This window comes from Brachyistius frenatus, unplaced genomic scaffold, assembly GCF_029030835.1.
Source record: "Brachyistius frenatus isolate BFR_SWC_R1_liver_20210118 unplaced genomic scaffold, ASM2903083v1 Contig_264, whole genome shotgun sequence".
NCBI lineage: Eukaryota > Metazoa > Chordata > Actinopteri > Embiotocidae > Brachyistius > Brachyistius frenatus.
In genome coordinates this window covers 370869-442957 of record NW_027210863.1, presented here as the reverse complement: position 1 = coordinate 442957, position 72089 = coordinate 370869, and the positions used below count along the sequence as shown (strand labels likewise).

The 72089-nt window shown below is 41.1% G+C and overlaps 1 long non-coding RNA gene across 1 annotated transcript; it reads right to left on the bottom strand.

The window, feature by feature from the left end:
• Positions 1 to 26690: 26690 nt before the first annotated feature.
• Positions 26691 to 30285, bottom strand: LOC138634492 (uncharacterized). Its single transcript, XR_011311984.1, has 3 exons — positions 30184 to 30285; positions 27522 to 27584; positions 26691 to 26984 (listed from the first exon to the last, which is right to left on the bottom strand). It is a non-coding gene; the product is annotated as an uncharacterized lncRNA (long non-coding RNA).
• Positions 30286 to 72089: the final 41804 nt, after the last annotated feature.

Sequence of the window (72089 nt, the reverse complement as noted above, 5' to 3'; positions counted from 1 at the left end):
GTGTTCAAAGGTTGAAATGCTGTATTTCAGCGATGCTACACCAGCAGATGTTCCTGACACACACAAGTCATAACTGATCTGCCTCATTAACCGTGTGGTCAGAGCAGAAGTGCTGTTTGATGAAGGACTCTCCGCTGGTAGTGAATCAATGCGTCAATACTCTGCCTGATGTGCACTTTGTTGACCGCTGCTGCTGATCCCGGTCCAAACGTCTCGTACTCCTCTCTCGTGGTAACGAGCCCCTCATCCCATCCAAATTCCTGCCAGAGTTGTTGGAGCTGCCAGAAAAGCAGCCCACGTGTTGACATGCTCTTTTCCAGCTTGACAAATTGACAAAGATTTGTAAACAACTCATATCTCACCACCAATTTGACTCCAGCTTGAATAAAACATCGGACCACACACAAACTCTCAACTAACCCCCATCTTTCTGCACCTCTCTGTACCCAATGCAATTTTTCAGTTGATAGTCCAATTTGGTCGTCAGTGGAGTGTGGCAGCAGCCTGCACGAACATCAACACAGATTGTTGGATGTATAAGAGGGTTAGTTACAGTTCAGAGCTGTTCATGTCCATCTGAATCTTGTTAACACGGAGATGAAGAAGCTCGAGGCCACGAGGGATGAATGTTAGGAAATCAAGTGTGATGTTGGTTTTCTGGTTGAACCATTTTTAGTGCCATTTGTCATTTAAAAGACATATTTTGATTTACCACAAGGACCTTAAAATGTAATAGTTGGAGAACAGACTGCTACCAATATGTGACAGTCTGGAGATGTGGCTGAGGTACACATGGCTCCTTCCTTTTATCCTCTTTATGGTCTTGTTTGTCTGTGCATTGACATTATTGTATAAACTTGGTTAGTCATACAGACACATTTCTGCAGCTTAAAAAGCTCCTTTTAGCCCAGGCTGCAGTTGTTCTATTCATTTTTCATGATATCCATCTATATTAATGTTCTTATTATAGTCCGTGAGTTTTTTGGTGACATTTGAGGTCAGGATGGCAATGTGGTCCGTTGGGGGTCAGTAGTGACCACTTGTGGAGTCATCGTCGTCTGGAGAGTCTCACCTTTGAAATGTGCGTTTTGAAGCGGTTGAAACAAAAGGGGATTGTTTGGGGCCATGTTGTGTTATCGGCTGGGTCCAGAGATAGGCAGGATGTTCCTCCCAACTGTGACCTGTTTTATTCACCAAAAAAGTGTGTATATCGTCACGGTGACAGGAAGAGAACCAAAAGGTTTAACGGCTTGGAGGGTAAAAAGTTCACATCCTGCATGACGTGAAACCGGCTTGATGGGGTCCTTCTCAGGGTCACTGACATAAACTGGTGAGGAGATGTGGGTGTCTGGTATTTGGGAGAATTAACCAAAGGACTGTACCATTAACAACACATCCAATAGCTTCGGCATTGATGAACTACCAGATAACCATCAACAGACCCTGCAGTTCTTCAGCCCTTTCTTACAAGTATTTGTGGGGGTTTTCTAGCTTCCTCCTGTCATCAACTTCCTTTTCATCAGCAGCATGAGAAAACTCTGAAAAAGCCAGTGTACACAACCTCCCCGCACACAGACAAACTAGTTACCACTTATCCTGTCAACATAGCAGCACCTTAAACAATATTTGGTGAAGTATGTTGCAGAAGTTCAGTTTTGTTCTAAACTAGAATAGTTTTACATTTAAGCAATTATAGACTTGAGGCTGTGTTTTAACAGTGATGCTAACAGTCCTCGGTGCGCATCACTGTCATCCATGATGTTAAAACACACGCTCGAGTGTAATACTGCGATTATACAATAATGATAGACAATAATAAAACTATACAACAATAAAATGTGTCCATCAGTTATCTCGGTGTTGTTAGCTAAAGTCACTCCTTCTTCTTAGTTTTCTGGAGGTCCATCTGAAAATAATCCCTCATTCATTAGAAAAGAAGATTCAAGAAGACCTGGTTTTGGGGGCGTGTCTGTTTGATTGACAGGCCTGTGGTGCAGTCAGGTTACAGCTATCGGTGGGCGGGACGTAGTATAGTCAGGTTTCCGATCAGATCGGACAGATCCACTGCTGGCTCCTCCCCCAGCTCGTCCAAATATGGTCACTTCCTGCTCCAAACCGCTCCGAACTAGCAAAGATGGTGACGGACAGAATCTGACAACAGAGAGAATTTCTATTCTGTTTCATTGCTTTCTAGAGATGGTTTCTCAAACTGAATAAATACAGAACATACAAACACTAAACTGCTCAGCTAGCTCAGTCTAGTTGGAACAAAGATATCTGATGAACAAAGATATCCGATGAACAAAGATATCCGATGAACAAAGATATCTGATGAACAAAGACATCCGATGAACAAAGATATCCGATGAACAAAGATATCCGATGAACAAAGACATCCGATGAACAAAGATATCCGATAAACAAAGATATCTGATGAACAAAGATATCTGATGAACAAAGATATCCATGTTCTCATGTGTTTTTAACATTTTAGCTCCGTGTCATGTGTTCAAACCAAACCGGTCCAGCTAGCCTCCGCTAGGACTGTAAGTGCGTGACTATCCGTGGTGTTACGGTACGGGTGCTCGGAGCGACCAAAAAGGACCAAAAGAGACCCGACTTCACCAAATGGGTCATTTAATAGAACTAGAACAAGTAGAAACTACATTATATTACATATTAGATGAAACTCTATTCTAATTCTATTTTCCCATTGAGGAGGTGGAGCGATATTTCTCGTGATGAGCAGGATGTGATGTCATGATGATTTGATCATAATGTACAGCTGACCAATCAGATCTCTGGGTTGAACTACTTGTTTTATAGAATTTGAACAACAACTCTTGTAATGTCTGTTCGGAGAATTCATAGCCTTAATTCTGGAGTTAATTTGGTTCCACACGAGTTTAAATTCACTTATTGTTCTGGTTTTACAGCTTCACTGTTTAGGTTCAGTCTCACAACTCTCGTTTATTTCAGTTTCATTGTGAACCTCCTGTTTTGTGTTCACTGTTACACACCTGCCTCCTGTATTACACCACCTATCCACCACTTGTCCTTAAACTTTCATTCTGCCCGCCACCAGTCCCGTCTCTCCACATGCACTTCTCTGACAGATTGTTTGGTGTGTTTACCGCAGCTCCATCAGTGTGTTTCGCTACATGTTGGACAGGTTTTTGGGATGACAATCTCTGCCTTCATCCTAGCTCTGCCAGACTAATGCTCACAGCTTCAGTTGTCTTCATTTTTACTATAGTCTGGAAACTTAACGTGAGATGAGCATCATTGAGAACACTGAAGTTGTTCATTGGGAAAATGTAGAGGCTGTCCAGAGTTTGAGAGAAGTAATCCGAGCACCTGGAACTTTTCTCTGTAGAATAGAGTAAAATAAAAAGAGGGCACAGCACAGAAATTCAGAGAAAATATTTTTCCAATCCACTGAAAATTCTATAAAGTTGTGGGTAATTTAGTTTTGCGGTTCCCCTGCAGTAATCAGAGCAGATACAGAACAGCAGCCCCGGAAGTGTTTGATGGACTCTGATTTGCAGCGCCAATCCAAAGGAACATAAAACTGTCACAATATCAAACAGCTCTGGAACTTCTTTGGAACTGATATAAAAGTGATGTTCTGCTTTGATTTTTAGAAATGATTCAAGTAGCAACTATGGACGGCTACATCTTTCATCGTCTCTGTTCCTCTGAGTTTCAACATTGTCTACAATATGTTTGCTTTGAGAATACAGTCTATAAATCTGTTTTTCCTGCCAACGCATCTAGTACCAATGTTTTTTTTCTTTTAACATTTGGTGTTTTAGTGTACTTTATCCTTTACTCACATGGAAGCAGAAGAAAGAGAAGGAAAAAAAGTTATACTTAGTGTAATGCAGCTTTATTTTCTGGGAGTATCTGCTTAAACTGCTGCAGCATTTTTATACTGTACATATTGGAAATTTGTATAGTGGCTTTGTATAGACCCACTGGGACCGATTGTATTCTCTTGGGGTTGTGCAGTGCTTTTAAAATTACTGCCTTGTTCATTGATTTTAACTCTGGAGCATTTGCACCCCCTCCCAGTAATAGGTACTGATATTACACTCTTTTTCAGCAAACCTACAACTCCTTCAGCAATTTGAATAATGTCTGGAGCCTCCTCCTTGTATTTTAAAGATAATCTATTTTTGTCACACATTTAATCAGCTCAGTGTGAAACTCAACGGGAAGGATGAAAATGAAGAAAGCTGGGAATACATTTCTGATGGAAACTCTGTCTGCTACATCACTTAAAGACCCCTCCAGTGAAAATCTAATTTTTAACCCTGTTAATGGGGTGTTTTTACTTTATGACATATCATGAGTGAGAAAAGCAGTCAGCACCATGGCTGAGCATTTCTACTTCACAAAACCACAGATTCTAGATCCCGGTATCACTGCAAAACGTGAAATAGTCACGCTAGTCTACTACAGCAAAACGTGAAAGAGTCACGCTAGTCCACTACAGCAAAACGTGAAATAGTCACGCTAGTCTACTACAGCAAAACATGAAAGAGTCACGCTAGTCCACTACAGCAAAACGTGAAATAGTCACGCTAGTCTACTACAGCAAAACGTGAAAGAGTCACGCTAGTCCACTACAGCAAAACGTGAAATAGTCACGCTAGTCTACTACAGCAAAACGTGAAAGAGTCACGCTAGTCCACTACAGCAAAACGTGAAATAGTCACGCTAGTCTACTACAGCAAAACGTGAAAGAGTCACGCTAGTCCACTACAGCAAAAGATGAAATAGCTTTGGCCTGTCTAGGTGACAGTTTCTTGTTTTCCTGTAGTGGACAGAAATAAAACCTACTACATGCATGCAGCCATGTGATTTACAGGAAAATTAAACTTTGAGGAAAAACAACATGGTTGGGGTTACAACAACAACAACAACAACAAAAACTTAGGAAACAAAAAACAACCCAAGAACACAGTTGTTACCTCTGATTACAAAATGAGAAACTCTCACGCCTTGAAAGGCCAAAGCGTGGCTATCTCACGTTTTGTTGCAGTAGATGGGCGTGTCTATTTTACGCTGTGCTGTGATACTGGGTTGGTGCTACAAACGTAGGGTCAAAATGAACAGCCTTGCACATTATGGAGACACATGCAAGAACATTTGAAAAATATTCTTCTCCTTCATTAGTCCATAAATATTTTTACTCATGCTGAAGCAAAACCATGAATCAGAAAGCCAACAACAGAGTCCGTACATACTGATGTTACCAAATTTGATGCAACATAAATTACGAACAACGATGCACATTTTAGTCATCGTAGTAGCAGGCAGTGTCTTCACTGAATAATTCACTCAGCAACCCTGTAAAAAGAGCAGCAGATTGACTGTTCATAGCAGATATGGCCTGGTGCTGGTACATGGACCTCCAGCACGGTGAGGGTTAAAATCTTGTCTTGAGTGATAAGTGAATTCATCACGGACCACAGGGAATATTTCAACCCCACCCGTCCCTCCTGTAAACGTACTGCCTGGACCTCAGTGTCTTATCTCACTTAAATAACAGACAGTTCCATATTAAATGCAATTCAATACACATAAGAATGTTCATATTGAAGGTCTGACAGGGAAAAACTCTTCCTCCAAACAACTGCAGTCCTTCTAGTTAGTCTGCTCAAAATTGAAATCCACCGAGCTGATATTCAACAGGTGTAACTGCATCCCTGCGAGGCTGTTTGTATGCTTCCAGGACTACAAACAGGGCGCCATTGATTCATAATTGGACACCTGTGTTGTGTGGGTTATGCGACGCTTTTCGCCACAGAGCCTTCTGCTGACTCGGCACCATCTGAAGTACTCAGTGACATGACCAATTTGCAAAGTCAGTAGACCGAAGAATTATTTTGGCCTTAATCTTTCATAAGGCCGTGCCGCGCTCATGTGAGAGGACTAGTCAAAAAAAAAACCAACAACATAATAATACAGCAGGAATGTGAGGGAAGGAGCAGGGTGTTTGATAGGAAGGTAATTATACAGGGGGCAAATGACACCAGTAATCGGCTTGTTAACACAGAGGGATTTAAAATGGTCCGCATTTGAGTTTGCTAACAGCCCTTTGACATTTTAAAACCAGGACTTGCTGGTGTGACTGAACACAAAATGTGGTATCAGCAGTTCTGCCGCAGCAGCCTGCTCCGCTACTGCACAGCTCCTGCACACATGCATAGGTTGCTGTATGACCAAAGCCTCAAACAGTGTTTCTACAGAAAGAACAGCAACCGCGTGATTGCAGCCTACAAACAACAAATAAACCATTGAGAGTCATCAGGAAGTCTGTTTCTCTGTGTTCACACTGGACCTCAGAACTGAGAGGAACTTCAATAATGCAGTTCCTGGTTTTTACTGTGTGCTGGCTGGCCGGTGAACTGACCCTGCATCTGCTCTGCATCCACACTAACATTCAGAGATAAACAGCAACCCGGGCCTGAGACAGTTATACAGCAGTAAGCTGAATACAAGCAAAGTTATGAGTGTGAACATCTTAATATAAGAACCACTCCACACTACAAGAGTATGGAAATTAATTTTCACATCATAATGCATCATTCATACAGGCACCTTCATGAAAGTTGAAGGTTTGCTTTCTTTTTTTCCATTTGTGTTCTGACTGCTTCTGTAAAGTTATTAAATTGCTGTCTTTGGTGGAAATGGTTTTACGTAGTGCTAAGCTCTCCTTATAGTGTGTTTATAGGCAGTATATACGAGTCCTACTAGAACAGCATCACAGATCCTCCCCTGCTGACAGGCCAGTACTGCAAATCATTCCTCTGCATTTCAAAAAGCATGTCCTCCAATCTAGTCATCCATTACAGGCACACTGTATGCAAAGATAGAAGTAATTTCCTCCACTCAAACACATCGACTGCTGCACACACACACATATATACATATATATATGTGTGTGTGTATATATATGTATAAATGTAACTATATCATTGCAAATGAAATTGTTTGTTTCCTGTGTTCTCTAACAGTCCTTCCATCACAGCCCGTAGTGTGTGTGTGTCGGGTTTCCTTCATCTGTGCTGTCTGATTTTAACTGAACATAGACAACCCTCTCATGAGCTCATTTTGCACTTGGTACATATTTATATATACAGTGCATCCGGAAAGTATTCACAGCGCTTCACTTTTTCCACATTTTGTTATGTTGCAGCCTTATTCCAAAATGGATCAAATTCATTTTTTTCCTCAAAATTCTACACACAATATCCCATAATAACAAAGTGAAAATAGTTTGTTTAAAATTTTTGCAAATCTATTAAAAATAAAGAACGGAAATATAACACGTACATAAGTATTCACAGCCTTTGCTCAATACTTTGTTGAAGCACCTTTGGCAGAAATTACAGCCTCAAGTCTTTTTGAGTATGATGCTACAAGCTTGTCTCCTATTCTTGGGCAGTTTCTCCCATTCTTCTTTGCAGGACCTCTCAAGCTCCATCAGGTTGGATGGGGAGCGTCGGTGCTCAGACATCTCCAGATCTCTCCAGAGATGTTCAATCAGGTTCAAGTCTGGGCTCTGCCTGGGCCTCTCAAAGACATTCACAGAGTTGTCCTGAAGACACTCCTTTGTTATCTTGGCTGTGTGCTTCGGGTCGTTGTCCTGTTGGAAGATGAACCTTCGCCCCATTCTGAGGTCCAGAGCGCTCTGGAGAAGGTTTTCATCAAGGATGTCTCTGTACATTGCTGCATTCATCTTTCCCTCCATCCTGACTAGTCTCCCAGTTCCTGCTGCTGAAAAACATCCCCACAGCATGATGCTGCCACCACCATGCTTCACCGTAGAGATGGTATTGGCCAGGTGATGAGCGCTGCCTGGTTTCCTCCAGACATGACGCTTGGCATTCAGGCCAAAGAGTTCAATCTTTGTTTCATCAGACCAGAGAATTTAGTTTCTCATGGTCTGACAGTCCTTCAGGTGCCTTTTGGTAAACTCCAGGTGGGCTGTCATGAGCCTTTTACTGAGGAGTGGCTTCTGTCTGGCCACTCTACCATACAGACCTGCTTGGTGGAGTGCTGCAGAGATGGTTGTCCTTCTGGAAGGTTCTCCTCTCTTCACAGAGCAACGTTGGAGCTCTGTCAGAGTGACCATCGGGTTCTTGGTCACCTCCCTGACTAAGGCCCTTCTCCCCCGATCGCTCAGTTTGGCCGGGCGGCCGACTCTAGGAAGAGTCCTGGTGGTTCAAACTTCTTCCATTTACAGATGATGGAGGTCATTGTGCTCATTGGGACCTTCAATGCTGCAGAAATGTTTCTGTACTCTTCCCCAGATCTGAGCCTCCATACAATCCGGTCTCAGAGGTCTACAGACAATTCCTTGGACTTCATGTCTTGGTTTGTGCTCTGACATGCACTGTCAACTGTGGGACCTTATGTAGATGGTGTGTGTCTTTCCAAATCATGTCCAATCAACTGAATTTACCAGGTGGACTCCAATCAAGTTGTAGAAACATCTGAAGGATGATCAGTGGAAACAGGATGCACCTGAGCTTAATTTTTAGTGTAATGGCAAAGGCTGTGAATACTGATGTACATGTGATTTTTTTTTTTTCGTTTTTGATTTTTGATAGATTTGCAAAAATTTCAAAAAAAAATATTTCACGTCATTATGGGGTATTGTGTGTAGAATTTTTAGGAAAAAAATGAATTTGATCCATTTTGGAATAAGACTGTAATATAACAAAATGTGGGAAAAGTGAAGCGCTGTGAATACTTTCCAGATGCACTATATATATATATATACACACATATACTTGGTGGGGCAGTCCTCCACTGAAACATGTTAAAATGTCAAATTAATCCACAATGCAACTAAGATGACTAAGAGATTTACAATAATACAGCACAGTAATTACTGTATAACTCAATCACAAACTTAGTGAGCTGCAAATTCTTCTTTTACAGAAAAATTATTGCGTGGCACAAATGCAGTTTAAAGTTTTCCTTATAATATTTTAACAAGAATAACATTATGAATACAAAGAAAATTAGCCACATTTGCCAGAAATCTCTCAGCAACAGAACTATAATAAATTGTATTTACAATTTCTCAGTATAGAAAAGTGTCTTTAGTAACCTGATAAGAATTTAGGTTGAAAACAAAAAATAATAGATTCGTTTTTGTAAACATTGTTGTTAAAGGCAGAATTTTACCATGAAGGTTTGGAAAAAGTGGAAACAGTGAATAAAGCAACAAGAAACCAGAATCCACAGGACAATGTCTGTAATCGTCCTCCATCATTAACCACATGACTGAACAGAACAGTTGGTCATGGTTGGAAAAATATTATTGGCAGGATAAGAGGAAACACAGGTCACATGCTGTTTGTTGATGCAACCATCCATCTTTGATTTTGATCCACCTTTGTTCCTGATAGACATACATCATATTACAGTAGAAATAATATTCCTCTACAACTAAAATGCAACAGCAAATACTCTTTGAAGAAAACACAACTGCCATCGGATTATGATTTTGTTCAATATAATGAACACATGTTAATTTGCGTAATTTAAAAGTCACATATACTTTGGTAATGAACGTATCTGTACCTGTTAGATGAAAATGCACCCATAATTCAGTCATAAATAAGTCTGTTCAAACTATTTAACTGACATTTTCCAGGTAATAAAAGTTCATATTTAATTGTTACACAGGAACAAGGACTGCTTCTCAGGTAAATGTACATGTTGAGCTTTTATAAACAAAGAAGAGTGCTGTCACTGGTCTGGTAAGTTTTAATCCTAATCAGTTCCACCTGGTGCAGCACACCAGGTACCCAAAACCTCCTTAGTTTTATATCAGACAGCTTCATATTAGAAAATAAGAGAAAATAAATGTAAATGTGGATTTTATTTTCCATGTGTCTCTGTGTCAGACGTCAGCGTGAGCAGGTATTTATAAAGGCAGGATGGGATCAATACAGGGAACCCCACGGAGAGCTAAAAAGAGCCGCAGCCCACTGACACTCAGGTATACAGGAAGTACAGGCAGCAGCTGCAGCACAGGAGTCAGTGGGTTTTACTTCCGTCCACCTCGGCGGACCACACGTTGCACCTGTGCTTGTGGTGCAGATAGGTGAGGCGAGCAGGTTTGGTATGTTGGTGAACACAGGCTCACAGTGCACCACAGCACAGTGGGGAAGCAGAAGGAACAGATAATAAGAAGGTGTGTCACAGCTGACTTCCCCTTTAAGACCACTGTGACGCAGCGGACTGTTGGTTTCTTAGGAAGGAAGAAGGAGGAAATTGACCTCCGTGGGCTGATCACAGGTTAGACAAGAGGTAACTAATATTATCAATAACTCTTCCCCTGGTGTTATGAGAATGAGAAATGGTTAAATAATATAAAACACTGCGTCTTCTCGACGCCAAACACTGGCATTGAAGGAAATATCAAAGTGAACTCAGTGAAATCAGGTGCTGGAACAATGTTGAGCAGTGAGCAGAAATAAATCACACATTTGAAGCTCCAGACTGATGAACAAACGTCACACATGCAGTGTTGATAAACTGCAGAGATGTTTCGGGTGTGCCTGATTTGATTTTGCAATCATTAATAAAATGGCCGAAGCTGCTGTGTGTAAATGAAGCATCATCCCCCTCAGTGGTAGATTAGTAAACCAGACGACAATTTTTAATCGTTACCCATGTATGTGTAATTTAATTGCAATTCATTTGAAATAAACCCAAGTTGCCTTTTAAAGACCAGAGAAACTACAAAATTGAGAACATGTGAAATCATCTAACTTGACTATCGGAAAAATAAACAAAAGGTCTAACAGAATAAAACCTTCTTTAATCATTAACACATTTACTCTTAATAATAATAATAATAATAATAATAATAATAATAATAATAATAATAATAAACTTTATTTGTATAGCACCTTTCATACACGAAATGCAGCTCGAAGTGCTTCACAGCAAGTTAATTAAAGGTAGCTATCCCGCTGCACCGTTCCACCCATCTCACACCGCCGGGTTCGCCTCGGTCTGTGAAGATTGCAAATCGTTGCAGGTGTGAAAAAAAACAGCAAAATACCAATGTGCTGGGAAATGTGCCACGTCTGCACTGTGCTGGGAAGGAAAATAGGACACAGTGAGTTTTTACAGCTTAAACACACAAATTGGAAAATGGGATTTTCTGACCTGTAAAATGAAGATGACATTTTTCAGTTTCCTTGGTCATCAATTGCACTGAAGCAGGTCAGTCTCATTGATCAGGTTAACTCGGTACACAGGTCAGATTTTCTTGAGTTGTATCCTTCCGTTGAAGCAGTGTTCAGATGACACTCAGATGGATTTGATCAACTCATCAGAGGCTTGTTCAAGAAAATCAACCTGCAGCCTTTGATCACCTGTTAAACATGGCTGTGACTCAGGTTTACAGGACTATATTTTAAGGGTCTAAAGTACATTGCGCAGGTGCATTTAGTGTGTGCTTAAATCCACTTTTGCTAGTTAGGCAGCAGATAATATGAGTGCAAAATAAGGGGCATTGTTCACAGGGGTGGTACTTACCTGTGGATTACACCAGACAGAGTTCATGACATCATCTGCACATCTTCAGTCCCCCTCTTTTCTGAAGTGAACTGTTTCGTCTTCCCAATTTTGTCGTCTTCCTGTTGGGTAAAAATTGTTAAATGTTTTTTTTGTGTGTCTGTTTTAATTGTGTTTATTGTTATTTCCTACTTTGTTGTAATGTACCTTACACAGACTTACTACAGTTGGCTACGTTTTAGTTGTTGACAATGGCGTAGTAATGTGATATACGATCGTGAGTCTGCACTGGATTCTCGATGCTGTTTCCATGTCTGACTTCCTGCCCGGCTGATCTTCTCTCTGCAGCCTTCAATCTGCATCTACATATTACGTATTTTTAGTAAAGCAGAGTGCCAAGCCGCTTCTGAAACATGCTGCAGCTCGTCTGGTGGAATCACAAGCGTAGCCGCAATCATCTTAGTGTTGAAGCCGCGATGTGACGCAGCTGGTCCCGCTGGAATCCAGTCTTTAATGTCTTAATTAATCACAAGTGTGGTTTGGAAATAATCTAAAATGAAGTAGTTTCATCTCTCGTTCCCTTTGTAAAGCGGGTGCACTTCCCCCTTGGTGAATTGCTATTGGAACAGCATATTTTTTCAAGTAGTAGGAAAGATCTCTTCCCTGCAGAGAAAACAGATGTGCTCTGTATAGATTTATGTACTCAGAATTCATTCATTTCAACTTACAAAGCTTATTCAATATACTCCATGCTTAACAGAGTTCTGAGACAGGTCCCAGACAGGGAGACCCTCTGTTACCTTTTGTTTTTGTTTTAGCCATTGAGCCATGAGCCACAAGCATACGACAGAATATCACCCGTCTCCATCAAAGTGCAGAAGAAGCACATATCATTATATACAGATGATGTTTCGCTTTATGTGTCTAACTCACCGGAGACATTACCTTCAAATATGGAGCTGTTTAAAAACTTTGGCTATTTTTCAGGGTTTCAAATGAACTTTAAGATTACCAAGGACAGGTCCACCTTCCTGGGTGGGACTCTTACTAGAAAACGTTACTTGAGGAGAACTGGAAACTAGAAATAACCCAGTAAAGATAGAACATAGATTTTTGGAAAACTCACACTGATTGGTAGAGTGAACACAATTAAGATGGTGGTTTCCCCCCGATTTGTACCTCTTTTCCAGTTGCTCCTGTCCTCATAACTCCCTTTATCTGTCAGGATAACGCTGCACACGTAAGCAGGAAATATCTAAGCAAATGGAAAAATGAGGGTGGCTCTGTAAAGTGGTCTTTAAAAGACTTTATGGAGGAGATACAGTATACTGACAGATCTGAAACATTACCAGTTCCAATATATCTCTATTTAAAGATATACCTCAGCATCAAGCACTTGATATGACAATTAATATTCAACCAGGATGTAGAACAGCTGTATCAGTTCGATATCAGACAGTAATTAGGTAGGTAGGTAGGTAGGTATTTACTTTATTAATCCCCGAGGGGATTTTTTTTTCTCGCTACAGCAGCATACAGAAGCAATACGATAATAATAGAAATAATAGAATAAAATAATAGAATAGAATAATAGAAAAGCAATAAAATAGCAGTAAAAAATATAAAATGCACAGTATATACAGTATATACAGTACATTATATATCTATATATATTATATACAAACAAACCAAGAAACACAGTCAACGGTGTTATTGTTGTGTGATGGATTTTGCCAGAGGTGAGTTATTGTACAATCTTATTGCGGTCGGCAGGAATGATCTCCTGTATCAGGAATGATCTCCTGTATCTGGAATGATCTCCTGTATCTGGAATGATCTCCTGTATCAGGAATGATCTCCTGTATCAGGAATGATCTCCTGTATCTGGAATGATCTCCTGTATCAGGAATGATCTCCTCTATCAGGAATTATCTCCTGTATCTGGAATGATCTCCTGTACCTGGAATGATCTCCTGTATCTGGAATGATCTCCTGTATCAGGAATTATCTCCTGTATCAGGAATGATCTCCTGTATCTGGAATTATCTCCTGTATCAGGAATTATCTCCTGTATCAGGAATGATCTCCTGTATCTGGAATGATCTCCTGTATAAGAAATGATCTCCTGTATCTAGAATTATCTCCTGTATCTGGAATGATCTCCTGTATCAGGAATGATCTCCTGTATCAGGAATGATCTCCTGTATCTGTCCTTGTGACAGCAGAGCTGGAGGAGTCTTTTAGAGAACGTCCTCCTCTGTCCCTGCAGCAGGTGGAGAGGGTGGTCAGGATTATCCAATATGGATAACAGTTTGTTCAGCGTCCTCCTCTCCACCACCTTTTCCAGGCTGTCCAGGTTGTAGCCGATGATGGAGCCGGCCTTCTTAACCAGTTTGTTAAGTCTGTTGGTGTCACCGGCTCCAATGCTGCTCACCCAGCAGACCCCAGCGAAGTACAGTTCACCGGCCACAACAGATGGTAGAACATCTCCAACATCTCGCTGCACACATTGAAGGATCGAAGTTTCCTCAAGAAAAAAAAATTAACCAGAAAACAGTTAGCATAGACAGGTATAGAAGTCAATGGAAAGTTGAATAGACTGAAGAATTGTGGGAAACATGCCTAAAGAATATCTATCTGTACTAGACATCGCCTCATACAATTTAAAGAAATACAGAGGTTGCACTAATCAAAAACAAAAGTAAGATGTATCCCACTGTATCAACACAATGTAACAGACAAGAATCAAACTTCTGTATTTTATTTTTACTCAAAAGCATTTGACAAGAAATGGGAGCCTGACAAATGGACCTTGTATCTGGGGACTATAATGGCTAAAACTTGTTTTTGGATTATACAAATCTGACAGTGTCATCATTTGTGTCAGGAGTCCGGTTTTTTCCTCTGTTTTGCCCCTGATCTCCTCTCCTCCTGTGTCCTCCTCTCCTCTCCTCCTGTGTCCCCTCAGTCCCCTGTCTGCTTGTTCTGTGTCCTCCTCTCCTCTCCTCACCTCCCGTGGCCACGCCCCTCACCGGTCCCAGCAGCTGCAGCCACTCACCCCTGATCACCACCTGCAGGTGTGCTGCATCTCCCTGATCACCTCCCCAGACTATATGTAACCTGCCCCTGCACTCCTCTGGTTGTGGGTTCATTTTTGTTAGCCACCCGTCCGTCCTCCGTCTATTCTCCGTCCGTCCGTCCTCCGTCCGTCCTGTTCCCGTTCCTCCGGCTCCTTTTCCTCCTGCAGAGCTCCCTGTCAAAGTCACCAGTCGGTGGAGTTGCCCTCCCGACTCGGAGGATTGTTGACGCCGTTCCTTCCGCTGGTCTGCCGGCTGTCCTGCCAGCCGTGTCTCCCTGGATCTGTCGGTGGAGTTGCCCTCCCAACTGGAGCAAGTGGACACGATAGGTGCCACCTTTTGGTTTGTTTGTTTTTGTTTATTACAATAAAGACTGTATTTTGGAACTGATACCTAAGTCTGTGAGCTTGCATTTGGGTCCTTGTAAACACCACCACATGACAATTTGAAGTTTGGCTGAAATAGCTGGATAAGATCGTCCATTTGGAGAAGTTAAGGTTTAGGATTGAGGGAGGAAGGAAAGTATTTGATAAGACATGGGGTCCAGTAATGAGACATCTAAGAGGTTTGAGGTAACGTGAATAAAAGTATGACTGTCAGAATGACCCTCTAACAGCCAAGCACTATAGTTGCTATCTGTTTTGTAAATTCTTTCTCTCTTTAATTTATTTGGCTCTCTCAGGTTGCTCTCTCAGTTTCCAGCATTAGCGTTGCTTGTTTGCTGCTTGGGCCATTCCTGTGAATCAAATCTGTCAATAATTCAAATTCAGATGTTCTTCAACACCACAACTGTTGCTGTTAGTGGGTGTTGTTTTTGGATAAGACAAAAATTAAGATTGATTTTTTTTTTGTTTTGCCCCAATGTAGACTGCACACTACAACGAGCCATAAAAATATTATTTAAGAAATAATTGATTCACTCTCACTCATTAGTATATTAAAGCCCATTGCATTCCAAAAAGAAGACTTATCTAACTGATCTTGTAATTATTTGTAAGAAGTTTAAAATGGACAAATGGAGCAGGAAAACGTGTGCTTATTGAATCATTAGGTTTTTAATATTTCTTCAGTATCAAAGACATTGACATTCAACAGTGCACAGCAAAAGGAAACTGTTAATAACTACTTTGGCAAACTTAATTTTTCAACATGTAAACAAATAAAGGTTAAAAAAAAAAAAAAAACAAGGCTCAATCTGTAGTGCAGTTCACTGTATCCATGCACTTGGGGAAACGTTTAAGATTTCTTTAGAGTGAAAGTAATTCCATGAAAATGGGGCTCATGTTGCAGCCCGTTGTGCAACTTACTGTATCCATGGCAACATTCAAATTCATGTCTTGTAAAAGTTTGTATCTGTTTTCACAAATGAAGACTTTGTACATTTAATGTAGCATTTCCCACAATGCTCTTCTCCCAAGTAACAATAATTGATAGCCACCTAAACCTTTTCTCATAATTACAAATGAATATGGCCCATTGTTTCCTTTTGAGAACTCGCCTCATTTCCATATAAAGAATGACAGGTTAGCCAATTATGTAGTGGTTTCTAATTAGTCGTTTGCTTTTTCAGTGGAAGCTACTCAAGATTTTGTGTACGTTTTTGGTTGAACCTAATGTACGTTTGAGCTTGTGTAAAAGCACCAACCCTGAAAAAAGCCATGACAAGAAAAAACAGCTGAGTCCATTAATATCCGGCTCTCGCGGTGGAATTTGTTTTCTCTTGTCTGGCAGTTGTGGCTGTCACGGTGATGAGTGGGGCCGAAGCACCGAGCGCCTGTATCACTCTGAAGGAAAACACACAGATAGAACGAGAGAAGACCAATGAAGGGTGTGCGGAGGGGGGAGGTGTGTGTGTGTGTGTGGGGGGGGGGGGGCAAAACAGACAAATAAAATTGACAGAAGTGGAGAGGAGAAAGAGTGACAGTAATGACTGAAGGCAGAGATGGAGAGACGCTGTGTGAGTAGCAGGTTGGCACTCAGTCTGAGTCTGATTGTATAAACACACACAGTCTTCATCAGACTGACGTAGAAACTGCTTCACAGCACAACAAGCATTCCCTTCCAACACTCCAGCTCTATCGGGCAGCCTGGCAGCTCGTAGCACTTGTCAGGTTGGCTACATTTAGCTGTGAACGCTTTCAGCTAAAAGACTTGAAGCGCCATCAGCAGACAGCCTTCTCCGTTCCTCAAGTGCTTGTTTAGACTGTTTGTTTCTGCGATGTTACATGTAGACGTTCACATGTTTGATAGAGGTTTTGTTGTCACTGCAGAAGCTACTGCAGGCAAATTGAGGGAGACAGTTTTCCAGTTTGCTCATAGATCAGAATGTTTGCAGTCAGAGCTGAGCTGCCGTCTCTCTGTGTGCTTGTGCTGAAGATTAAAACTGAAATATCTCAGACGATGTTTTGTGATTCCAAAAAAATCAAACACTTTCTCAAGGTTAACACTTTTCAAACACCACTTTCTGTTTGCGTTTGTCAAGAACACGTTTTTTTTTTGTGTCTGAAAGTGTCATTACCACCATGAACAAGATGTTGGGGTTTTTTTGTTTTTTTTATTTATACCCATTTGCCTTATCCAGAAGGTTATTCAAAAACTGCTCAAAATACATTGATGGAATTGTTATGAAACAAGAGCAGACTGGACTTTTGGTCATTTGGGGGCAGCAGACCGTCTGTTAATAGAAACTATATGCTCCCCAAATGTTCTATTAGGAATACCAGTACACCTGCTTATTATTACAGTTATCCAATCAGACAATCAGGTGGCAGCAATGCAATGCATTAACTCCTGCAGACACAGGTGAGGAGCTACAGTTCATGATCATCAAACATGTAAAAAAGGTGAACTCAGTGACTTTGCCTATGGCCTGATGGTTGGTCAAAAACAGGGTTGGTTTGAATGTTTCTGAAATTGCTGATCTTGGATTTTGGATTTGGTCAGACTGGTTGGTGACTGCAGTAACTATTTAAGATGGATGTATGTTTTTGTGAAAACTACAACCCCCCTTTCAAAACAAGTAATGTGTCTGTGTAAATTGTATATAATAACAGAATGCGATGATTTGCAAATCATATAAAACCATATCTGAGAAAATTAAAGATGAGAGGGACCATCCAGCTTGTTATCAGCTCAGTTCTAAAGCCAGCATCTGTGATGGTACAGGATGCATTAGTGCACATGGCATGGGTAGCTTGAACATCTGGAAGGAAGCATTAATGCTGAATGATATGTTCAGGTTTTGGAGCAACATATGCTGCCATCCAGACAACGTCTCTTTCAGGGAAGGTCTTGTTTATCTAAATAACAATACATATAGTGATAACTCAGCATGCATTTCTACTGCATAGTCTAAATGAGGGCATTTATTGAATAATATTTCTGCCAATAATAAATTACATAAACATATATTTTGGCAAATGGTTTGTAAAGGACATGAACACAATTTATAAGCTAACAGAGTGATGATGGGAGCAAATAATGGTTAGTTTATAAATGAGCGATTAGTAATTTAGGAATTGGATAAATCAGCTCAGACATCAACCCTATAAATCACAGCACTTAGATAGATTATGTTTACTTGAGGGTGTTATAGTTGTCCAGACATGCCTCTTTCCTGCAGACCTCCGTGTAGATGTTTAGACCGTGGCGTCGTGCTGAGAGTGTTCACTCCCACAGCTGACGTCCTGTCCAGGCTTCTTCTGCTGGTATTGTTGGGTCTTGTCCAAAGATTAACTACCAGAGAGCGCCTCTGCAGCAGCTGTTAGCTTTGGCAAAAGATCTTCTGAGTGTTGTCTGAGTTGAGAGATAACTAAACTTGTCCTCACTGAATAACCCCCTCCAAAAAAAACATAATGTAAATGGAGCAGAGATGGAAAAAAAAATACAAATATGGGTGGTAAATAAAATTAGGCTGCAATTAAAAGCACAAGTTCTTCATTTGGCTGGAAGATTATTTGGTTTTAACGGTACATCAAGACGGTGAAACTCAAGAAGTCTTCATGAAAAAGTGAAAGAGGTGAACTTTAAACAGACCAACTAAAAAGGGAAAAGTTAACCAGAAGAAGAGGGCATCCCGGTTGGGGGTTTATAATTTTATGAATGAAAGGCTGGAGATGGGGTCAAGTGTCCCACTCCTGGAGCCTGATGTGTAAAGAAGGAAAAGGCCAAAACCATACCTTTTCCTCCAAATTCAAAGACTGCCCTGTTCAGCTGCTTCTGCCGTCTCCCTCACGGCCTCTTGCAACGCTAACTATCTGATCAAAGCCACCAGATCATACGTGCTATACATGACCACTAATACTACACCTTTTCCATCAAATGGAACTCCGTTTAGAAACAAATGCTTGACTTCAACATCATGAGACCTAACCATCCTCCCTTTCCGCTGATGGGGCCGCCTTTCGGTGTGTTTGGGCGAATCTTAATGCAAACAGGGTTTACAGATTATAATCACCGTGAAAACGGAAGCTTTGAGCAATATGTGGGTGGAGCCCTGGCTGGTTAAAATGGTAGGCATACAATAAAAAAGCACTGAGCTTAAGGGATTTTCCTTCTTCAGGTATTTGGGTGTCGTATGTCTGTCTCCACAGCCTCCAGACTGTAGGACGATTAAGCAGCATACTGTGTTCTGACATCAGTGACCTGCTTAATCACAAATGCTTTTGGAAGGGTTACTTTCAGAAGTATGGGTGGTATTCAATGTATTTGCTTGTGTGACTCTTTTCTCCATCAAAAGTTTTGTTGGATGTGAGAAATGCCTTTGCAAGCACCATCTTTCCTTTATAATACATAACCGCTGCTAATTTGAATTGCAGCTGTTCAATTCAATTCAACTTTATTTATAAAGCGCCAAATCACAACACAGGTTATTTCATGGCACTTAACACATTAAAGTCCTTACAGCAAGACTTTACAATATAATACATAGAAACCAACAATTCAACAATTCAACAATTCAACGATTCAACAATTCAACAATTCCCACATAAGCTAGGAGGGAAAAAAAAAAAACTCCTCTTTAAGGAAGAAAAACCTCCAACAGAGGGAAGAAAAACTCCCTTTAACAGGAAGAAACCTCCAACAGAACCAGGATCAGAGGTGGGCGGGGCATCTGTTAACAGAACCAGGATCAGAGGTGGGCGGAGCATCTGTTAACAGAACCAGGCTCAGAGGTGGGCGGAGCATCTGTTAACAGAACTGGGCTCAGAGGTGGGTGGAGCATCTGTTAACAGAACCAGGATCAGAGGTGGGCGGAGCATCTGTTAACAGAACCAGGCTCAGAGGTGGAGAACATCTGTTAACAGAACCAGGCTCAGAGGTGGGCGGAGCATCTGTTAACAGAACCAGGATCAGAGGTGGGCGGAGCATCTGTTAACAGAACCAGGATCAGAGGTGGGCGGAGCATCTGCCTTGACCGCTGTTGTGGATAGATTGTGACAGATTTACAGCTTGTGAGACTGGTCAATTAATCAATTGCAAATTGCAACAAAGGCAAAAGTTGTCTGTGCTCTTCAAAACACTTCTTGCTTCTAAGACATTCTTCGGGAGGAAATACAGGGGCAGAGAAACAGTCATTTCATTTTGTTCCTCTTCGATCTTGGTTTGTATAATAAGAGAACAGAGTGGAGCAGACATGTGGGGTGCAGACAACAACACTGAAGGAACAGACTCTGCTTGCTTCTTGTGCTTTTCCATTCCGTCCATGGATGGCATCTGGTCCTACCTTCAGTATCTCCTCTGTCGAGTTTCCAAGCAAGCTGTACCGATACTGAAAAGTGATGTGAAAACACTGCAGACTATTAGCTTCCACAGGGCGATGACACCTCTCTTTAGAGGACATTTGTGTGGCACAGTTTGTGTTCCTTCCTGCCTAAAAACAATGAAGTGGCTACATGCTCAGAGCAAAGCTCACCCCAGAGGTGTTGTACTCTTGTAACTGAAGTCCCAAGGAGAGACACAAAGCCCAAACTTTATGAACAGTGAAAGGCAATTTAGTTGTTGATTTTGAAGATGACATCAAAGCAGTTTCATGCAGTGTCGTTGTAACGACAGTAAACATGATTGTTTTTTAACCTGTTCAAAAACTACTCAGCTGCATCTCAAATGAGATGCCACAGAAATAAAGCTCCACAACACTACTGTTATTCATAGGTAGTAGGCAGCCTCTTCACTGGATGTGCTCTATAACCTTTGAAAAAGCAATGGAAGTTAAATTTGCATTTCAGTTGTTAAGTGGAAGCTATTTAGCCTAGCTTGCCAACATTACCACTATTGCTATTAAATACAGTAGCGTGTGCTAAACTTTGATAAATTGTTGAAATAAAAGTGATACAACAAACTTTCAAAATAATTTAGTATGTCTATAATTCACAACAAATACCTAAGAATACAGAAGATGCCATGAAGGTCGATATACCAAACAAATTCTCATGAAAAATATTTTTACAGAGCGAATGTGTTGGAAATCTATCTGTATCTTTATGGAGCGTCGGCCTGGTTGTGCATCTCACCACCATTATGGCTGCTTTCATATTTGGCTGCACTGGACAGCAGGAGACCAGAGGCACTTCAGTAAGAGCCATGTTTTATTTATTGGGCGGAAGCCACTTGGCAGCAAACGTGTGCCTTCGAAAGCCTGGCTTTGTTAAAAGGACCGGCATGGCAGTTTGCAGTCCGGAAGATGTAAGCTGTAAAATTCCCAATGTGAGAAGAACATACATTAAGGTGCTAAAGGCTATTTCTATTCAGTCTCGTCCACAGAGAGGCTGCTGTGTGTGTGTGTGTGTGTGTGTGTGTGTGTGTGTGTGTGTGCGCGTGTGTGCGTGCGCACACAGAGTAGAAATGAAGTAAACTGGTTTGTCCTGGAGCTTGGCTACAGAAATTAATGTGAGTGTGTGAAAGTAAAATGTATGAACTGAAAGATATGGCCTGGTTGTTTTTAGTGGATGTTATCGGGCTGCTTTTAACATTTAATATGGTTCTTTCCATCCCCCATCATCTGTCAGCTTGGTGACACTTGTTAATGCCCCAATCGTCTGCTGACATCTACTATTGAGCTTGAAGAGGACATGTTAAGTTGGAAAATAGCAAGTTACAACCCACAACATTCTTATGTGTTTATATCCTTTGAAATACAGCCTTCAAGCACGAGGAGTGCTAGTTTACTGCTCTGTCCCTCACAGCAAGGCACCTCTTCAATCATTAAAGAGGCGTTTGGTCCGTGTTGCTCATACCAGCAGTTCTCAGCCACCTCTTTCACAGTCAGCCGTGAAGGCGTAAAGGCTGTGTGTGCACTCAGAGACACTAATGAAAACAGGAATGTTAAATATGCATGGAACCACTGGTGAAGCAGAGTGCCACTGCACAGTGGAGGCGGGACCAGAAGGATGGCCTTGTAATCTCATTGGACCACTCGCTGTCTCCCCTACCAGTCACAATGTAATAAGTCGCTGACTTGTTGTTATAATGGATGGATTAGTGAGCCGGCGTACTGTGGACAGGCCATGGGGCTCCTGGATGAGGTCCATGAAGCACTGTAACTACTGACTGGATATAAAAGAGTTCGTATCTTCAGGTCTGTAAAATGGTTCTGATCCAGAAGTGTCTTCAGCTGCAATACCAGCGAGTGCCACTAGAGGTCGTCTCCAAAAAGCCTCCGGCTCCATAGACTCCCATTCAACTTCTCTCATCAAATCCAAAGTGAATAAAATGTGTCCATCAGTTATTTTAGCTAATGGGCAAGAGGCATAGCACACATTCTACTGAACACTAAAATTGAATATAAGGTGCATTCAAGTGCATTAAACAGGAGACGAACTGAGGAAATAAATAAACACTTATTTACTTACTAACCCAAGAACATACCAATCTGTGGAAAACATACTGGCTACTCTGCTGACAAATGACCACAGTCATGAATAACAGTCATTCATATCACAACTGTATAAAACCAATAAGCAGGCAACTTCACTGGTGATCGACACCCCTTGTCTGCCTCATTCAACAACTTGTCAATGGAGACAGTTACACCCCCAAACATACTTTAATTTAAAGCCTAATATGTCCTAAATTGTGGAATTATGACCACCAGCACAACAAATATGACAAAATGTACTGACTTAATATTTCATGATAACTCTGGATGCTTTTTGCATGAGTCTCTTGGAGCCAGAGATTTGTTTAAATCAGCACCATGGGACCCTCAGTGGTATTATAAATAAAGGTAGGTTACTTCTGCATTAGCTATACTTCCAAGCCACGGTTGTTTCAGCATAGAAATAACATGTATTAATGGCAAGTTAAACTTAACACCTACTGAGAAATATAAAACAGCAAAGAGACAACATGAGAAACAGCAAGTAAGAGGCAGAAATTGGCCAAAATGAGACACAAGTACAAAAAGTTGCTAAAAAAAGAAACAACATGTATTTGTATCACTGAATACACACTAATGTACAGTTTATTATAGTCTAAACACGTGTTAATTAATTTCACAAATGATTCCGACGTTTAAATTGTGCCCATTCACATTCAAATGTTTCTAAACCTGCTCCTGTTGCCCAAACAACACACTCTTGAAAAGCAATGAGGTCTAACAGCACACTTACACACACACACTTACACACACACACACACACACACACACACACACACACACACACACACACACACACACACACACACACACACACACACACACACACACACACACACACCACTGGATGGGAACACACATCCTCTTCAGTTGATGGCATCCAACTCCCACTCAATGTGGTTCCTTCACTTCAAACAGCCTCCCATCTCTGTGATCTGGGTCCCGCTCCAGAGATCACTGATACTCCTGACAGTGTCCCGTGTCCCTCTGTAAATCCCATCCTCACTCTTCATCCCTTCATATCTTTCTCCATACAGAATGTGTTACAGGCAGTATGCTAAGCTTTGTTTTCACATGTTTTCGCGATGTGGTCTGCTGGGAGATTCTATGGTCCAGATTCAGAGGACGTTTAGTAGAAAACAACCAGCTTCAGTTTTCTTCGCTGTGATAACGTCTGCTAAGTCTGATCATGTTAGCGTTCGTACAGCCTCTCTGAGGGGCGGACCAACCAGCGACCAGCGTCGGTGGTTAACCACGTTTTTCCCGCCCCTCCTTAACTGTGATTGGACGGGTAGTGACAGTGAACGTTGAACGAATAAACTGTCAGCACTTCGTCACGCTGCTGGCGTTAACAAACAACTTTGAAAATACACTGCAAACAATCCTCTGTGGAGCATCGCCAGACCCATATAGTTACGCAGTGAATTTGGGTCAGGTTCGCGTCAGGCTACGGTATCGCCACTGATTTCCCAAATCGATTAAATTCTGATTCACAAGCTCCTGGTTCGATTTGATGTCCGATTCATTTCACTATTGATTCAGATTTTGCTTCAATATGAAACAGAATCTCAGAAAACTGATTCTGTAAATTGTACAAGAAACCTTCTAACATAGTATATTATAAAAAATAAAAAAAAAGTATGAATGCACTCCAGATGGTCATGTGAGGATAGCTGAGATCAAAGTAAAAACTGCTTCCAGTTTCTTGCCTGGTGCCTCTTTCAGAGGTTAAGGATGACAATTAGTGGGGACGGCTGTGTTTTGTTTTGGGTTGCGTTTGCGGCTGTCAAAAGTCCCCACCAAGGAGTCACCTGATCATTGCACAAGCAGTGGAGAACCAAGCACACCTATCTGGAAGTCACACACTCTCAGCTGCATGCAATCCTACTCAGGAGGCTACATATCCAGCCTTCCTCCCTCTGTTCCCGCCTTTTGACTCCAGCCATGTGGTGTGTGCATCATGCGAGTTCAGTTCACGTCTTGAACATGTTTGTAGTTTGTTCTGTTGTTCTTGCTTAACGTTTGTCCATATGATATTACATTGATCTCTTTGCAGAGTTTAAACCACACATTCCTTTATGCTTGGAAGCCAAATCAAGACCTTAAAGACTACTAGAAGTGCTGTACATCGTATCTCTGCTTCCTTCATCCTCCGTGGGTTTCTCATCTCCACTTCAGCCTTCCCAAAATTTCTAATTCTGACAAGTGGACCCCAAATAAGTTACATTGTTGTACGTTTTTTTTACAACTGCCAATCCAATATATGAACTATGTATACAGATCTTTTTTTTTTAAGTATTATAAAGTATACCTTTTAGATTTGATCGCCAGGCAGATGGTGTGAATGAGACTTCACAGCATATCTAAACATGAATTAAACCTCTGGAAAACCGAAACTTTGCTGTGACTGTCTCACAAAACGTTTATGCAATCAACAGAAGTGGTTGGGATAATCACTGAATAAATACAACATGTATCAGAAGATGTATATATTCAGTAAAAGTAAACACCCAGGTTTGGAAAGTTTTTAAATCCAGAATGCATCCAAACATCTCAAATAAAACCTGCTGGTGCCTTGTTTGTTGTCTCTCAGATGTCGTTGGTCACATGAGATCAAGGATCCACGGTTTAAGGCCGTAGACTGTAAAAGGCACATATTACAAGACTGGTCTTTGGATTTTATGAATCGATATGGGATTATTCAAGTGAAGAGCGATTTGAATCAGAATTGATTTTTAAAACCAAGTAAACAATCGTATACTTCATTACTTTTGGTTTTGGATAAAGGTTTTTCTTCAGATGTTAAGTTGCTGAAATTTAAAGTTGAATGATGCTTTTCAGAGAGCCGTTGCTCCACCATTAGTTGTACCAAATGCCAAGATGATTCCACGACTAACACCCTGCTGCCAGATCATAAGAAAACTTGGGCATAGATTCATAGGACAGGTACAGTTTGAAATAAGTGTCAGTAAGTGTATTATCTATTCTGACTGTTTGCAGTGTGAGTGGCCCTGAAGCCCAGTGCTGTCTGAATATCTGAAGGATAGCGCCCGTCATCAGAGCCTGAGTGGTTTCATGGTTTCCAGATGGTGTTTCGCTGTGCTAGTGTTAGCACCTTGAGTCTGCTATGAGACACACTAATGTCCTTTGACCGACTTATTATTTACCAGTAGCTTGCACAGGGTATCAGAAGGAGCAGGACAGGCTTTCAGAGTGATGCAACAACTCAGCCATATGTAATACCTGAGCATGTGATCCGAAGGTACAGGGCACTGGATAGATACTGGATCTCTTTATATTGACTGCCTTAATCCACTGTCCTTTTCAGCCTATATGGTCCTGATGGGAAGTGACCATACACATTCCCAAGAGACTGAAGCTACAGCCCTTTCTAGTCAAAGATAAGGACACATAGGCTGGGGAAACCTCCGATGCATCACATGGAACAAAGAGCTTCTACGGAATCCTTGAATGGTCACGGACAGAATTTTTGAAGGATGACATCTGCATTCTCTGCCAATATGTTTTATGTTTCCTTCCCTTCCTTCTGAGCCATATGTTTGTTTAGTCAGCTGTTCTGGTCCTCATCAACAGTAATGTGTTGCTCAGCAATAACACACGTCCAGTTAAAGGAAACACTGCAGATATTGTGGGAAGGAGACATGATGTGACACCTTGTGATGCATTTAGTGCTGATTTGTTTTTAAAGGCTTTTAATATATCTGACAGTATTCAGCTTCCGAGGATGAAGTTAGCTTCTGATTTGGCCCACTACTGTTCATGAGGACCAGAGCATCCGAGTGCAAACAGACAAACGGCTCAGAAGGAAAGGAAGAAGAAAAGTACTGCGAGAGAACTCAGAAGTAGCCCTGAAAAAAAAATCTCTCCATGATCCTTTGGAGGCTCCGTACACTTGTGCAACATGAACCATTAATGGCAAGTTTCCATCCAAATTAAGAGCAAATTTTGATCGAATTCTCATAACAACAGGATTTTATGCACATTTCCATCCATCACTGACGTGCCAGTAAAAAGGAAAAACATGATGCACTTGAGAGCTCCAGTTAAGATCTAAGCATGGAAGACAAACTGCATATAAAATTAGATTAGATTTGACTTTATTAATCCCACAGTGGGGAAATGCAGTCGTCACAGCAGCAAAGAAAACCAAAAGTGCACACAATATGATTTTTTTTTACAAATACATATAAGATATAAGAAATAAGATAGATTAAAAAAAAAAAAAAAGAGCAATTAATAAATACAGTTTGGGATGAATGGGAAAAAGTGTCCGATCAACAGTGCAACAATATTATTACAGGGTGGTGTTGAAAAGTCTGACAGCCGTCGGAACAAATGACCTGCGGGTGGCGCTCCTTCCTGCTCTGAGGGTGCAGCAGTCTGAAGGAGCTGCTTAAAGCTCCTACAGCCTCATGGAGGGTGAGAGGTGGTGTCCATGATCCATGTCAGCTCGGCTGCATTTTCAAGGAGGAAAAAAACAACCTGTCTTCATCAAGAGCTCTGAAAACCTGTTTTCTCAATTACTTTCTTTCTATAATAAATAATGTTGAACAAGAACACAGTATTTCTTCCGAAAGGACTGCTTTGATGACAGTTTTGATGATGCTTTGACCGAGTTCTTCTCGTGAGCTTGAAGTGGTCAGTAATATTTTAAAAGGGTCATGTGACCTGTCTCTCTGTGCTAATAATGATTTGGAAAAATTTGAAGCAATATCTGATGTTGCATTGTACTAAATCACACCCTCTACGCAACTGACAAAACAATCAGCTGAGATTTAACAGAGGAAATTGTCAAACTCACAATGAACAGTTTAGAAAAAAATATATATAAATTGACACAGTAGGGCCCTGGCACTTTCATTACCCACAATGCAACTTCACCAACAGTTTTGTCAGATATTAAGGTGTTTAGGGCCAGTCGAGCAGCAGGTTACGGAGGGCTTATTATCTCCCTTCCTGTAGCTCCACACCAAGACTTGTAGTCTTCGTACCCGTCGGATGACGGCTCAAATGACATCGCTGGAGAACATTCATCCAAATGATCACAGCTTCCTCTGGAGACACAAAGGAAGAAAGAGATGCATGTAGCTACTGGTTACGTGAACTTATTGACATTAAATGAAGATCGATAAACTCTGACACTCATCATGTGGCATCATATGCTTCATAGTTGGTCTGATTTCAGCAGTAATGGACAAACTACCAGCTTTGTGACCTGTACATCAGACTGGTTGGCTGTGACTCCAAAAACAACACAAACTTACATTACAACACTCGGTATTAACTTTCCTGAGATGTTAGAGACATTGGAAGCCTGTCTAGATCAGAACTTAAACTTGTCTATATCGTGTATAAATCTGTTTGATGTAAACGGCATCTGGCTGTTTGATGATTTCTGATCAATGCCTCTTTTCTAGGATCCTTTTCATTCATCATTTCATTGATGTCATGTTTCCCAAACGTGTTGCAGACTTGTGAATCTTTGTGTTGAGAATGAACTATTTAACCAAAAGAGGGCGTAATGAGATGCCGTAATTAACTTTAACCAGTGATTAGCAAGATGGAAGTAGGACATATCTACATGTTTCCTGTGTTAATATAAGGAAGCTTACAGTCTCCTTATCACTCCACAGGTTTCTGATGTTTTTCACAGCTGCAATTTGTCATCTCCTCATTGGAGGAGTTATAATGTAGTTGCTAAGCCTGGTTCCATAGCAAAAAGATTTTGAAAAATATATATATTTTAAATACACATAAGCAATTAAAAAAAAAAACCGCGTGTTACATTTCTGCCATTTTTCTAAATTGCCCATTGTCAGACTAACAACTGTATACTTTTAGAAGTTCAATGGATCCTTTAAGTTTAATTCTGTCATCAGCTTAAAATTCTTACATGTTAAACATTCCTTTACTTTTTCAATCATTATACTGTACCCTGAGGACTATTGTTCACCTGATTATTTTAGATTTGTCATTAAAAAAATATCCCTCTTTTACCTCTTCTTAATCAAATACGATTGATTCAGCCATTTTTTTGTTAGCCTTCAAACCAACTGCTTCTCCTTCAACTCCAGCATCACCTGAGGGCTGCAGTAAAGGACTCTGGAGAACAAGCACACCTACAGGGCACATTTCCATGAGACAAAAGTATATCTGTGGCAAAAAGTAAAACAAAAGAAAATGGAGTCAAGAGACCAACTCCATATATTTGAAAACATGCACCAATTTGTCCATAAAAAATGTAATAGAGGGACATGTAGGTCAAACGAATTCTCAGGCTCCCCAACAGACCTTTCAAACAATGTGTAATGAAGAGACAGAGAGTAAAGGGGAAAAAAATGGAAAAGAAAATGGAAAAGACAAGTGGAAACTCCTCCTGGCTCTTGTCTGTGTGCCTGAACAGTTATTAATAATCACATTATCTTCTGATGTTGTTGGAGATCTGACGTGTCACATCTGCTGAGCGCCGAGTCTCCCCCTGAGCTCGATGATGAAGGGTGGACATCATGTTACGGCCTTCTGACTTCTGATATGACAAGTTTCTACGTTTTAATTGAAATACCATTTTAGCCCACCTCTGATTACTCTTCATGCCCTCCTACTCACCTCTATCTCTTTTAAATAGCTGCTGTCTTTCACCAGTTGTCAGATCTTCACATTATTATTGCTCCTGATGCTGTTTCCCCTCCCCTCCTCCTTTCTCCTCCCCCACCCCTCCCCTCCCCTCCCTTCTGCTTTGAATTCTGCCTGTCTGACCATCTGTATTTTCACCCTCAGACCTGCCTGCTTTGTATTTGAAGTTGGACCCTATAAACACATCATATGTCATGGTGACATCACAATACTGTGCAAAGACACACATGATGTTGTTTGTGCCCTGTCACTCTTTGTAAATAAATTGTGTTTAAAAAATAAATAAATATATATATATTTTAGTAAAGATTGGAACCTTTCTCTTCAGATAATATAAATAAATAAATAAAATCACTCCATGATTCAATGCAGTCTCTTTTTTTTTTTTTTTTTTTTTTTTTTTTTTTTTTTTTACCATGTATTGTTTGTCACACATTGAATTGAAAAAAAATAAAAAAAATCATTTTTTTATGGTATGCTTTACCAGGTTCCCTGTCGAGCCTCGACATCGAGCGACGAGTAATAAATACCAACTGTTATCAAAAACTGAGCGCTCACTTACCGTCTAATACTTCCCAGACCACAGCACACACACGTTACAGGGTAAGCAACATCATTCGCTTCATCTGTGAGTGGTCATCATGTTTTGGCTAATCAGTGTATATGTGAAGGACATGAACTAACATCTGTATCCATTCTGGGGAAAAAAGAAGTTGTGTCACACTGCTTATTTGTACTGCTGGTCTGTGAATTACAGTATATTGTATGTTTGTGTTCATCAAAATCTCCACTGCAGATATAAACTACAGGAAAGAATGCAGTTCAGCTAATATACAGCCTAAATATCAAGTAATTGGAGATGAAGTTTTAGCTGAATTTCAGGAGCAGGACCACGCCTCAACCACTCCCCCACTTCCGGCCACACCCCTAGAAATGTCCACCCACTCTAAACCTCGGCCCGTTCACGTTTTCTGCATCCGGAACCAGACACCACGCAGAGAGAAGAGAAAACGACCTTACCTCGGCCCAAGCATGGATCTACTGTTCCTCAGCCCGTCCGACGACGACGATTGCCTTGCCTCCCCAGAGGCCACCCATACAGCCGCCCTCTCCAAAAACCCCGGGGATACCCACGAGACGCCGCCGGCCGCCACCGGGAGCACCCAGGCAGCACATCGGAGTCGGACCCGCCGATCTCCACCGGGCCGACCGGCTGCATCCACCAGAGTCCCTCTCTCCGCTCGGTCCTTCCGTACGAAGGTTCCGATCCGCGGCCGTCCTCCAGTGGCTCATTCACCGGTAACAGAGGGAGACCTGCCACCCCCAGACGTAGTCAACGGCAACGCAGGTCTCCTCTCTCTCCTCCGACAACTCCGGCCCAGCGCGCCGCGTTCAGGGCCGCCGCCACCGCTCCCGCGGCCCAGCCAGGCCCCCCGTCGAAGACGCTCCGGCCAAGATCTCCGACCGGACTGTAGCACGCCAGCTAAAAGCGCTAAAAGAGAAGGGGATACCTCACCACCGCTCCAACAACAAAGCCAGACTGTTCCAACTCCTCACAACTTTCCGGAAGCCACAAAACACAGACGCACCTCCATGCAAAACTCACCTGCGTAACGTCAACAACAGTGACGTCACCACGCACCTCCAAGCCCCGCCCTCCCACCCACAAAGTTCCGGGTTGCCAGGTCGGCAGCACGCCACCTCCCATCCCCCTCCACCTCCCCAGGCAAACTCACCTTTGCACAGCGGCACCGGGATGCCACCTCTTTTCCTCTCTTCGATTTCCACAGCACTCCTTCCCACCTTCTGGCTTGGATCCATCCGTTCCGTACTACTGCCGTTCTTCAACACCCCCTTTTTCCGCACTCTACCCCGGCACCGGGTTGCCAGGTCTTCTTTCCTCTTTCCCCCTCTCTCATCCATCCACAGCGCCCATCATCACCACCGGGCGGCCAACTTACAACCCTTCCGCCCCCTTTCCTCAGGCACCTCCAGTGACCTTCCCCAACACATCTAGGGCCGTAGTTTACCCTCCTACCATGCAGATTCCTGGCACCGGGATGCCAGTCCCGACTTCTTCTTTCCCTACCCTCCAACCATCACATGCTCTCTTTTCCGGCACGTATCGTATCGTAACGTATCATATCATAACGTATCGTATCTTATCATCTCGTAAAGTATCGCAACGCAACGCACCGCACCGCAATGCAACGCCACGCATCGAAACGCATCGCATCATCTTGTAAAGTATCGCAACGTATCGTAACGTATCGCATCACATCGCAACGCATCACATCGCAACGTATTGTATCTTATCATCTCGCATCGCAACGCATCACATCGCAACGTATTCTAACGTAAAGTATCGCATCTCATCATCTTGTAAAGTATCGTAACATACCGTATCACATTGTAACGTATCATAACGTATCGCATCTTATCATCTCGTAAAGTATCGTATCGCAACGTATCGTAATGTATCGTATCTTATCATCTCGTAACGCATCGCATCGTAACGTATCGTAAAAAGGAGAACATAAGAAGAGAGAGAAAAAGAAACGAAAATGCGCAAAGGGCAGGCGGCCTTGCAGTCTGAGGATAGCTTCTTTTGGGGATCTGCGAGGCCCGGGAGCCGCAGTGGATCCTCGACTAAGCCTTCCCCAAACCGCGAAACTCTCCCCCCGGCTTAATCTCCCCAATCAATGAAGGTTCGCCCCCGGCCGAGGAGGGGTCCTAGCTAGTGAATTGGATATTTACCAAAAGCATCTGTGATGTACGGCTGCTCAAAGTCATGAAGAATCCACCTCAACAGTTTTTGTTCCTCTTGAATATTCATCTTCATGAGAGATATTAATGTTTGTTAATGAACTGTTTTTCACTTCTCCTAAAACAATGTGCAGCTACTGTAACAACTCCGTCTCACTGTGCCCTGTATTTAGCAACAAAGTGTGTCAGACTTGTTTCGCTGTGATTTGCAGCTAAATACCATCCAATCTTTACACAAAAAAGGTTCCCAGCAAATCAATCACCAACATTTTTCCTTTCCCCAAACATGAATAAAAACCTTTTCTTGAAGTTGCTTCTTTCCTGTTGCTCAACATCAATTACATTCACTGGCAACATCCAAGCAGCTGCTTCAGTAACATCCAATATGAACCATGCTGAGCTGGAGCTTCTCCAGGAGAGGACAACAATCTAAGATAAAGATTAGGGCGCGTTGTGCAGAATAAACATATAAATATAACAGAGTGCAGGTCATTAGACATCCTCAACACAGTTTAGTGCTGCAAACAAGCTGCGAGGGTTGCTGTGAATTGCTGCTTCATTGGCTGCAGTTCCTCCCTAAAGGTAAATAAGCAGGGGAATGGAACTTAATTATTCTGTTTAAACATATTGTAATAGAGACAAAGCAGAGGGCTGCACTGGGTGGAGATCTCATTTAACACTAAAGGCTGCAGAGGACAGACATTGTTTGTTTACTCTGAGTGGCTTTTTGTGCATTTTTATCTTTTCAGAGCTACAAAAAGCTAAATGTGACAGCAGTGTGATTTGTCAGCTTCAAATTGGATTTTTTTCTCTTTCTCTGCAATTCTTTGTTTATGACACTCATAAATAATGCTAAATAATGCTCTTTGGCTCATGTCAGTGACAGGGAGGCAGTCAGTTTCTGCTTGCAACACAGAGCCAGTTGTTCATGGCTTCATGTGTTTAAGACAATTATATGAACGCGCTGAAGACCGAGTCACACGGCCGAGGCCAGCTCAATCATCAAACATTATTTTGACTTAGGTGACGGGGAGAACATTGTGCTGGGTGAGCATCAAACTCCAATAATAAATATATTAATGCTGCATTTGATGAGGTTATTGACTGTGAATTATTCAATATTCTTCAATGCAGCAGCCGCTGTTTGAAATGAAAATTCAAATGAGGGGAAGAGATTATACTGTTCATGAGGTTTGTGAGAATATTGACTTTTAGCTGTCAATACAACAAGCTCTGCTTTATTGCCTTTGGATAACAGGATATATTTGGTGCGCCCCCCCCCCCTCCACCCTTCCTTATACTGCTTATTATTTATTAACTGGCTGCCATCCTGTTATTTGCTTGATGACTAAGTGAGTTTTGAATTCTTAATCCAATCTAACTATTGACCTAAATATAATTTTCAACATTCCCCAACTGTGTAAAACCTATAAATTCATCTCTCCAGCTGTGTTTTCATAAAAATTGCACACCTGTGTCTGCACCGCTCTCTGCACCTAAAACACCAGAGAGGAGCATCACGTCTCCGGGGTGGGATTTTTGTTCCACACCGCCTCATCCACCGTATCACTCCCCCGTCAGCAAACAGAGACAACAGCTCAGCACCTCTTCATGTAGTTTGGACAACAAATACAGCTGAGTTCCCAGCAACGCTGCGAGATGGAAGCCTGTGGCAGACTGTGGTTGTTGGGGGGAGGGAGGTATTCATGGAGGGAGGAGGGATAGACCTTATGTTTCACTTTATTTATGCAAAAAAAGATCATGTTTACATGAAAATATTCTGTACAGTTTGTCACATCTACAAGTGCAAACTCCTTTGTCAACTTGACATTTTCAGGTTCATCAAATTGCAAATTAGATTGTCAAGATTATTGCAAAAATAACAAGGTAGTGAACCATATTTACAGGATCTATGATCTTTTGAACCAAGAGCTTCTAAATGATCCATTATTGTTGTTGTCATGGTGATCAGATGGATACAGACCAGTGCACATCCAGCTGCAGTGACATTTGGGTGTATATTATTGAAGTTGCGTCTTGCACCTCCACCGGCTCAGACCAGGTCTAACAGCAACGCAGCCGGAGAGCTGATTTCATTGCTTCAGTGTTCAGAGCTCTCATGAACAGACCGATCCAAAATCCCACAGACAGGTTTGGTGGATGTCCTATGTATTTAATCCCACTTATATAAATAATTAAAACAATATATTTGTTAATGTAACATTCAGATTCAATTAAAATTAAGCTGACTCTTGTCTCTTGAATTGGAAGTAAATCCAGCCGTTGGCATGCGTCGTACTGCAGCAGCCAATCAGTTCAACTACAAATGAATTGCAATTAAATTACACATAAAGCTTCTCCATCAACTCATCTTTACACACAGCAGCTTAGACCATTTACGTCAACATCAGTTTATTAATTAACACACATCACTGTATTTATTAAAACAAAACACTTTATTTATTAACACACATCACTTTATTTATTAACAACATCACTTTATTCATTGACACACATCACTGTATTAACAACATCACTTTATTTATTAACATCATAACATCACTTTATTTATTAACACACAACATCACTTTATTTATTAACACACAACATCACTTTATTTATTAACATCATAATATCACTTTATTTATTAACACACAACATCAGTTTATTTATTAAAACCACATCACTTTCTTCATTAACACACAACATCACTTTATGCATTAACACACGTCACTTTATGCATTAACACATCAATTTATACATTAACACATCACTTTATTTATTAACAACACTTTATTCATTAACACACAACATCACTTTATTCATTGACACACTCCACTTTATTCATTAACACACAACATCACTTTATTCATTAACACACAACATCACTATTTATTAACAACGTCACTTTATTTATTAACACACAACATCACTTTATTTATTAACACACAACATCACTTTATTTATTAACATCATAACATCACTTTATTTATTAACATCACAACATAACTTTATTTATTAACAACATCACTTTATTTATTAACACCCAACATCACTTTATTCATTGACACACGTCACTTTATTAACACACATCACTTTATTTATTAACACACATCACTGTATTCATTGACACACATCACTTTATTAACAACATCACTTTATTTATTAACACACATCACTTTATTAACAATATCACTTTATTTATTAACACACAACATCACTTTATTTATTAACACACAACATCATTGTATCTGTTAACACATCACTTTATTTATTAACACACAACATTACTTTATTTATTAACAACATCACTTTATTTATTAACACACAATATCACTTTATTTATTAACATCATAACATCACTTTATTCATTAACACACAACACTTTATTTATTAACACCCAAAATCACTTTATTCATTGACACACGTCACTTTATTAACACACATCACTTTATTTATTAACACACATAACTTTATTCATTGACACACATCACTTTATTAACACACATCACTTTATTTTTTAACACACAACATCATTTTATCTGTTAACACATCACTTTATTCATTAACACACAACATCACTTTATTTATTAACACACAACACCACTTTATTTATTAACACACAACATCACTTTATTTATTAACAACATCACTTTATTTATTAACATCATAACATCACTGTATTTATTAACACACAACATCACTTTATTTACTAACAACATCACTTTATTTATTAACACACTTCGCTTTAATTATTAACACACAACATCACTTTATTTATTAACACACATCACTTCATTTATTAACACACAACATAATTTTATCTGTTAACACCTCACTTTATTCATTAACACACAACATCACTTTATTCATTAACACACAGCATCACTTTATGCATTAACACACATCACGTTATGCATTAACACATCAATTTATACATTAACACATCACTTTATTTATTAACATCACAACATCACTTTATTCATTAACACACAGCATCACTTTATGCATTAACACACATCACGTTATGCATTAACACATCAATTTATACATTAACACCTCACTTTATTCATTAACACACAACATCACTTTATTCATTAACACACAGCATCACTTTATGCATTAACACACATCACGTTATGCATTAACACATCAATTTATACATTAACACATCACTTTATTTATTAACATCACAACATCACTTTATTTATTAACACACACCACTTTATTTATCAACACACAACATAACTTTATTTATTAACACACCACTTTATTTTTGACAACATCACTTAATAAGCGTCCATTAAGTATCTCCTCCGACACTTTTGTCTTTTTTCTTAAGACTGTGTTTTTGAACCTGCTGTGTTTCCTATGTTTTATACATGTGTCAATGACAATAAAGCAAAATTTGTATTAATGTCAGAGTCAGATATCTCTGCAACACAACACAAAGACATCTTTGACTTAACTTCAAAACTGTTATTTCATCATATTCTGTTGATCATTTTAGTTCAGTTTTGTATGTTTTAAATGAAAATTCGTACATATTGTCCCTAGTAAACCGTATCAGTATATTGTGGCAATATTCAGTGAACTCTACGTGTTGCTGCTGGAATACTGGAACACTCTAATTTTCTTCCCTTGATACCCAAGTCACACAATGATAGTGTGTGATCATCCCCCACTGCACTCCGTATCCCTCTTTCTCTATTCTCATTCCTGAATTGTCTCTTTTTGCTCTCTAATCTCAATCAATAAGTGTAACTTTGCCCACAGAGAGACCCTAAGGCTCCTTGCTGTCCATTACAGAGCATCAAGCTCTCATGGTCACACACATCAGCAGGGTTTCTGTCTCTTCTTTAAAAATACATGTCCTTATCATCTCTCACTGGCTGCTGAGAGTATCCCTATGACCTCTGGCAGGTGCTTTGTTCGCTTCATTTTTAAGCAGCACCACATTCACTTTTCACAGAAATATTGTCCAAAGTGTTCATACTCAGCATTCACAGACACACTGTGATGTTTGCTGCAGCTGCTGAACACAAATCCTCATGGCGAGTGTCACACATCCAATGTGATGCACGGCAACCACTTTATAAAGTACCGTTGCCGAGCTCCACAACCTCGTGTAGATTATTATTCAGCGCCTTCTGCTCGACCCAGTTTGACACTGGAATTTGAACATCTTGTTAACCAGTACAAAATGGGGAAATATACAGAAGTAATTCAATATAAAATCTTGTGCAAAGATGATATCACTGCCTTAAGACTTTCCAAAATTGAGTGCGCTCATCGTGACCTGTGCTGGCATGTTGTGGTTTGTAGGCATTCTTTGATTCACCTATCATGGCTCAAAAGTTCAAAATAAAGACATGCAGTGCAAATCTAAAAATGAGCTTCCAATACAGAAACAACCTGCAAACACATTGACGACAATGAAAAGGTTACGATAGATCAGACTTCAGTCACCCTCTGGGGTCTTCAGGGCATTTTCTTGACTTTTACACATCTTCTTAAATTTGCCTTTGAAAAGCATTTGTATATAATATAATACATGTGCTTTATTCAGCATTTTTTTTTAGGACAGTCTCAGCTATAACTATAATGAAACACACATTTCACGTGTCAAGAGATCGTTTGGCTGTAATTTTGAAAAAATAAAGTTCAATTTTAGATTTTTTTTTAAAACCATGCCTTCACCTCAGCAGTCTTAGTTCACAGAAGTAATGGAATATATCAAAGAATTGTGAATAAATAAATAATAAATGTCTTTAAATAAAATATTTGAATATTGTGTTTTGAGTAGAATTGTTGTCCATCACTGTATTTTCACCTCAATAATGACTTCATATTACATATCATGTGCTGTGTGCAAATGAAAAAGAGCATTACAACAAACCACATATTTACTAAAACACCAAAAAACTCACGATTTACAATATTTACATCATGTTTTCAACTTTGCTGCTGGAAAAATACTCCATGTGGTTCACTGAACCCTGGCAGATGGGAATCTTGTAAATATAACTGCAAGCAGCAATGATTGGGATCCAAGCAGGTCGCAGGCAGTAGAAGACAAGAAGCACATGAAAGTAAACCTCATGCACACATTACAACATTGCTGGCCAGTTGTCCCAAAGCTGAATTTAATCCACAAACCTTCGGATCCCCCAGATGGCGACTTGCACATTGTGCCACTGGGGAGACCTGCACTACACAACCATCGGCTGAATTTAACAGATCACATTACATGAGGGATTGTGTGGTGATAAAATTATGAAATAAATCTGATTTCATTCTGATGATGTCAGGATTGTATTTTGGTGAAGTTTAAACAATTGTGTGGGGAAAATGAAACTGCTGCACATTTGAAGAAAGACTTGTGGGTTTATAGATGTTAATTGATTTTTGCATGTTTTGAACAACAAAGTTGAACAACAGATTTGAAATATATATCTCAGCCATAGTATCGTTGAGATATACAAAAAAAACAACCTTCACCTGCGTTCGTGGACCAAAGAGTGATGTTTTATGTTTTTCAGAAAGACGTTGATTTTCCTGAGCCTTTGCACTGCGGCGCCACCCTGACCGAGGAGAAGCAGCTCCCTCTTCAGAGCCATGCTCAGCCCTCTGGTTTGATCTTTGTGGAGATTGAAAAGCTATTAAATCAGTTCGTCAGTCACTGGCTGGCCGATGAGTGAACTTGTCTCAGATCAGCTCCCTCTTTACTGACACTTAATGTGTAAGGGCCTTGATCTTCCCTAAAGACTCCCTTTGAGTGGCTCCATGAGTCGATCATCATAATTGGATTCATCTATAGTTCTCCTGCAGGGGACAGAATCCCAGCTAATGAAGACTTCATTCAGGTTGTTTAATCTCACAAATGGTAACACCTGCATGACAGCCATCATGCCAGCAGCACTAGACACCAGCAATCAGATCACAGATTTACACCTATGTTCTCTTAGATCTCAGTCTCCATCGTTCACTGACAGTTTTGTCATGGCTCATTGACATCAATGACTCTGTTAGGGAAATAAACTGTGTGGTTAGCACTGTCATTGAACTGCAGGAAATATTCAATTCAATTCAAAATGAAGATGTTTCAATCGACCCGGTGTTCATTACTCACTGCTCAATCCTCAGACGACTCTTAGTCTTTGTTTAGACTGCTGCCCCACATCGCTTTTTTTTTATCACATCCTTTGTATCCGGATTGATTCTGAAGTCTGGAAAGTTCCAGGTTCTACATAAAACACGTGATTCCAATCAGATTTTTACAGATGTGTCTCAGTCCAGATGCTGCACTGGCTCAGATCTTTGGCGGAGGACAACAACAACAACAACAGCAGTCCATGAACAGACGTAGTACCGTCGAGTACCATTACACCATTGCAGAAGAAAAGTTCAGAACAAGATCACTCCCAGTCAACGCTGCTTCCTTGGGCCACCAACATTCAGCCCATTCAAAGGCCGACCATAACGTCGCTGTCCCTCAGTCTCCCACTCCTGTCTTCCCCCCACTACGCTGATCACTGGGGACTGCAGTCTGAAATGTTCTCGTTATTAAGGCGGTCAATGCTGCTTTCCTGGCGCTACAACTCCTCACATCTTGGAGAAACTCTCTGGACTCCTGAATGCAAAGCAGATCCTGTAACTCTGGAAAGTAAACCAGTTTATGATCACTTTTGCTTTGCGACAGCATCCTGGACTGTTGACACGAGACTGGTTGGGTCCATGGATTCATGCTGTGGACACCAAATTGTGAGTTTAACATCTGCTGCCACAGCAAAAATGAAGATTGATCAGACCAGGCTACGGTTTTATGGTCTTCAACTGTTCAGTTATGTTGGGTTTCTGTTCTTGGCAGGAGTCATACCTGCCATGGTCTTCTGTGGTTGGAGCCCATCAGCCTCATGGTTGGATGTGTTGTCTTGTTATAATAAGGACTGTTAATGAAACCGGCATGTGCCGAATGAAAGAGGGTGATCAGGTGAAGAAAATTAATGAAACCCATCTGTTATGAGTTGGTGTTTCACCAGGACCCAGATGCAGGCTCACAGACTCGGGTATCGGTTCCAAAATACAGTCTTTATTTCCATAAATAAAAACAAACAAACGAACAAACAAACCAAAAGGTGGCACCTACAGTGTCCACTTGCTTCCAAGTCGGGAGGGCAACTCCACCGACTGATCCAGGGAGACACGGCTGGCAGGACAGCCGGCAGACCAGCGGACAGGAACGCTGGAAAAAACAGAGTCTATAATCCTCCGAGTCCGGAGGGCAACTCCCCCGACTGGTGACTCTGACAGGGAGCTCTGCAGGTGGAACTGTAGCCGGAGGAACGGGAACAGGAACAGGACTGACGGAGGACGGACAGACAGGCGACTAACAAATGAACCGACAACCAGAGGAGTGCAGGGGCAGGGTACATATAGTCCGGGGAGGTGATCAGGGAGATGAAGCACACCTGCAGGTGGTGATCAGGGGTGAGTGGCTGCATCTGCTGGGACCAGTGAGGGGCGTGGCCACGGGAGGTGAGGAGAGGAGGACACAGAACAAGCAGACAGGGGACTGAGGGGACACAGGAGGAGAGGAGAGGAGGACACAGAACAAGCAGACAGGGGACTGAAGGGACACAGGAGGAGAGGAGAGGAGGACACAGAACAAGCAGACAGGGGACTGAGGGGACACAGGAGGAGAGGAGAGGAGGACACAGAACAAGCAGACAGGGGACTGAGGGGACACAGGAGGAGAGGAGAGGAGGACACAGAACAAGCAGACAGGGGACTGAAGGGACACAGGAGGAGAGGAGAGGAGGACACAGAACAAGCAGACAGGGGACTGAGGGGACACAGGAGGAGAGCGGATCGGGGGCAAAACGGAGGCAAACAGGACTCCTGACACCACCATGGTTTACGCCCTCCGTGGGTACTTGGCTGGTTTACAAAACTCTTCATTAAACTCTCATTTAAAATCGCTGATCATCTGCCCTGCTGAAAAGCAACCATCAAAGTCAACTCAATAAACTTTTATACATATAAAAGATAATCAATGTTTCGGGAGCATATTGGACTCATTATTACTGAAGAGTCCAATTAGTTTGGTTGAGTGCACTTAAAATAGTCATTTATTAAGCGAATCACAAGAAGGAGGCTGTTTAAAATATCTGTAATTGCCTGATTTATCATTTCCATTTGTGCTGCCTTTGCTACAGTAAATCCATTTGCGGGCTGCTCCTTTGTCATTCTGTAGATATTATTCAGATGCAAATTGTCTCAAGTCATAATAGGCTTTTAAAATGCTTTTAATAATTCAGTTTTATATTCAGAGTGTGAGAATGGAAACTTTATCCTAAAAAAAGACTGTCATTTTTAGGTAATTAGTCTGTTTCTGGTACAACGTGTCACATCAGAACTAAATATGATATTCAGCACAATAAAAGTGTTTCACTGTCAATGTTGAATTTTTTTGTTTCAGGTTTTGTTTTCCATCCCAGATTTTAATGTCACTGTTGTGATGTTTTCCAGGTTCTGTACTGGGTTGTACGTAGTTTGTAGTAGTAGTTTGTAGTAGTGGAAATAAAAGTTGTGTCAATCTAGCATGCAACCTACCATAAATTCTCAGAGATGTTGGGGCCTTTATTAGATTTGGCTGTTATTTCTAATTTATCCGGTTCTCTAGTTAATGGAAACCCCAACCTTCCCTTTTGTTACCCTGTTTCCTTGATAAATCCAATATAACATACGTTTCCACAACTGCACTTCTATCAGTGAAGTTAGAGGGATGCCATGTGTTTCACTTTGCATTTTTCAAATTATTTTTAAGCTGCCTTGAATGAAACTCAATCAATAATTTTCACATTAAAATTCTTGGGCCTTTTTTGATAGGAACATTTTTATAACAAAATGTTAAAGTATAAAGCACATAGGGTCTGATTAGCTGAAGGTCTGCATGTGTAAAATCACATCAGAGAATACGTAGAGAATGAGGTTTTACACCCGTTTAAACATTTTTGCGTTGACAGAGGGAAAAATTATTCAGACATCGTTTGTCCAGCGTTGACATTTCTGAGTTATTGAATGAACTGAAATATGATTGACAGCCAACAACAAGGAGGAGCCACGAAATACCAGCAATTAAAAAACTTTTCCGACTCAGCATTTTGCTGGTTCCAGCGTATCTCTGCTTGGATCTCCCTCCAGTCCTGTTGTTCAGGTGAGCTGTCACATCCTGAATGAGTCCTGCAGAATTCACAGGTAGCTTCATCAGGTTCACGAGACCTCCAGGAACTCCATGAAACATCAGCTGCTCATCACAGAAAGATCTGGACCTGCTGATCAGTGTCTGTTAGAGGATCTCATCCACCGTCCTCCTCTTTTATTTGACCACATTTTATTATTATTATTTCAAGATGCTGTAAAGCAAATTCCAAGATTTGCTTGTCTGTTCCTGAGTCATGTGTTCCTTAGTCATGTGTTCCTGAGTCATGTGTTCCTTAGTCATGTGTTCCTGAGTCATGTGTTCCTTAGTCATGTGTTCCTGAGTCATGTGTTCCTGAGTGATGTGTTCCTTAGTCATGTAGGTAGGTAGGTAGGTATATACTTTATTAATCCCCGAGGGGAAATTTTTTCGCCACAGCAGCATACATACAGGAGCAATAATAGAAACAATAGAATAAAATAATAGAATAATATAATAGAAAAGCAATAAAATAAAAAATATAAATATAAAATATAAAATGCACAGTACATACAGTATATATACAATACATTAAATATCTATATATATTATATACAACAAACCAATAAACACAGTCAACATATATATATATATATATATATATATATATATATATATATATATATATATATATATATATATATATATATACATACGGTACAGTATATATCTATATATATAATATACATACAATATACAAGCAGCCAAGAAATACAGTCAACAGTGTTATTGTACTGTGATGGATTTTGCCAGAGGTGAGTTATTGTAAAGTCTTATGGCAGTGGGCAGGAATGATCTCCTGTATCAGGAATGATCTCCCGTATCTGGAATGATCTCCCGTATCTGGAATGATCTCCTGTATCTGGAATGATCTCCTGTATCAGGAATGATCTCCTGTATCTGGAATGATCTCCCGTATCTGGAATGATCTCCTGTATCTGGAATGATCTCCTGTATCAGGAATGATCTCCTGTATCTGGAATGATCTCCTGTATCTGGAATGATCTCCTGTATCTGGAATGATCTCCTGTATCTGGAATGATCTCCCGTATCTGGAATGATCTCCTGTATCAGGAATGTTCTCCTGTATCAGGAATGATCTCCTGTATCTGGAATGATCTCCTGTATCAGGAATGATCTCTCGTATCTGGAATGATCTCCCGTATCTGGAATGATCTCCTGTATCTGGAATGATCTCCTGTATCAGGAATGATCTCCTGTATCAGGAATGATCTCCTGTATCTGGAATGATCTCCCGTATCTGGAATGATCTCCCGTATCTGGAATGATCTCCTGTATCTGGAATGATCTCCTGTATCAGGAATGTTCTCCTGTATCAGGAATGATCTCCTGTGTCTGGAATGATCTCCTGTATCAGGAATGATCTCCTGTATCTGGAATGATCTCCTGTATCAGGAATGATCTCCTGTATCTGTCCTTGTGACAGCGGAGCTGGAGGAATCTTTTAGAGAAAGTCCTCCTCTGTCCCTGCAGCAGGTGGTTGAGAGGGTGGACAGGATTATCCAAGATGGACAATAGTTTGTTCAGCGTCCTCCTCTCCACCACCTTTTCCAGACTATCTAGTTTGTAGCCGATGATGGAGCCGGATGTGTTCCTTAGTCATGTGTTCCTGAGTCATGTGTTCCTTAGTCATGTGTTCATGAGTCATGTGTTCCTTAGTCATGTGTTCCTTAGTCATGTATTCCTGAGTCATGTGTTCCTTAGTCATGTGTTCCTGAGTCATGTGTTCCTTAGTCATGTGTTCCTGAGTCATGTGTTCCTGAGTCACGTGTTCCTTAGTCACGTGTTCCTGAGTCACGTGTTCCTTAGTCACGTGTTCCTGAGTCACGTGTTCCACGTGTTCCTTAGTCACGTGTTCCTTAGTCACGTGTTCAGTCACGTGTTCCTGAGTCACGTGTTCCTTAGTCACGTGTTCCTTGAGTCACGTGTTCCTGAGTCACGTGTTCCTTAGTCACGTGTTCCTTAGTCACGTGTTCCTGAGTCACGTGTTCCTTAGTCACGTGTTCCTGAGTCACGTGTTCCTGAGTCACGTCTTCCTGAGTCACGTGTTCCTTAGTCACGTGTTCCAGAGTCACGTGTTCCTGAGTCACGTGTTCCTGAGTCACGTGTTCCTGAGTCACGTGTTCCTTAGTCACGTGTTCCTGAGTCACGTGTTCCTGAGTCACGTGTTCCTGAGTCACGTGTTCCTGAGTCACGTGTTCCTTAGTCACGTGTTCCTTAGTCACGTGTTCCTTAGTCACGTGTTCCTGAGTCACGTGTTCCTTAGTCACGTGTTCCTTAGTCACGTGTTCCTGAGTCACGTGTTCCTGAGTCACGTGTTCCTGAGTCACGTGTTCCTTAGTCACGTGTTCCTGAGTCACGTGTTCCTTAGTCACGTGTTCCTGAGTCACGTGTTCCTGAGTCACGTGTTCCTTAGTCACGTGTTCCTTAGTCACGTGTTCCTGAGTCACGTGTTCCTTAGTCACGTGTTCCTTAGTCACGTGTTCCTTAGTCACGTGTTCCTTAGTCACGTGTTCCTTAGTCACGTGTTCCTTAGTCACGTGTTCCTTAGTCATGTCTTCCTGAGTCATGTGTTCCTTAGTCATGTGTTCCTTAGTCATGTGTTCCTGAGTCATGTGTTCCCACCCCTGTTGCTGGGTGGCTTCTCCATGTTTCCCCTCCAGTCCCAGTTTCTGTCCCCGCTTCATGGACATATTTGGCAGCTAGAGGATCTCATAAGCACGAACATTCCTCGAAAAGATCATCCCTCAGCTGTTGTTTCCACGGATGGACAAAATAAAACGGTGGAATGATTTCCTAAATCTGCTGGATGCCTCCAAGATTGTATTTAAAATAAGAAAGATGTAATATTCCTGTTCTGATAAAGAGAGCGGGACAATGTCCCCGCCAACATTCCTGCTGGTCCCCAAAGACTATCAGCATCAGCGTCTGTCGACACAAAGATAACACCCCGACGCTGTCTTGATTTAGTAGAGGCTGCTGATGCATCGATTTATATCTTGTGCTTGTCTATGAATCATACATTAATGGATGAGACGACCATTATCTCCACGCTTGTCTGCTCTTAACCACTTTAACAGGAAAAATAAGAATGCAGCTATCCTCCGTCTCTCTGACTGTCACACACATGCTTCTCACCTTTTCACCTCCCAAACGCTTTTTCTTTCAAATGTTCCCATTCTTGGTGTTTTACATCACTCCTTCTCATGTGTGTCTCCCTCTCTCTCGTTCCCTGATCCCACTTCCCCTCCTTTCTAAACCCAACAACCCTCTCTAGGACTTTGTTATTCCTGCTGAAACCCGCTGTGCCGCTTCTCAGGCTGATGCATGAAACTCTGTTTAGATTCAAGACACGAAGTCAAAAATATGAACACAGACTTTTTGTCTGTCACTTCCACGGTTAGTTATAAATGGATGTAGACACTTTCTTGATCAATTTTCTATTATTTACAGCTGTCAATCAAAAGGACAGAGAATACTGGTGGCACTTTTTTTTTTTTTTATTTCACTTTATTAATCCCGAGGTGAAATGTCTTCACTACAGCAGGGGGGCTCTCAGGGGGAGCTGCTGCAGCAGGCTGCCACTAGCGCGGCGCCAGGTAACCTGACCTGAGGTGCATGTTTTTGGATGATGGGAGGAAGCCAGAGAACCCGGAGAGAACCCACGCAAGCACAGGGAGAACATGCAAACTCCGCGCAGAAAGGCCCAGGACCGGATTCAAACCCCGAACCTTTTTGCTGTGAGGCGACAGTGCTAACCACTGCACCACCGTGCCGCCCTCAAACTCACTTGCAGTTGGTTCTGTGTTGGCAGATTACTCCGGCTATTCTTTGTGATGCTGTGTTTTGTGTTTTAGTTGTTACAGTCTGTGGTCAGCGTGCTGAGGCACCGAACCCTTAGAACTATCGTTAATGTATAGCTAACGCTATCTTTCTGGTGGTGAACTCACAATTTACAAGAGTGGCAGTACTGCTGACTCATGGTGAGAGACCTGAGCCCTCAAACTTCTTAATATACGTGGTAATCCATGTCCCATCTGTCACTGCTGTCACTGTTGGTGAGGAGTGACTGAAAGAATGATACGACAGGTCCGAGCAGCAGAAATTATTTTGTTCAGCATGGCTGCTGCCCAGAGTGTTGATGCACAAAGCTGCAGTACTTCATCTGTAGCTGCTGCTGAGACTTACATGCATAATTAAATAACAGATACAACCATGGAAGTATTAAGAACGGGATCCCAGACCACAAGATGTACTGAGAGGATGGCACACTGAACGAAGCCTCCGTCGGACACCTGGAGGTTTTGCGAATGTACCTTTCAACACTGAGCCTCCAGCAGACCAAACCAGCTGATCTCCTCTCTGTTCCCCGCACACATAAAGCACATCAAATTAAATAATCAATCAGCTTATCTGGACTTTCCAGTCATTTTTAAGACTTTGTAACACTCAGAATAACAGAAGTAAACTTGACAGCTGCTCCTTTTCCACTGATTTGAAGGGAAATTGTCTGACGTGTTTAGTCTTTCTCTCTTTTCCATCCAGCATCAACTTTCTTTTGTATTTGCACCTTTGCTGTCTCCCCAGCACCTGTGACACACATCCATTCACTGCTCACAGTGCTGATTTCCACACTCCATTCTTGGTTTGTATTAGTTTATTTTTAATAAATGACTTCCCTTGAAGTGGATCTCTTGCGTGGACTCCCTGCTCGTCACTTTCTCTGAGCCAGTATGTGACTTTGAAGAAAAAATACTTTTGAGGCCACAGTGCATGCAATGAATGCTCGGGATCAGCCAGGGAAGCTGAGAGGACTGTGCAGAAGGAAGAATGAGTTTCTCTGCTTACACTGCTGTCAAAACCAACGATCATAGTCAAAAACAGGTGGATTACCTATTAAAGCTATTTTCAACAATGCAGCTGCAATTGGTTTCTACCGGATGAAGTAGTATAGAAATTGCCTGGATTCTTCCAGAGCTCCTCCAAAGGGCAGAACCTTCAACACCAGTCTGTGTTACTGACGGCAGTCTGGTTATGTGTCAGATGTGAGTTATGCAGGTTTTGGGAACATGTAATCAGGAGTCAGAAAATACTTCCCCAAGCTCAATATGTAACTGACCTGACCTGTTATGTTCCGCCTCAAGAAAAAAAAAAAAAACATTTGATAAAACTTGTAATGCCTGATAAAATACATTTATCATTTCCTGATCATTTCTTCTACAGAAGAATATGGCTTTGCTTCCCACTCAAAAACCTCAAAAGATTGAGTTCATGTAGTGATCTAGACCCGGGTGTACTGTGGCAACACAACTTTCCTAGCACTCAGCAGCATTCATACATTTGACCAAAAACAGTTTCTAACATTTCACCTTCTCCTTTAAACATCTATCTGCCTTCTTCAGTCTGTAGTCAGACAAAAGACATGTCTGACATGAAGGGACATAAGACATAGAGATAAACATTGCAGGACTGACGGTTTTCTAAAATCTGCAAATGCAGCTACAACACAGACGTTCACTGTGACGTTTTCACAGTGATGTCACTGTGAAAATGTATATTCCTTTATGCTTATGGAACTCAGTGTGGGAGTTAATTTAAATAAATAGTATTGGTTTAGTCCTTCACATGCTAAAGGTCCTGACCTGTAACCTGCACAGTGTGTTGTGTGGTTTTAAGCTCTGAATTGGAATTATTTCAATTAATTTGATTGCAGTGCAGTGCATTTAGCACATATTGAGTATGTCCACCCCCACATTTCACTGTACAGCTTGAAAAGAGTATATAACACATGAATGTTATGATACAGATACAGATTTTTGACATTGAGTGACAGTGATTTTACAGTGAGGTCATTGGACCTTTTATTCTCCAAAATACAGAAGGCAGCTTTTCACAAGATTAAGATTGCATACAGTTTAATATTAGTTCACAATATAATTGAGTCTGCATATTAAATCTATGGGTGTTTAATGAAGAAGCACACCTCACTTAATCACCCCCCACACACACACACACACCCAGCGCCCCGCTTAATCAAAGAAATAAACTCGATTAATTTTGTTATTCACCTTTTGACTGAGATGAGCTCAGCTTTGGTTGTAAACCTTTTCTCCATTTCTGCCTGAAAGTCAGTTTCTCTGCTGTAAAGAGGCCCATTTTTATCTAACCCCCAGGCTGAGGGATAGACGGGTGGATAGGGAAAGAGATTGGGGGTAGGGGTGCAATTTTCTGCCTTAAGGATGGTTTCCACTGTAATTCACTGTGAAGATAGCAATCGGCAGTGTCTCCAGGTATTTACTCAGACCCTCCTTTTTATCTGTGCGGGACCTCACCAAACAGTCACTGACAGTGTTTATCTAAAATGCAATCTTTCTGAACTGTAAAGCACTGAATTTGTTGCCCCTGACTCAATGAGCAGGGCACTGAGGGTCAAAATCAATAACAACTTACAAGTTGCTTTGCTCCTGAGAGTTGGGTGGCTGAGTCTGTGGGGTCAGCTGTGGAAGTACAGAGCCTCTGGGAGCGTCTTCAGGCACATGGATGGACGGGCTTATCGTGTAGCTGTTGGGGACTAAATCAAAGATTACACGTCACAACAATTCGAGGAAATTCAGAGCTCTTAAACTGGCCTTTTGAGTTTATCCCATAGCTGTGCCACTTCAATTTAGATTTTTGTACATTTCTTTCTTGTAGCATAAGTCCTCATCAGAAAACTTGGATGGAGAAGAGTTAATTTTGAGGTTAGGTGCAAAAAGACCATCACTAATGGCCTTGTTTTTGAAAAAGTGCATCTCAGACCACCTGACGGCATCTGAAACTTTAATTTGGACAGCAGAATCAGGCTGAAGTGCATCTCACAGTTTTGGTAACTTTCTGAAACAGACAATCCATCAGTTTTGGCCACTTTAGACAGCAACTGATCAGGTGATGGCCCAGCCTAGCATTGTTTATCTGTTTTTTTTCCCCTCCTAGCTTATGTGGGAATTGTTGAATTGTTGGGATTCTCTGTATAATATTGTAAAGTCTTGCTGTAACGACTTTAATGTGTTAAGTGCCATGAAATAACCTGTGTTGTGATTTGGCGCTTTATAAATAAAGTTGAATTGAATCGAATTTAATTTTACCTGCGCAAAACCTTCATGTGGTCCTTTATTACATAAAAACACAATTTGGCTTTAAAGCTCCTTTAAAGTCTGCAAACCCTTAGTAAACATATTTCCTAGTCTCTTCATGCATCTTGACCAAAACAAATAACCTGCTCGAGTGTTTTTGTTTCAGAAAGGCTCTGAAAATAGTATGCAACCTTCACAGTGGAAAGTGTTTTTGTTGTTGTTGTTTATTGTTTGTTTGTTCACCGAACTTTCTTCTCATTAAAGTAGGGAAATGGTCTATAAAAACATTAAAAAAAAAATTGTGTTAACATTCTTAAACAGTTTTTTCAAAAAATTGTCGGAACATTGTGCCCTAAATCTTTTTTTTCAGCAGCAATTTTTTTCTGTATTTTTGTGTATGGAGAATGTTATTATTTTAGAGTGGGATAATGTGTTTTTGGGCTTCACAGTGAGCACTGTCACCTCAGCGAGGAGGTTTGGACCTGCCAGTCGGCCGGAATCTTTCTGTGTCTCAGTGGGTTTCCTCCAGGTACACCAGCTTCCTCCCACAATCCAGACACATGCAGTGTAGGTTAATTATTGATTATAAATTGGGGTAGGTGCGAATGTCAGCATAAATGGTTGTCTGTCTTTCTATGCTGGCCCCGTGATGGACTCGCAAACTCCTAACCATGTTAGGCTCCACCCCCCCGTGACCCTGGTCAGGATAAAGCAGGTATAGATACATATGGATACAAATGGTTTTGTATTTTTAGAGCAGGCATCTCTTGAGTACCTGTGTTGACATCAATTTGTTATTGTTCACATAACAAATTTAGTGGAGCTCAGCTATGTGAATTAATGTTACAGTGTCTGAGAGCTACATGAGTGGATTTTGGACACTTTTGTCAAAGTATCTCTGAGAATAAAAAGGTTGGAGATGTGTGTTTTACAGAATGTTATCCAACCGTTAGGAAGAAGATTCTAGGAAAAATGCAATGCAATTTGAATATTGCATAATTTCTGACTGGGTTGCTTTTGGATATTCAAAAGGTTAAACCTGCTGCTGCTCTCGCCAGTTGATGGAAAGATGTAAACACATTTGTCTCTCTAAATTTCATCATTCTTAGTTCTGCCCGTCAAACTATGCCAGGAAGAAGTGATCCATGCAAGAGCCACTAACAGAGTCTGTCGCCTGTGATATGAACAGCCATGATTCGCCATCATTCTCGCCACTACATGAGATGTGTGGAACCGAGACATGAGATGTGTGGAACCGAGGCATTAGATCAGACAGATGGTACATCAAGCTGACGTAGCATTTATATCTCTATGTGGGCGACAGCCGGTATCACTTGTTGTTCCTAAATGCAATTCGTCCATCTGTTTGTCTCAACTTATGGATATCACTTGGCTGGCAAGCTGATAACGTTCCCAAGTTGTCTTTGCTCTTTTATTTTTGCATTTATTGAACAGCTTCAGGTACATTAACTTGTCTTTCCTGACTGTGATTGATGTGACCTTGACTTGCATGTAACCTGGGAGAACCTGGATGGATTGCAATCAGAGTTGTCTGATTGACAGAGACACATACTGTTCAGTACACACATGCAACAAACACATGAAATAAAGACATGAGCCACATGTCTCTCCTGATAAAAACCCAGGTCAACATCATGAATGCCTTCAAGTGTGTGCGAGTATGTGAGCAGCATGTTAGCAGAGTAGTCGCAGCTGTAGGTCACTGACGTTTAGTGTCTTTACATCATGTGCTTAAAATGAAAGATAAAAAAGCTCAACCATTAAAAAGACACTCTCGCTGTTGATCCTGTTTACGAGTGTATAGCATGAGGAAAACTTTAGCATTATGGCTGCCTGTGTGGCGACGGCTGGATTGATTTAAAATGATGCATATCTGCTCTGTTCAACTAGCATGAGACAGAGTTTATGACTGATGACTTTTGAATCATTGGAGACTTTCTTCATTAACAAAAAACAACACTAAAATAAAGCCCTTGGGGGAGTACACTGAAATGCATGGTCAAATGGATGTCCTGTTCTCTCTGACAGGTTGTGATGTCAATATATCTGTCAGGAATACATGTGGGTGTGATGCTTTTTAATCAGGACCCCATCAATTCATAAATTAAGAGTGATTAAGTGATCACTTTACCTTTGTCATAGTTCTTTCGTCACTGGTTAATGGGAGTCCTCGGGGAATAAATGAGCAGATAAGTGGGAGTGAAGGCTGATCAAGTCTGGGTTGACGGGCTGCTCCTCTGGGAGGAGTACTGGCTCACATATCAGATTGGTGTTATCACGTCTCTCGTTTCTTCTTGTGAACACGGGAGATGATTCTGATTTGCATGCAAAAAGTCTCAGTGATAATGTTTTCTAGTCAGCAGCTTGTTCGCTGGTTTAAGATACTAGATGGTTGAGTTTTAGCACAAATCTGCTTTGATTTCCCAAGTACCTTCTGCTTAGACACTTACCTGATACTGTTGGCATAAAGGCATTCCTGGTGTCAACACTGGCACAAAACAAAGCCAACAACACAAATGTTCTTGATTCTGGAAACAGCACTATAATGATTAGTGATGAGAATCTAGGAAGGTTAAGAAGATCACATTCACATTTTACATGCACATGAATATGAATATCCTGGAACTGTGCTGGATTTCAAAGGATTATCTGATGAAGTTGGTTCATGTTTTCAATAACTATATCAGTGGTTTCCAACCTTCCTCATCAGATGTACCACCACAAGCCTGTCAGATCAACTTAACTCCTTCAGCAACAGCACAGTTCATTTCAACTCATCTTAAACTGGATATAATTGAACTAATAAGGATGTTTGTGGATGCATTAGATATTACAATATTTCTATCTATCTATCTATCTATCTATCTATCTATCTATCTATCTATCTATCTATCTATCTATCTATCTATCTATCTATCTATCTATCTATCTATCACATATATATTACTAAATGCTAACTATTGACAGTAATCATTTCATGCAGCTGTTTCTGTTTCAGCCATTTCTTTATTGCTTTTAGGTAACTACAACTCTGTTTCCAAAAAAGTTGGGATGCTGTGTAAAGCATAAATAATAACAGAATGCAATGAGTTGTAAATCACCTAAACCCATAATTAATAGAGCAAATAAAACAATGTGGAAACATAGACTTTTTATTGTTTTATGAAAAATATATGCTCATTTTGAATTTGATGGCAGCAACACTCTAAATCTCAAATAAGTTGGGACAGAGTCAACCAAAGACTGGACAAGTTGTGTAAAGCTAAAAGAAACATCTGGTCAACAATATGACAACTATTTAGGTTAATTTACAACAAATCAGTAACATGATTGGGTATAAAAGATGATTTCAGAGAGGCAGAGTCTCTTAAGGCAGAGCCTTAACTGCCGTTCTGCTGCAAGCCTGACTTTCCAGAGAATCTTCGGTCTGGCCTGCCTGCACTCTGACTCACTGCCTGCTACCAGTTCAAGTCCACCTCAATTCTGGATTTCCACACATTCACCCGCCTCGTCCCACTGACTGTCCTCACTCCAGCCGGTAACCATACCTTCTTCTCCTCGTTATTCTGCTGGGCTGCACTCTGCAGCCCCGGATCCATTGAGTCTCTGCTGCTCTGCAGCCCTGCCCTGGCCACAAGCTATTGTGCAGACTTTGAACTCCTTCCATTCTCCACCATCCCAGACTTTTTCCACCATACCTCTAAGCTCAACAAACCTGTTTATTCCACTTCATCTGTGTGTGCATCTGGTCCTTTTCCTGTAAAATCCCTCACCCACTTGTGAAAACCATCGTCTGTGAACACAGTTCATCACTGCGTCCACAAATGCAGGTTACAACTCTCCAAAGAAGAAACCAGATAAAACAATGATCTCTGGACCCGAGATCATTTTAGATAGACTGAGGTGAAGTGGAAAACTGTCCTGTGGTCTGATGAATCTAAATTTAAATTATTTCTGGAGATCATGGACTCTGCATGGATGTATTTTTACAATCGAGTCGAAGGTTCTCTTTTTTTTCAATTTACTTTAGCAGCTCCATGGTTCACCCACGGCTGAGAATCACTGAGGCAATCATCCTTTCGCTTGATGGCAGCTCAACTTTTCAGTATAGGCGATGGATTGATAAACTTATTGAAGCTCTGGAGCCTTACAGCCTTTAAGCTCACTGTTGTGGTTTTGCAGCCCACATTACTCTCTCGTAAACCTAATTTCCAGCAGCAGAGAGCAGCTGTTTATAAAAGCTCTGATACGTTATATCTGGAGGAATTATACGTTGTTGTTTGTCCCTGGGAGGCAGAAATCATGGTGTAATATTGAGACATCACAAAAATAATATTTCTCCATGCATTTAGATGTATTTTTACATAAAGGACACTAAAGAAACATATTAAATGGCACCATAAAACTCTGAATTTCTCTGACCTTTGTGGATAAAAAATTGTCATGGAAGCTCAGGGACATTGAATGGAAGAGTCAAGGTTAATCACAGGCAGTCATTAACATCTGTTCACTGTAAGCTGAATCAGATTGTGAGGGCTAGTTGTGCAGGTCAAAGGGTTTCCACCTAACATAGAAAATCAGCCAATAAAGGAAAACAATGAGGCCAAAGATATATTTTTTCCTTCCTAACAATGTGGTGGAAAGCTGTTTTCACAAAGTGAAAATTAACCTCTTCCTCTCGTTAACATCTGGTAGCCACCTGTTATACACTCTCATAGGTGACTTGTTGTCAGGTGGCACACGATTTTCTGCACCACAGCTTGTATCTGTGATTAAAATAATATATTTACAATGCATGCTCTTAAAGGTGAGTGGTTAACTGAGCAATAAAAAAAAAAAAGTCTGCTATTCTTAGAATTGTTCTGTTATGATATGGTGTTGTAACCCAGACGCAGACACAGTAGGAAGATGTCTTTTACGACCCAGGAAGTCCTTTATTCTCTCCAAACACTGACACACAGTAGGCAGGGAAAAAACAACATACAAGTCGGTAGGAGGCCGGAGCCCAATGTTTAGCAAGGACACCAGTCTCCTCTCCTCTCTCCTTCTGAGCCGGAAGCTGGCTCCGTTGCTGACCGCGGCTGACAGGCAGACAGACAGGCAAGTAGCGTGGGCATGGCTTCACTGGGGGAATCCCGAGGTCCTTCACAGCCAGCAGCAGGGTGATGTAGCTTGGTGGGCGTGGCTTCGCTGGGGGAATCCCGAGGCCCTCCACAAGCACAGCAGACAGGCAGGATCACTGTGTGACACTCAAAGCTCGACACAGGATTGCCAAGGCTTCTCACCTGATCTCAGAGGAACGATCTGGAATCTTCTTCGTTCAGGTGATACCCGTGGCTCGACGCTGAATGGCAGGAAACAGGAAACAGACGGGGAGTCAGAACCGGGATATCTCAGGCAAGGAGACGGACAGACTTATGGGACAGACTTATGGGACGGGATGTCGGGTAGGTTAACGGACGACTGACAATGGGCAGGCAGGAGACCGCGGTATTTGTATCAGCGTGAGGTGATCACTGGAATGCAGCACCGTGAGAACGGTGAGTCAGAGGGCGGAGCTTGGAGGAGGATACTGTGAGGAACACAAACAAAACACAAACAATCACAAACAGACGGGGAAATGACAACACACATGAGGAGAGGTGATCGGGGACAAAATAGAGGGAAACACAGTAGGATCAGACAGGAATCCTCACATATTTGTGTCCTTATAACATATTTGCACAGCAGCATCCCAGGTTATACAACACTGAGAAGGTACTTAACACGTTTGTATATCGGATAAATGTAAAATTTATGAAAAATAAAATTAATAAAAATGAATAAAACAAAATAGAAAATATATTATCAGAGCGTGCTGATCAGAGGTCTCTTACAGTTTGTACCAAAGAGATGTTACCATGATGGACAGTAAAGGTGCAAATTGTCCACTCTCCATTTGGTCTTACACTGAAATCAATGCCACATCAGATTCTGTGAGCGACTTGGTTGGTTGGTTGGTTTGGTTTAGGCATGAGGAGTGAAGGTAAGAATATCAGGTCACAGAATAGATGCGGGAGCATTTTTATATATGCTTGCCCTGCTGTTAGGTAGTAGTTAACTTGTTCTATAACTGATGATTGTAAAGTTGAAATGCATGGATCCAGTAGTGGATCTACAGAAAATAGCCATTTTGATATGATCACTTAAGCATATAGTTTATATTTTTAGCAAAATCATAGTAGCAAGAAAACTGCCTCATCAAAACCATATATTGAAGCTTGTGTTTCCAGTAGCTGTACTAAAGATCAGTTTTTAATTGTCTAAACAAGGTCAGTATGTCAGGATTCCTGTCTGATCCTAGTGTGTCTATTTTGTCCCCAATCACCTCTCCTCATGAGTTCTGTCATTCCCTCATCTGTTTGTTATTGTTTTTCCCATGTGTTCTGTGTCCTCCTGTCACCTCCCATGGCCACGCCTCTCACCGGTCTGAGCAGCTGCCACCACTCTCCCCAATCACCACCTGCAGATGGCTCATTTCACTGACCACCTCCCTGGACTATATCAACCCGGTTCCTGCAGTCATTAGTTGTCGGTCCATACTGCCAGTCACCCACAATCTGTCACCAGTCACACCGTCCGTCCATTCCTATTCCAGTTCTAGTACCGGTACCTGTTCCTGTTCCCGTTCTGCTACCAGTCAGTGCTACCAGTCAGTATACCCAGTCAGTGCTACCCAGTCTGCTGTGGAGGACCTCGGGATTCCCCCAGCGAAGTCCCCCCCCCCCCCCCCCGCTGCGTTCTACCGGCCTGTCTGTCTGCCTGCCTGTCTGTCTGCCTGCCTGCCTGTCTGTCTGCCTGCCTGCCTGCCTGCAGTGTCTACGGCTCTCAGACATTGCCCGGACCAGAGCTGGTGCGTGTCTCTGGTCCGGTGAGAATTGGTGGAGTTTCCCTCCCGACTCGGGAGGAGTAGAGAAGACATTAGGTATCTGACCTGGACAAATAAAAACAGTTTTTTGAACTTATACCTGAGTCTGTGTGTCTGCACTGGGGTCCAGTTACACTCCACATCAGAAGTTGGGGAGGAGCAAACGGTGGAATTGATCTGATTGGAAAACCGAGGACACTATGTCCCACCCACCAATAAGGGAAACCTGACTGCACCACAGACCTGTCAATCAAACAGACATGCCCCTAAACATACCACTTTTTGAGGCCTAATATCTAATGAATGAGGGATTATTTTCAGATGGACCTCCAGAAAACTAAGAAGAAGGAGTGACTTTAGCTAACAACACCGAGATAACTGATGGACACATTTTATTCACTTTGGATTTGATGAGAGAAGTTGAATGGGAGTCTATGGAGCCGGAGGCTTTTTGGAGCCGACCTCTAGTGGCACTCGCTGGGATTGCAGCTGAAGACACTTCTGCATCGGCCTCATTTATCAGACCTGGAAGCTACGAACTCTTTTATATCCAGTCTGTGTACATTATTTTTGTCTCTTCATGATGGACTGAGAGCAGACTGACACTGCAGTGACTCACTATCTCAACTTGGAGTACAAAGTGGTGTTACAAGACAGGCCAAAACCAGCTGGTTACCATGTCGATATCTCAGATGTTTGTGTTTTGTGTTGTGGAGATATTTACTGTGACAAAACATCAATGCAACCTTTCAATTTGACAAACACAGAATTGGCTCAGTGCCAATAGGACTGACAGGTCATTGCTATATTGCAACAAAACTAGTGATTTAACGGTCTTATTTTCCAGGGGCAGCACTGAGGGCAGAGCAGGAAAGAAGACACTCCAAATGGTGAGTAAAGAAGACATCCTGCGCCAACTTTAATTTCACATCCTTTGATTGAATGAATGTATTAAAGAGCTGAATTTGGTACCACATGCTGATAATTTAGTCAGAAAAACATCCTTTGGCTCAGAAGGCATTTTGACCAGAGACAAGGGTTTAGACAGGCACCAGCCTGTCTAAACCCTCACCTGTAGCGATACTTCTACATTTAATAACATTAAAGGCTATTTAATTTGATCAGAATTGACAAAGAGTAGCTTCATCTTCAGCTCTCACTCCTCTGTTGACTCACAGAAATTGTGGTGAAAAGTGAACTATCACAGCCTCCGACTGGCTGATCCCACTGCCTCCCTGATCTCTTTTTTACAAGTCTCAACACAATAAATCTTACAAAGTGAAGTTAATGTGTGGAAACTGTCTCGTCAAAGGTGTTACACAAGGTTGTTCACGTGAAAAACTGTGTCTGAGAGCCGGAGAGAGAACTACCATGGCCCTTGTTGTTGTGTGAAGTGAGCCGTTCAGTCTGTTTGGGGAACTCGGACACACCCTCAGATTTCTGCAGTTATAATGGCAGGTTCAGAAACTGATGATCTGAGAAGCAACTTGAGTTGAGACATACCGTTGCCTTGAAATCCAATCCTTCTTCCTGTCACCAGCACTGGGCTCTGACATTGTGTTCATTTTCACTGACCTTAAATGCAATTACTGTAATGTTTTCCCACTTTAAAAACCAATCTACTCAATGCTTACCAATCACCACATCGTTGAATGCCCTTTCCACGCTGGGCCACAATCCTCGCTCAGGTCCTTCACACTTTTCTGGCTGCTCAAGTGCACGTGAATAACAAGAAGTCATGTGATCTGACACCATCTGAGGGTGGGTAATGGATAATCTATGTCAGTAACTAGTTTAAAAAAATCTGCCAGACTAAATCTTCCTCCTTTAATTTTGTTTATTCAACAGAAATGTTATTATTATTATTTCTAAGGAAATTGTATACAATTTTGAGGCTTTGTGTATGGTTACCATGGTTACAGGTGTATTCTCATTTATCATAGGGTTAATGTAAACGTGTTTGTGTCTCAATGCAATAACAATGGGATAAGTGCAATACAGTATATACAGAGCACTTATAAGTTTTACTACAACTCAAGGCAGGTTTTTTTTGTGTGTGAGCATGTTGTCTTTTTAATAATGTGTTCTTTTTATATGTATTTTCATACCATTGTGTGGGAAGCACTAAATTCCGTTGTGCAATGACCAACAAAGGCATTGATTGATTGATTGATTGATTGATTGATTGATTGATTGATTGATTGATTGATTGATTGACTGATATCTCTCTGCTGTACTGATACAACAGATGCCAATTTCCAAACTCTGTTTGAGCAGAGCCGTTCTCTCTTTGTCTGTCTGTCTGTCTGTCTGTCTGTCTGTCTGTCTGTCTGTCTGTCTGTCTGTCTGTCTGTCTGTCTGTCTGTCTGTCTGTCTGTCTGTCTGTCCGGCTCACTCACCATCAGTAACTACCAGTTGTCTTTACTGAACACAGCTCATTCAGAAGCTGATTCACTAACACCCTGTTTCCTGTCTGGGTTAAGATGGAGAACATGAATAAAGTGATATTTCATTATTCCTGGAACTGACTCATTCGCCGTGACAGCAACTTAAAAGCTATCTGACTGAAAATAACATTAACATTACATGAACATCAGTTAATTAAGTTACATTAGCTCACCTCTTTATTAATGTTGCTGCTGCCTGCAGGTCTGTAGTTTCTCGTCTAATTCTTGTAATTTCTTGTCCATCTTCACCTCCTCCGTCACCACCGCTGCTGCTGCTCAGGAGGAGGAGGGCCGACTGCAGTGCATCACTCGCTCTGCTGAGAGGCTGTTTGGCTGCAACCTGCAAACCTCCAGGACCTGAACACCACCAGGAGACCATAACTGAACTTTTTCAATCACTCCCTTCTGGCAAGAGGCTCAGATCTATTTGGACCAAAACCTCAGGCCACGAGACCGGTTTCTTCCTGACTGCAGCCTCATCAACGAGGTCCAGAACCCCCTCTGACTCTACATATCACACCAATATGTAACGCAACCTTCTGTATCGCTGCCTGGACTTTATCTGACCATTGTCAGTAAAGACGACTTTGACCTGACCTGTCTGCCTCTGAGTCGTGTATTTGAGTCCACCACTGTTTAGTAAAACTCTCCAAAAAAAGCTCATTTCCATTTTTCAAAGAACCGGTAGCGCCACACAACACTGACTGACTGACACATAATCTAACTAAATGCTGGTCCGTCATATTAAATGAAAAATTATCTGCACTAATGTTGCACCTTTTCACTTAGCGGTCTCAAAGGACTTTACAATTCACCATTTACACACACATTCACGCACCAATGGTGGCAGGCACGATGTTCACCTGCTATCTTTACTAACTCAGGTTTTGTGTTTCACATAAGGACACTCTGACGACTGATTAAAACCTACAACTTTAGGATTAGTGGGCAACTCGCTCTACTATCTGAACCACAGCAACTGTATTACATCAGTTCAGCTGCTAACAACATGGATGTTAAAATAAAAAATGGAACCCAGTCAGCTTTCTGTGTCCTAATTATTACTCTGAAGCGCACTAGATTTTCTGTCTGCCTTTGGGAACGTTTGTCCTGTGACTTTGAATCAAGTTACTGTATGTTCAGGGTCAGGGATGCTAAATTTATGTCAGGAGTTCAGTTTTGTCCTCCATTTTGCCCCCGATCACCTCTCCTCCTGTGTCCCCTGTCTTTGTCTGTGGCCACGCCCCTCACCTCCCGTGGCCACGCCCCTCACCAGTCCCAGCAGATGCAGCCACTCATCCCTGATCACCACCTGCAGGTGTGCTGCATCTCCCTGATCACCTCCCCAGACTATATGTAACCTGCCCCTGCACAACTCTGGTTGTCCGTTCATTTTTGTTAGCCCCCCGTCCGTCCTCTGTCTGCTCCCTGTCCGTCTTCCGTCTGCTCTCCGTCAGCTCTCTGTCAGTCCTGTTCCTGTTCCCGTTCCTCCGGCCTCTGTGTCTCCTGCGGATATCCCGGTCAAAATCACCAGTCGGTGGAGTTGCCCTCCCGGCTTGGAGGATTGTTGACGCCGTCCCTTCCGCTGGTCTGCCGGCTGTCCTGTTACCCGTGTCCCCCTGGAGCTGTCGGTTGAGTTGCCCTCCCGACTGGACGTAAAGTGGACACGCTCGGTGCCACCTTTTGGTTTGTAGTTTTTTTTTGTTAGTTTTTGGACAATAAAGACAGTATTTTTGGAACTTGAGACCTTGAGTCTGTGTGCTTGCATTTGGGTCCTGGAAAAATACTCCACCTCATAACAATTTAAGATTTTTAAAGACCGCTTTGACAACATTCAAGATGAAACATGCTGTAAAACACTCAATGGAAGCAATTTTAATGAAGCACCTACAACAGTCACTTAAAAAACATTTAGGACTAATGTCAGTTTAATGCTGAACTTGTTAAAAACCGCATGTAAAGTTAGTCAGCTGATGTTACACCACTAGTTCAACTGGTGCTTTCGTGCTTTGATAAGTCAAACAGTCTGCTGGGAAAAATTATTTGAAACAGATTTGAGAAAAAACAAACAATTCCATTTTTGTGACTGAAGCAATATTAAGATATTTGAAAAAAGATTTAAGGATCATTTATTTTTCAGGACAAATCTTAATTTTGCATATATTCCATTAAGACGTTTGAAGGATCTGTTCCAGGAAGTGGAACCACTATTGATTGCCAAAATGGGAAGAGTGAACGAGTGACGTTGAACACACACCTGCTCAGGTGACTTGATTTAATTGTTGCATTCTTCGTCTGATGTTTCTCCTCTCTGACTTCTCATTCTTTCTGAGTCTCTGCTCTCACTGAGTGTTTCCTCTTCACCATCTCGCCTCTGGTCTCTTCAGAACTCAGCCAGCACACCATGAGGATGATCAATACCACTGCAGCCATCATATCATGACCTGTAGATAAATAATGTGATGCTCCCTTCACAGCCATGATTCCATTAGAGTGCCTAAATATTTATGAAATCTGTTATAATTAGTTATACATGCAGAATAAATCTACACTAAATTCTGCCAGGTGTAAACAAGCCCCCGAAGAAGTATTGTTCCATTAGAGGAGGGACTAAAATAACATCAAAATATCTCAGGGTATTTTATTGGAAATTTCAAGAACATAACGTTGATATTTGCCATTGTGGTATCATGACGTCTCATGTTAGTGGAGGAGACGAGACATTTCCCACAGGCAGTTTATGCTGTTCATTATAAATAGAAAACAAAATGAAAATGACAAAAGAATGTATTTCTTGGCGAATCATTTGCATATTGCAACACTTTTGATGACCCTTTATCACGATGCGTCTTATCTGTGGACTTTAAGAAAGGATAAATACAAGTGATGAAAGCAGATACCCCTGCCTTGTCCTTCTACTGTTTAGAATAAATAGTATCAGCACAAACTGAAAAGACTGGAGCTTTATATACAAATTCAATTCAAGTCTTGCCAAATCCACATTTCTCTGGAGTATGAAAAAACATTTCCAGTCGACTCTATTTAAAGCTTTTTATGCATTCGGGAAGATTAATATGAGTTGGATTGAAGTGTCTGAGGAGTGATGATAATATTATAATATATAATATTGAACAGGTACCTCAAAATAAAAAAAGAGAACCTGTTTTAATTAAGCCTCTCCAGCTGGAAGATATATCTCCATGACGCACAGTTTTTAAGTGAGAATAACTACATCATTACCATATTTAAGAATTATACAATGCTAATATAAGAACTACAATTCAATTCATTTTTATTTAAAGTATAAACCATGGAATATCATCCTGATACACTTTACAGACACACAAAAATGACAATAAAATCTAGGAAATATAAAAACAAAATGTGCAAACAAAGAAGAACCTCATTAAACATCATTGTTGGCAATAAAAAGGGCTACAACACGCTGCTTTCCTTTAAACGCTGATTGATTGAGACACAGAGCCCCAGACTAACTTTGATTAATTCAATTCTTTGATATGCATCTCCTGGATAAAAGCTTCACACTCTGGTCTGTAGGATGGAGAGCACCTGATTAAGCTTTGAAGACCTGCCCGGACCCCTGACATTTCAAATTTTATCACAGCTTCCGCAGCTGTCATTATTAACAGGACGCATTCAAGGGAACATGAACCAAATTAACCGGCGAGAGCAGAAGAACAGCCACGTCATATTAACTATAATATGGAGAGAGTATGGAAAATAGAAATGGAGACAGAAAAAATAAAAATAAAGGAAAAAAAATCTGAAAAAATAAGAACCTAAAACATACATGCTGCCGATGTTCACCCCCAGTAGATGTGACCTGAGGAACCCCTCCACCACGTCACCTGTGAGACTGTTAATCAAAGGATGTGAATTAGTCCCTCTGCATTTTGTTTTTTTTGTATCACTGCACTTAAAATGCTTTTTTGCAGCACATTTTTTCCCCCCAAATTGTGATGCAATTTGAAGACTTTTGTGATTGTTTTGTGGTAAAATGATGGTCCCTCTGCGACGCTCACACATCATAGCTCATTTCTTCCTGATCTGATTTACATATTTTATTTAGCTTCAAAGTGATATCTTTAAACTGCAGCTTCTGAATATCGATAGCTGCATCACTAGTTACAAAATTATTTTAAACTGCCTTCATGTTGGTGATTGTTAAACATAACTCTTCTCTAGTATCGGGAATGTGTGACTAGTCCACTAATTGCTGATCAAATTTAAGAGAAAATCTAACTTTGTAGAGCAGCAGCGTGGTGCAGTTGTTAGCACGAGGTTCAGGATTCAAACCTCCTGTTGGGCTGTGGATTTTCTGCGTGGAGTTTGTATGTTCTCCTTGTGTATGTGTGGGTTTTCTACAGGTGCTCCTGGGTCAAATAATGATGCTAAATTGGCTGTAAGTGTGAATAGAAGATGGTTGCCTGTTGTATTATTGTTCATTTGGTCAGATGATGTAACATCACCTCGGTAATGATGGCTGGTTGGTATAATAGCCTCGTTAGGAGCTGTGATCACATTAAACACTGGTTCTGACATTGAACAACATTAACAGAAAGAAAATGTAAATGAGACCATCGATATGATGGATGCGGCTCCACAAAAACACATTATAGATCATCAGGACTTGCGAGAATCCAAACTTTTCCCTCTTTTATTTCCCTGGTTATGCTTTGTTTGAGACTTTTGTATAAGTTGTGTAATAAAAATGAAAGCCTCTAAGGGCTGCTGGCAAGTTTTCTGTACTTATATACACTTTAATGAGCAGTGCAACTGTGCACAAGACTCTATACTGTTAGCACGTCCAAATGTATTATTGTATGTCTTATATCTGCCAGTGGCATCAGTGTGATGAACCAGCAGCAGCAGATGGAACTAGTTAACGCCTGCGCCTCTTTTCTCTGCTCCTGCTCCATTTATCAACTCTGTTCAGTAAACAGTGATCGTGTCTGGCTGCCCCATGTGAGGCGAGTCAGCTCTCATCTCGCATGATGAAAAGTGACATAAATAGATGTGGTCTGAAAGGTTTCCTTTCCCGTGATTATGAGCCTCTCAGGATGCACTGAGAATTCTGATCCTAATAAATTTGCTTTTCATATGCAAACCATCCCCAAAACAAACTCATCAATTTCACATCAGCTTTCATTTAGCTTAATGGCCAGCCATTAACAAAACCAATCACCTCCCTCCTGGTGCTCCCTCGCCGTGTTTCTTAGAGCACATGGATTCATACTCACACGCATAAACACACCAGCGTGCACTGGCCGACTTTGCATTTGTTGTCTCCAGACAACAGGTGGATTGTTACCAGCACTTACTCGTGGTGAGAAACATGAGGAATTTATTGCACGTCTCAGAGTCCGCTACATTATCAGTGCATTTCAACAATGTTGCACCTCTGAGATGCTGCTGAGAACAGCCATGCAAAGGAGGCCGTCATGCATAAATGCATTTTTTTTTATTGCAATCTAAAAGACATAACAGCATTTCTCTTCATGGACCAGGAGCCTGGAAGCAGCAGAACCGCTATTCACTGTGTAGATTTAAAATACTGGTAGAGGTGGCGAATTGTGTTTTATGACTCACACAAACATATCCTTAATTATTTAATTATTAATGTGTGGCATTGAGAAACGGCACAAACACTAATTGTCCTTAAAAGAAATACAGAGAGTTAAAGTGTCCAAGTGTCATACAGTGTGTCTTAATAATAAGCCTTTGACTCATGAGCCCTCCCTAAATGGTACCTCCCACTGCACCCTGCAGGCCTTCACTGCCTTTGTTGTTAAGGAGCCACTTTCAGCTATCAGCTGCAGAAAAGCAACTGGGGAGAAAAAACTAGACCCTTATTTTTTAAAACCCTGTTCTCAGTTTATTACTGAACAAAGTACATATCTTTTTAATTCTTCTATTTCTAATGGAGTTGTCCCGCAGGTCAGGAAACCTGCACATGTCGTCCCATCGCACATGGCTGGTAACAAAAATGATCGGCCAATTTCCAGTCCTCGGGTCATTAGTTAATCAGCTTAAATCATTATTGTTGAGAAAATACTGTGTTAAATCGGTATTATCATTGCTGCTGCTTTGGTTATGAATAATATTGTACGTGTTATTAACAATGGGAAATAGTGTGTTGCAACATAAGGAGGGATACGAGTTATATACAAAAGATACAAACCTGTATTTACCAAAAGACAAAAAAAAGTAAAATACACGGCCGTTTCCAAAAAAGTAGGGAAGCTGTGTAAAATATGAACAAAAACAGAATGCAATGATTTATTCAATCTTGGAAACCCATATTTAATTGCAAACAGACCAAAGAATACATATCAAATGTTGAAACTGAGAAATGTAATTGTTTTATGAAATATATACAGTGACCCCTCGCTATAACGCGGTTCACCTTTCACGGTCTCGCTGCTTCACGGATTTGCATCGTGCATTGTGTTCTGCATTCTGATTGGCTAAACAGTCTCTCCGCTTCTTCTCTACCTGTTTGTCAATAACGTTGCGGTTTAATATGTACACGTGCGTAAAACAGCTTGCCAAATTAAAAATAATCGATGGTGGCATGTCGGTTTATAAGAATCTTTTTGCTCAGAAGAAAAAAGAGCGACAACAACTACCGATAACTATGTTCTTCTCTCGAAAAACCACACCTGCACCGCCGGCTTTAGAAGAAAGAACCGCTGCAGAGCGGAGTCAGGATGCAGCGGCTCAGTCAGAAGAGCAGTGAAATACACGAGTCACTATTTGTCCTACTGTACTTTGTATTTGTTTTCATAATCATTTTTCATTTCCTCCCGTTCTAATCCAATGACTCGGGTCGCAGTGGGGCGGTGCCGATCTCAGCAATTTGAAGCCTTCAGTTCGTATTGATGATTCAAATTATTATTTTACAGTACAGTAGTTATTTGTAAAAAACACATTTATACAGTACTTTTATTTGTTAAACAAATGCTTGGGCTTGTAAAAAGGTTTTGTCCTTTGGTTTCAATGTATTATGGAGTATTTCATTGTATAATAATTGTAAAAAAAATAAAGGTTACTACTTCACGGATTTCGCCTATCACGGTCTCTATTTGGAACGTAACCCCCGCGAAAAACGAGGGTTCACTGTATTCTCATTTTGAATTTGATGGCAGCAACACGTCTCTAAGAAGTTGGGACAGGGTCATGTTTAACAGTGTTGCATCACCTCTTAACAACACTCTGTAAACTTCTGGGAACTGAGAAGGCCAGTTGCTGGAGTTTTGAAAATGAAATCCTGTCCCATTATTGCCTGATATAAGATTTCAGCTGCTCAACAGTTCTCCTTTGTCGTATTTTTAGGCAGCATATGTTGCTCCAAAACCTGAATATATCATTCAGCATTAATGCTTCCTTCCAGATGTTCAAGCTACCCATGCCATGTGCACTAATGCATCCCTGTACCATCACAGATGCTGGCTTTAGAACTGAGCTGATAACAAGCTGGATGGTCCCTCTCCTCTTTAACCCGGAGGATGCAGCGTCCATGATTTCCAAACAGAATCTCAGATTGTGAATCATCAGACCTCAGGACAGTTGTCCACTTCACCTCAGTCCATCTTCAATGATCTCGGTCCAGAGAAGGCGGCGGTGTTTCTGGATCATGTTTCTATCTGGTTTCTTCTTTGGAGAGTTTTAACATCATTTGTGGACGCAGCGATGAACTGTGTTCACAGACGATGGTTTTCACAAGTGTTCCTGAGCCCATGCAGTGATTTCCACTCCAGAATAGTGTGTTTTTAATGCAGTGCTGCCTGAGGGCCCGAAGATCACCACCATCCAATATTGGTTTCCAGCCTTGTCCCTTGTGTTCACAGATTTCTCCAGATTCTCTGAATCTTTGAATGATATTATGAACCGTAGACGATGAAATCCACTAATTCTTTGGAGTTTTAGGTTGAAGAACATTATTCTTAGATTGTTGCACTATTTTCTAAGAATATGTATTGATATGATTTGCAAATCATTGCCTTGTTTTTATTTGCATTTCGCACAGGATCCCAACTTATTTGGAAATGGGGTTTATTAATATTAATATTGCATCCCTAATGACAATGAAGGACCTAGTTCTGTAATGCTTCACCGAAACTGCACACTCAGACACCAAAATCCTGCAACAGGCCTTTCACAAATTGAAAAATGTTCCTTTTAATTTGAAATAAATCTTGAATCCATGCAAGGGTAAATAGATGCTATTTTGTAGGGCCAAGATATTAAACACTGAAGCATTCAAGCATTATTTTCTTTCACTTGACTTTTTTCTGTGTCTGAGCGACTTCACAGATCTCTGGAGTCTAGAACACTGTTTCAGAGGATGAGTTATTTCACCTGAAGACATCACTGCCACTTTATCACCAGAACATTTGGCAGCATCGCATAACCCATCTCAACTCTCTCTTACTGCCAACATCACTGCAACAACACGTTCCTGTAGATACATGCTGCACAACATCAGGAGAATACGTCCTCTTCTCACTCAGAAGGAGGTCCAGGCTCTGGTCCAGGTTCTGGTCCAGGTTTTGGTCATCTCACATCTAGACTACTGTAACTCCCTCCTGGCAGGTCTACCTGTTAGTACCATCCAACCTCTGCAGCTCATCCAGAATGCAGCAGCTCGACTGGTCTTTAACCTCCTAAACTCACTCCCACTCCTCCTCCTCCTCCTCCTCCTCCTCTACATCCAGGACATGGTCCAACCTTACATCCCAGCCCGCTCCCTCCACTCCTCCTCCTTCTCCTCCTCTACATCCAGGACATGGTCAAACCTTACATCCCACCCCGTTCACTCCGCTCTGCTTCTACCAATCAGCTTGTTGCTCCTCACTGAGTTAAACATTCTACAAAATCACGACTGTTTTCTGTCCTGGCTCCTAAATGGTGGAATGAGCTCCACAACGACATCAGGACAGCAGAAACTCTGAACATCTTCCACCACAAACTAAAAACACACCTCTTCAGACTTCACCTTGAACAGTAGAACTTTAGTATCTTAAAATAGAACTTACTGATAGAACTTTGTAGTTTGGCTTTCTGGAAGAAATTGTATTTTCTTGATTCTTGTTGTTCTGATTTTGTACCCTCATGGTTGAAATGAAGTTATTGTAAGTCGCTTTGGATAAAAGAGTCAGATAAATGAAAGGTAATGTAATGTAACATGTATGTGAACCATAACATGTCAGTTTACTTTTTTATTACCTTACAAGTGTTTTAGCAACAACATGCATGATTGTGAGTTCTGAGCCGCCAACTTGATCCACTCCCAGCGAGTACATTCTTGTCTTTATACAGCGTTTTACTTCAGCTGTGGCAGAGTTACATGATGTGGCTGTGCTCCCAGGATGCTCAAAGTACCAATCTGTGCAGAGCTGACACTTTCTGATTCTGTGCACACAAGTCTGGGAGATGGATCATACTGAGCCTGTGTACCAGATTCCATTATGTTCTGCTATATTGTAAGCTATTCATATTATTTTGTGTCTCTAGGTACAAAATAATAAATAATCTTACAATAGGGCAGAGTGCAAAATAACGACAGCACAAACTACAAACAGCAAAAACAACACAGAGGTGAATCAACATATATTCTCAGAGAGAAAACTCAAACAGTAAAAACCCTCACCAACAGTACATGAGCTCCAGAGTGCTGTGGTGGCACTGATTTAGAGCCTGTTCTGCTTAAATGGATAACATAGTTTATAGAATATTAAGGTGATGGTGGACAACTCGGTGACATATAAGGGCACTCTCATAAATATTATATATAATTTTTTGTTTGTGACGTTTTGAAGGTTGTCCATAATTCTGACATCTTTATCAATAATTATTATTAGTATATTATTATAGACATCATTTTTGACTGAATTATGTCAAAACTGTCAGCCTCAGCTGGATTTTGTCCATATGTCTAGTTAGCAAATGCTAGCATGCTAACATAACTACGATGAAGATAGTAGACTTCCTGAATATCTGCATTTTAGGTTTAGACAAATTGTAGTTGTTGGGTTTTTGTTAGCCTAAAATGTACTCCGTTTCAACTCCTCCAACTAAATTAAATACAACTATTTTAAAGTGTGGTCCATCCCCAGGAATAATCACTTTGAATCTACAATAAACAGTTTTCACAATATGACTAAAAAAAACAAACAAGTGGTTTCTTGGCTTAACTTGCCCCCACCGAGGGATACACTTAGCCTCGGCAGAGGATAAGTTGAGCCACATGGGAATAAATTGTGCTACTGGTTATGTTGAAGTCAAACTGAAAATGTTCACCTCAAATAATGCTGTATCAAAATAATGCTGTATTTCAAAAGAAATCCAATAGAGGTGGCTGCATTTGGGCATACTGAAGTTGCTGGAGTTGTAAATCAATGTATGCAAGGGTTAAGCCCAAAAACCAATATTGGATGGTGGTGATCTTCGGGCCTTCAGGCAGCACTGCATTAAAAACACACTATTCTGGAGTGGAAATCACTGCATGGGCTAAAACTCTCCAAAGAAAAAAACAGATAGAAACATGATCCAGAAACACCGCTGCCTTCTCTGGAACCGAGATCATTGAAGATGAGCCATTGAGATATTACGTTTATGTGAATGGGATGAACGGAGAAGCTAAAAACATAATGCTTCCAGCTACAGTTGTTGCCAGTGTTGGGGCATACAAAAATGTCTCCTTTTCTTACCCACAATAAAATAACTAACACAGAGATGATTTTAGCTTCTTGTGTTGGGTGCCATTATGATTTGAAAGAAATAATCTACCACCTAAAATGGAACTTTTACTGTTATCTTTGAACTCTGCTGTTTTTGTAGCTAACCCCAGAGTGCTGTGTTGTTCTCAGCTGTGCAGCCCGACATCTAACACAGTGTGATGGTGAGCTTCTCCATGACAGTGAGATGTTATTTTGGTCGTTTTTTTTTTAATGGCCACTTTCAATGGAGCTCCACATCTGGACAAACTGTATATCACACGTAGCACCACCACATACCGCCACATTATGCTGATTTTAAAAATGCACAGAAAAAAAGTTATTTCAATGTCAAGTGTGAGTGTGCTACAATCAAAATCACAACGGTGCTTTTCAACTTCACCTTTGGAGTGAAAACAGACATTTGTGTTGGGTTATTTTACTTTTCCAACTGCTCCATGTTTGAAAAGTGAAAGAGATCCAGGTATATGATTATCTCTGTCATATCATATTTTTTTAACGTTGAAAAGGTCAGTCAGAGCTGAGACACTGGAGGGAGCAATTTTCCCATCAGTCGCTGTCAGGTGCTCCACAGAGACCTGTCAGTCAGCCAGACCTGCTGCAGCACACACACACACACACACACACACACACACACACACACACACACACACACACACACACACACACACACACACACACACACACACACACACACACACACACACACACACACACACACACACACACACACACACACACACACACACACACACACACACACAGACAGACACTCACTGTTACCACATTGTCTGAGTTTCTCTTGTTCTTTAACACCCTCTGATGTTCAGTTTTTGCTGATTCGAGGAACAGAAAAGAGGAGATGCTTTGTGGTTCAGACAGCAGTGGGATTGTGTTGCTGAACAGTGAATTTAGGAAACTGTAGGAGGTAATCTGCATATCTGGACGATAGCAGTTCATTTCAAACAAAGAGGGCTGCAAACAGGTGTAATTATGTCCTCCTTTTTTGTCCCCAAGCCTAAACACTTGGACGCAGCATGTGGCATGGAGACACAGGAGGCCTTACATTTTCAGTTTCAGGTCCATGTTAACAGGTTGAGCAGCCACAAAGCCTGAGGGGGATGGTGCGTCATCCAGATATGATGCCTTTTTTAAAAAAATGCAAAAATAGAAAGGAAAAATATGTGTGATGACATGTGCACCATATAATCATAGCAGAATCACTGTGGAGGCTCTAATGATGTGATCTAACAGATGAAGGGCAGTGTGTGTGTGACCATGTCTCTCGCTCTGAACGAGGGTAAACAACAATCACATGGCTGTTTTTTGGTTTTAACTCACTCACTTTACTTGTCGGACCTCAAACGTTGATTATCAAAAGAAAACTCAGTGATTCAATGACAGGACTAGCAGTGGCAGTGTGGTGGAAAAACAAACTCACTTCAGAAAGACTAAATCTTTATTATTGCAATAAAGACCTGAGTTAGACTGCAGAGTAACTGAAGAATTATCGATCATACATCATTTTTATAAAATTTAGTAAAGAACACACCTTCTGACGCGTCCTGCTTCATCAGCTCATCATGAACAAGCCTAATTTGGATTGTGGCTTTTTGCTGTAATCACCCAAACATGAATTGATAGGTCAGTGTCTCTGTTTGCGCCAGTTCTGCTTACACAGGGTTCCCATCATCATCAGCGTCTGCCTGCTCTCCTGTTGCTACAACAAATAGTTACGCTGCAGACACTTTGAGATACACATTAAAATGGATTGACATCACAACATGGTGACAGTTGTTTCAGCAGTTTCACAATATCATTTTTTATCATTTTACAGCAGCGTTGCAGGAGACACGCTGCCGGTGTGGACACACACATGCAAGCGACCTGCAGCTGTGCAGCAGCGTACAGGTAACACACACTCCACGCAGCCTCACACTTCTGGTTTGGACTATTTAGACGTTTGTAACTTTTTCCGGGCTGGTGAGCATCAACAATTCTTGTTTTGAGGTTCACAAATGTCCTCTCTATGCCATGATACACCATGACAAAAGTGTTGAAGACATTGATAGACTACTGTTCTTTAAATAAAACAGGGGCACCCACTCACACCTGATTAGCACCATATCGTTCCATTGATTGCAAACACGAGGTAAAGGAAGGACCATATCAGGAGACAGAATCCCTACTTTATTTGAAAACCTAGCAAACAAGGTAAGAATGTAAAGGGTTCCTGTTCTCACAGAACATAATAGCCGGTGTTGAAAAGTTTGTCATTAATCTTGTGAATGGCTGTGTTCATCGACCCGTTAATTGGTGCCAAATCTTGCAGCCTCCATCTCATTATGTTGTGGAGCTGCCCTAAAAGAAGTGCTTGTCTAAACACATGATTCTGCAGGATGTGGTATCTTGAACTAAAGTGAACTGGATGGTTCAAGTATTGAGATATATGTTGTACAGGCTTTGCAGTATACTTTTCATTTCAGCCCTTTTACAACCCCAAAGTTACACTTTTGTAATTTACAGTTAAAGTTAAAGAACTTAGATAAAAATGTGTCTTAGTTGTTGTTGTTATTATTATTATTATTATTATTTATTTGATATGTAATTGTTTAAAGTTTTATGCCTCATGACAACTTCAGCTGCACT